This window comes from Pterocles gutturalis, unplaced genomic scaffold (assembly GCF_000699245.1).
Source record: "Pterocles gutturalis isolate BGI_N339 unplaced genomic scaffold, ASM69924v1 scaffold2755, whole genome shotgun sequence".
Lineage (NCBI taxonomy): Eukaryota > Metazoa > Chordata > Aves > Pterocliformes > Pteroclidae > Pterocles > Pterocles gutturalis.
In genome coordinates this window covers 1-62339 of record NW_010137930.1, presented here as the reverse complement: position 1 = coordinate 62339, position 62339 = coordinate 1, and the positions used below count along the sequence as shown (strand labels likewise).

Below are 62339 nucleotides of genomic sequence, written 5' to 3'. Positions count from 1 at the left end.
GGCGACCCTGCGGGACGGGCAGAGGCTCCCTGGGGCGGGGGGCGGCCAGGCGAGGGGCAGAGGGAGGGTGAAGGGGTAAATGTGTTCTCCCAGGGGAGCGGGGCCGCTGCCAGCGAAGGCTGTGCGTGCAACCCCACAGTAAGGATTGCTCTGCAGGTGCTCGGTCTCGCAGCATCCATCCCCAGGGAAGGAGGCAACACTTGTCCACGTTCACAAGTTATGGATAATACTAGTGAACGTCTTATTTTCTTGCCTCTATTATCCAAATCTATATTGCATATATGAATTCACAGCACAGGGGCTCTTGTCCAATGGAGGCTCCAGGCTTGTGTATTTACTGAGGATAAAATCTCATTTCTGCAATTTATTGCTTGTCTGAAGGCTGGAAATGTCGCTGCCCAGCTGCTGCTTCTTTGCAAGGGAATGCTGTTTATGTGAAAAAGCGTTGCCTGCACCCTGAGTTACCGTGCTGCAAAAACACTGCCTGTGTTGTGGGGCTTTGCTATCCTTGCAGAACAGTTAGCCATGCCTTCAGTTGCTGGGTATCCATGTCCTGGCCTTCCTACCTTACACCTCCCTGTATGTTGTCTTAGAAACCTTACCCCAAAGAGACAGTCTTCTCCCCAACAATTTAGAGAATACAGGCATGCAGTGGACACATGAGCATGACAGGTTGGCTGTGTGGTCACAGAGCTGTTTTTGCAGCATTTCTGGCCATGTGTTGTTAACTCATCTCAAATCCTTTGGAGAACTCTAAATTCATGCTGATTTCTATTTCATTATGTTTTCTCCATTGCTAATCCTTTCACCTTACTACCCTATTCCTGTAACAGTGTTCCTGGAGTACAGTTCAGTTTACTTGCCCAGATAGGTGCAAATGAGGTGCTTCTGAAACTCCCAGAGATGCCTGTTTATGTCCCTAACCACACCAACACCTTCTCAAGTCAGGTTTGCTGTCACTCAGACACAAGCCTGGGATTGAAGCTATCTGAAGTACCTTCAGAATGACTACATCCCATGAACCAGCAGCTGGGCTGCAGACATCCAAGGGGGGAGAGCAGATGGCAACTGATTCAATCCATTTTGTTACACACTGTAATTTATGAAGTTTTCAGGCACCTGAGTCTTAATCATGCCAAGGGGATAAATGCTCCCAGCTTGAGCAGATGTTAAAGGTATTGATTTCCAGTACTGAGCCATTACAAAAAAAACCCCCAAAAAACAAAAACAAACTATGGGGGTTCTGTGAGGGAGGGACTGAAACCCAAAATGCAAGGAAGATTATTGAGGAAGTCTTTATTTAACACTTACTGGCTACTTTCTCAATCTTCTCAGTATCTATGAAAACATGAAAGTGAAGGCTAGTTCTGAAAAAAGTGACATCCAAACCACCAAAGAGCTGGGGCTGGGATCTTCAGTCCATAGCAAACATTGGCAGAGTTGAGCTGATGATGCTGCTAGAATATTAAGAATTTCAACATCTTTCTTCCAGCTGCCTCACAATACTCCCCTTCCCCCTCCATAGGTGCAGCCAGCACCCCCAGCTTGTACCTCTGTTCTCCTTACCTCAGTGGTCTATGTGCTAGGCTGTTTTCCTCATTCCTGTTTTCTCTAGGACTTCAATTGTTTCTTCTGGCCTCACAAGGGCCTCCAATGGCCTTTTATTTCACAGCAGGATGTTAAGGAGCCTCTCTTTATGCCAGTGTTTTTACACAGGCAATGAATCAAAGGATGAGTAGAGTCTTGACCTATAAAAAAAAAATAAATCAAGAGAGATCAGTCTGAGACCAGCCCCTACAAAATGACTCTGCAGATTCTAACTGATATAATGCCTGTCCCCATCATACTGCCCTAAAGGTTATCTTCAAGGGTTTTTGGATCCAGGCGATGTTAGTTAATATCCACAGTCTTCTGACTCACAACTTGACACATGCACTGCAGCAAATGAAAGGACATCTGACTAAGAGGAAGAGAACATCTAACCTGTATGCAGCACTAAAATGTGAAAACAACAAACAGGCACTCAAGGTCAGTCTTGGTACCACAGTTTTGGGGATACATAATTAGAGCAAAATGTTCTGTGAACTTTAAGGCTTCAATTACAATTTCTGAAATTCAGGACAAGGAAGAGAAGAACACAAAGCTGCATATTAGAGTTTCACAGAACCAATTCCCCCCGAAGCAAAATGCCCACTGTTTTCTCATGCAGCTGTTCCAGCCAAGCTCCTGCCAAGTAAGACTAAGATATCCATTTCTCACCACTCCATGTTTCAGTGTCAGTCAGGCTTTGCACAGAGATCTGTCCCTTAACGTCTCCTGACAAGCACATGATGTACAAACAAATCCCACGAATTCCAGTGTGTAACCTGCAAAATTAGTAAGACTGGAAGTCATATTCTTGGAATATGACTCTCTATGGTGAAGAAATGTCACCTCAAAGACATATTTCTCTGGACTCAGCTCAAATGCAGGGTTCTCCATGGCCAGCCTATCCCTAAGATTTCTCTCCATGTCTTTCAAGATAGCAATTGGGTTTTTTAGGTCTGGCTTTCCCAGGTAGTGTCTACATATTATTTTCCCATATAAGCCTTTAATTTAATTTTTAAAACTCTGTGTCCTAGGACTTTCGGAAGGTAATTTTTTTCCTTGACTGGCTCTTGTTCGAATCAACTCATTTGTGACATAAATTTGTGATATTGAAGTTTCTGTGATTTTTTTTTCCTACATAAGGTCAAACTTAATAGAAAAATTGGAAGTATGCCCAATGAAAATCTGTACAGCAGGTGGGCTTTATCTATGATATATTTCCAGAACATAAATGTTGATTGTTATTGACATTACTTCTAATTCCCATAGGCTATATCTGGATCTTTTCTCCAACTTAACAGGAGTTAAAACAGCATGACCAAAAGAGCAGAATATTATTCAAAAAAAGGAAGGGTCTCATACACAGCTCTATAGAATAAACGGAACGTTGGTTGTTACGCCCTTGCAAATATGTAAAGACTGTAACAGGAAATGATATTATTTGATACCTACTATATTGAGGGTTATTGTAAAAAGAAAAAGACTTGTGCCTTGCTCTTTTAGTCCTTGTTTTAAAATTTTAATTCTTTAGGATAATATTAAAAAATCCCACAAATTCTGAAGTGAGAAAGGGCACACCAAACAAGACAAAAGTGCTTTCCATTTCTGGTTTCTCAGGAGTACCAAATCTTATTTTTACTTTTTCTGTTATTAATTGTAGGCTGACTCAAGCTATGGCTACTTTCAGCCATGACTGCAGTACAGGGTAGAGGCAGTGGAGCTCCCTTTAAACAGACTAGCAGCAGCACAGGTACCTGAAGCAGTGTAGCCCTGGCAGCCCAGAGCTCTGAGTGGCCTAATTACTCTGCCAAGAAATAAATGGATAGTGGGAATTCCCCGGGGGAAAAGACGGTTGAATTGTTAACAAAAAGAGTTTCCCCCTGAGGCACATTAGTTAAATAGGTGTTAACAACAGCCAAAAACCCGCAAGCACCAACCTTAGAATAAAAATGCCTTTGTCTTTTGGCACTTCTGATGTCCCAATCCTTCCAGTTCTCCTGCTGCCTATAGAGACAAAAGAAAGATGAGATTTTAATATCGGATGGAAAACCTGAAAAGCAAAACGATTCCCACCCTCAACTAAAATCTATACATAAGGTCTCCTTAAAAAGACAGAAAAAAAAAGTGTCTCCTAGCTGGAAACACAGAGGTCTCCTGGTGGCAGTGGCAGGTGGAGATGCTGAGGCATCCTGCCCCCATAGGACACACAGCAGCGTCAGTCTGCTGATCTCCATGTGCAGACCTGGTGTTTACTATGCCTGTAAAAATGGCAGGATATGTATGTACTTACTGGGGAAGAAAAAGGAGAAAAAAAACAAATGAGAGGAACATTTAAGGGAAGGGAATTTACTTCTGTTATCTCTTCTCCCACCGATCTTTCCTCATGCACCAGACTGGACATGTATCAAGGAAAGCGAAGGGGCAATTTTTCCAATATGCTCACTTTCTTACAAGCTCAAAATGCACACAGCATTCTTCTGAAAACGGAGCCCAAGTCTTCACCAAAATCGCACCCACAAAGTTTTATTTTACAAGTTGGATGTATTTGTTTAGATTTATGAGCAAAAGCCACGTTATTTGGCTGAAATTTCCTTTGAGGTCAATGCAAGTTTAACTAGTTTAAGGACCGAGGTGTAAAGCCATTTCAGAAAACACGCCGGTTTATCCAGGTGGAGATCTTGGTGAGTATTGACTAATCAGAATCTGTAGGCCCGTGCCCAGTCTCACAAAATGCTGTTTGCAATAGCCATGTGCTGAAAATGCTCTGTTTTGAGGAAACAGAAAGCCAGAAAATTCTGAATTTGCTGTCTCATTACAGAGACCACTAAGTGGATGGTGCGTAGAGGCTAAAAGTTGCAATTTTTATCACATTAATTTAAATGTGAAAAAACAACAGGACGCTACTAAAATCCAAGCTGGTTTTCATTTCCAAATGTTCATATGCTACAGCTCAGATACACACACCCCTTTTAGACCTAACCAAACTGGTTCTACTTTTCTATGCAGGCAAAGGAGCAAGAGAGGTGAAAATCCCACAGAGTCACCAGGATGTGATGTCCAACGATGAACAGTAATTACTGTGGCAACACTTCAGCCAGCATGAGTGTCAACGAAATGTCTGCCTTCCCTCTGACTTTAGAGCAAAAGACTGGCTTTGCCTTCGTGGGGATTTTGTGTGTTTTCCTGGGACTTCTAATTATCAGATGCTTCAAAATCTTGCTAGACCCCTACAGTAGTATGCCTTCTTCTACGTGGGAAGATGAAGTTGAGGGGTTGGATAAAGGAACATTTGAATATGCTCTTGCATGAAAACTCACAGAATATCCTGCCTTAAATTTGATGTTGATTTCATTTTGGAAACCAACTGTTGTTACATTTGTTATACATACCTGCATTTTGAAGATATGTTGGTGTCATCCATTTTGTTAAATAAATATTTGTTGCAAACTCAAAAGGCACTTCATGTTGATTTTATTTGAGGAACAGTGGAATAGTAGATAAGAAATTGTTAACAGAAAATAAATACTACAATAAACAATTCACTAGAAAGTCACCAGCGCTGAAAAGTATTTTAAGAATCAGATAATATCTGCCTCTTCAGAGGAGGATCTAATTTCCACTGTGTCTCATGATAGGCTGGACAGAAAGGTGAAGGACAGAAGACAGACTCATGAATGGTGAATGCTTAAGTGGTATGTCCCTCCCTTCCTCATCTGACCCAATTTTCTGAAGTTCAGAGACTGTTTGTATACCGAGAATACAGAAGTAGAGGACAGCAAATGGTTGTTGTTCAGAGGAGGTGCCTGCAAGAGGTGTGTGTCCGTGTTGCTGAGATGAGAGAAACAAGGGTTGGTCTATGCACTACCAATAATAAGGAACTAATGGGAAAGCTAAAGATCACGTCAATTGCAAACTCACCTCTCTTGCCTTCCAAGAAGGGCAGGTGCTGTACTACTGACTGTTTATAAGGAAAGTGTACCTTGCTTCTCCTGTGTGAAACTTGATGTGGTCCTCAGCAAACAGTGTGTAGTTTTATTCCTTCCTGCTCATATGAGAGTATTTTTTGGATAGGTCTCCCTTCTACTCTACAGCAACAGAAAGTCAAACAGAATTAGTGGAAGGAAAACAAACATAATTAAGGAAATTTTTGATTCTACAAACAATACAAAATGTATTACCTGCTCAGAACTCCAGTCTGAACGAACACCACCACAGTCCCAGTCCACCAGTATCTCCCATATCATTAAAAATTTTAGGTGAAAGAGAAAAAGTAAATGTTAAGTAACCAATCTTATAGTCTAGCTAAATTGGTCAAGGCATGCCAATTTTTTACTCCACTTGGTTACAGAAGATGATTCAGTTTGAACTGGAACGTTAACTGTCTGGTTAACAGCTCCCAGAAGTAATTACACCAGCTTGGCAAGACCAAAGCAGATACAGTCATGCTGAATACTCATTTGTACCTAGCCCCAAAAAGGGACAGGGGTCCAGAGCTGACTGGAGATCTCTGTACTCTGCAGCCCCTCTCTGCAGCTTGTTCTTCTGTTTGTGCTCCTACAACTGTGCACAGTGTATCATCTGGACTGTCAAACTAAAGAATTGGTCACAGGAGATCCTATCAAGGCAGAAGAACTAACAGTGAAAGCAGAGACTCAAATCTGGGTAATCAAGGTCACCCTCATATTCACAGCTGTTTAGCAAGTGTGACAGTACTTGACAGAAATTCAATTCAGTTTTTAAAAAGGCTGGCATCAGAATTTTAAGCACTGTCACTTTTGCTAAACAGCTCTGTTTGCAACAGGGAGCAAAGACAAGGAGATCAGTTACAGCAGTTGGTTTCTTTTGCATGTATTCTGAAAAATATATATTGTCCTTTTTGCCCTATATACTAGGCAGAGGCAGCCAGCAGAACAGCAGAGCTCAAGTACCATTTGGAATATGAAATACTTGACTGTACAGGGAAGGACATGAGTCTCCTGTCTGAAGAATATGAAAGGAACAGCCAAGACTAATCTACACTCGTCCATTTGAGTTATAAAACGCAAACTAGTTTGTGAATGTGAGAGCTTTTAAACTGCTTCAGATTCTGCGTAAGAAAAAATGCCAGGCCCTCAGAGACTCAGTATATTGCATTTATCCTAGTTAAATTAACTGCAAAAACAAAGGCAGATATTAGTACACTGATTCATGTGCTCTGGTATTGCTGGATAGGATAATCCCCTGCAGAGACCTGACACTGCCATCCTTTTCCTAATCCATGTACACCTAACCAGCACAGCTGAGCTCTGTGATGTCGGGTTAGAGTGCTGAAGGTACTCAAGTTATCTGGGTTAAATATAGTTCAGCTATCTCTAAACTACACAGAAACACAGCAAACATATCCAAAGAACCCCACTACTGTCTTCCTACTTGTGTTCTTGACCCAATCTGTTGCTGGAACCAATTATCAAATTCCGTTATGATTACAAAGCTTCATCATTTCCTGCCCTCCCTTCTCTGCACCCCCAAAAAGACAAGGGAATTGGCTTTCCCAGGAAGAATACACACAACATCATTTTTCCAAGGTTTTCCTTAAATATACAGAGTAAAACTTTGAACAGGGCTAGGAGCAAATGGTTCAAAAACACATCTAGGACAAAGGGACCCACCAATGACTAATCCCACTGTCTTCATTGGAATCTCTTCTGCATAAGATGTGCTGAGCAGAAGCCTGAACTCTTGTTATCTCCGTTGCTATATATGCAGAGCTGAAAAATAGAGAGATCACGATCTGTGCGCAGAATCAGGCAGGCATAGCTGGGAGGGAAATGGAGATAACAAAAGTATTTTCAGGCTGCCTTAGAAATTTTGCAATACCATAAACCCAGTAATTGGAATGGATAGGTACATTTGCTGGTTAACAGTTAACCAGCTAGAATGCTTCTCTAAATCACCAGCTAGAAATGTTTTCAAAGAGGGGGATTGGATGGTCTACTCAGTATATTAAGCAGGAGAAAAATCTGGCCAATAAGGCAGAGTCTGGAATGCCTCAAAGAGAGGGACAAGCCATATGCATGAATAAAAGAGGCAGGTTGTCCTACCCTAAAAACACAGGATTGAATGGTAAGTTAAATTATCCTGAATAAGGTAAACTTGATTATTTATGTGTAATGCTAGAATACTAAACACAAAATTAATGGCAAATAACAGTTGAGAGACCGCTGGAAATACACTGTGAAAATCAAAGTATTATTTTCAAGAAGAGCAGAAAGGTAAGAGACTTTTCTTTTCGTAGCAAAATAGTAATATTACGGAAATAAGACAGTGAAATTACAGACTCATTTCACTTGGTAGCAAAAGTCTCACTGTCATCAAAGAATCAGGATTTCATTCAGTGATGGAGATGGAAACAAACCTAGTTTCACTGACTTTAATGACAAAAGATTTGTTTTTGCTCTTCATGCCTGAAGATGAAACACTTCCTTCCTTACAACTTTAAAAGGCTGAAGGAAGCAGAATAAAATCTAAGATCAGAAATGCACAGTAGTAATAATAATAATAAAATTGATCATCCAAACCCAGTAGAAGTAAAATAAACTAAATAAATGTAACATGTTGCCGCAAGGCTCACAAAACATTAAGCAGGAAAACCAACATAAATATGAGGGGGTTATAAAGAGGTATCATAGCAGAGAGGTGACAGCAGGATATTATCTATAGCTGATGGAAGAAGTGAGAAAATATGCTTTAGCTATATCTCATACTGAAGATGGAGGACATTTGATTTTCAGCTCTTCAAATTATAATTTTGGTATGTGATTTTAGAGAAAATTTACATTGCCAAGGCATAAATATTGATGCAGTATTTTATCTTTCAGTGCCAAAGGGTCAAATGCATTTCACAAAATCATTGAGAAATTTAAATTGGAAAAAAACTCCGGAGGTCATCTAGTCCAACCTCTTGTGAAAGCACACAACTTTAAAAAATGCATCTAATGGGCTTGTTTACCCAGATCTTCAGTTAATGTATTCCTTTATATAGATATCTTTTGTTTCTAAAACTTTCTGCTTTTACATACACTTGCAGAGTTTCAATGTCTAAGCCTGGGTTTGTTTTAGCCGGTTTGAAGAGCCCTGGACTCCAGGTGCATTATGCAGGTCTATATAATCACACTCCCTTATCTCCTTAGAAGTATGTTTCGAGACACAGGGATTGCCATCGTTTCAATAGCTCATTTCAGGTCCATCTAGGCCATCCTGTAAGTTGTTGCAAAGGTACTTAACCCACTAAGGGCCTTAAATATAAGTACCCCTTTTGTTCTTGGGGTTTTTGTTTGCTTGTTTGGTTTTTTGGGGGGGCATCTGTGTGGGAAAGTGGAGGTGGGAAGCAGATTGCACGGCTATCGTATGTTCACCTCTCTATGGGCTGCCACTCAGAGGGTCCTAGACAGGCTAGACAAGCGGGCTAACAGGAATCACATGGCATTCAACAAGGACAAATGCAAATCCTGCACCTCGGACAGGACTAAACCCCTGCACCGTACAGGCTGGGGCCACACTGCCAGGGAGCAACTCTCGTCGCAGGGAGCTGGTGAGCAGCAGAGTACAGAGGAGTCAGCACCATGCCCTGGGAGCCATGAAGGTGAACAGTGTCCTGGGCTGTGTTAACAGGACCATAGCCTAACACCAGCAAAGTGATCATTCCCTTCTATTCAGCACTCATCCGACTGCACCTCGAGCCCAATTTCTAAGTTTGTCTTACCTGTCCCCCCCACCTGCCCATGTAAGAAAGATGTCGATAAACTTGTGTGTCTGATGGCGGGCCACCAAGATGGTCAAGGGTAGGAGCATTTGCCCTATAAGAAAATGGGGCTTGTTTAACCAGAAGAAGAAAAGGGGAACCTAAGCAGCCCCCCCAATATTTCTGAGGAGGTTACTGACAAGGCAACGCCATGCTCTTTACTGAGGTGCACAGCAGGAGAGAGAGAGATGATGGTCATAGAGTGACACACGGAAGGTTCCAACTGCATATACAGGAAAAAATCACTTTGAGGACAATTAAGTATTAGAATAGGCTGACAAGGCAAGTTGTGGAATCTGTCCTTGGAGGATGCCAAGACCTGACTGCTGAAAGCCCTAAGTAACCTCATTTATGTTCAATGTTCCCTCTGCTTTGAGCAGGGCGTTGGACTAGATAAGCTCCCAAGGTCCCTTCCAACTGCGTGATTCTATGACTTGCTACAATTTCTTTCAAATAATCTTAAATGGTGCTTTGAGTGTGCAAATGTAAAATTGAGTGTAAAATTCTATGAACCTTCCAATGCCTTGGCATATTGTTAATATTTCTTAATAATTACTACTTTACCATAGTAATTTATTTCCTCCATTATAATTTAGGAAACTCAATGTTGGTTTTGGATCTGTTGCAATTGTCTGTTTATTCCTTCATATTGCATTAATTTTATTTACATAAAAAATGAACAATTTGCTATATCTTCATTGCCTGCACATAAATTGTTGCCATTGTGGAACTACCAAAAACTTAAAGCTTAACATTTGTAGTAAATTTTTAAAAGGTATTTTATTCAAGCTTTTCATGCAAATTTACTTCTCGGATATGAGAGAAATATACATGGTATCATAATACTTGAGTGGAACATAAACAGTAGATGGACTTCATGGAACCTTGTGTCACATCCCTTCTACTGCCTGCACTTTCACTGGCTTCAATTAAACATAGCATTATTAAAAGAAATACTATAGTTGAAAATCAATTCTAGGTACTTCGAATCTGATCCAAAGCCCATTTTGTATAGATAGTGTCATGAATCCTGATTTAGGACCCTGCTGACTACACTAATTTGCCGCAAAAGGGTGATTTAGATCACTCAAGGAATCACTGTCAAAGGTATTTGCAAAAGTGGGTTTAATATGATGTTGTAAAAGTGCGACTTAACAAAGTTCAATGGCAAGGTTCACTCTACTACTGTATGGCACAATCATTCGAACAATGATTCAGAACTGCCAAGGCACAAATCATTTGCAAAGACTAAACCAAAGTTACCAAGACAAAATCAAAGTTACCATACTACAAGGTTATGCACGATATCAGTCACTTACCAAAGATCTGCCATTGGTAAAAGGTGTCTCTGTCTCGAGGAGCAACCTTCAGGGGCAACCTTGAGATCACTGCCATGCAGCCAGGCTGCTCAGCTGGGAGAGCTCAAAGAAGGTTCACTTAGACTGTCATATTTATGGAATAAAGTGGTTCGCTTGTAGTCAAATTACATAGGGTGGAAAAGGTATGCACGAGACTCCTTGTACCCACAAGGAAAAACTTTCTTTGTTCCTTGATAAATGAGTCTTGGAAAAGCCACCCGCTATTCACGTGTTAATCGCATGATTGGTGTTCCATGCTCATATGCATGGATGCTCACTGTGTCACTCTGCCCCTTTGCGGGCTTTCAGACAACAGATTGAAATTAGAGGAGTTCTTGGCCTGGTTACGGCTTAGGCCATTATCTCCTTTGGAGCCTGTACCAAACCACCACTACCGTTTGGGTAAGGGGTCGAGTGCATCCATCACAGATGGAAACATCCCCACAAACTCAGTCTTTGACTCAACTATTTTTTTACTGAACAAGTCATAGGGTTACAGTCTCATGGATATCTGGTGAGGCAAGGGAGAGCTTATGGTAGAAAATTTATCTACATCTGTGCAAGTTAATAGAAATGTTTTATTTTTATTTTTATGGCAGAAACACAACGGACAATATTAGGAAGACTGCTTAGAGATTTCAAGAAAAATTTCTCAGAACTTTGTTACTCTAAGAGCAAAGATTTCATATGCAGCAGCCCTAAACCCTTTGCTGTAGCTAAAACTGACTCGCTGCAGCTACAGAAGAGTAAACGGACCAGTGACTGAAGTCTATAGCATCCCTGAAGATGTCAATGAATAATTCGCCAAATGTATTTTTGGATCCAAATGCAAATCGGTTTCAAGTTAACATAATTAATGAAAGCCATGACAACAATGAAACATCCCAAGAGGATGTGGGCTCTGACCCACCACATTACGAAGAAACATCTTTTACTGACGAAGCACATAACAGACTGAGAATCAGTTACAGACCAGGAAAAAAAGAATTATATGACAATTTCCTTCAAAATGGGGAGAAAACAGAAGCTAGTTTACATCCCTACGATACTCACACTAAAATGTATTACCTACAAACTTTTGGCCATAACACAGTGGACCCAGTTCCAAAAATTGATTATTATAGAAACACTGGCAGCGTCAGTGGGAATAAACTCAGCAGACCAAGCTTATTAGAAATTCATGAACAACTGGCAAAGGTAAGTGGAAAGGAAAGACACAAATTTTCTCTATTCCATTTCCAGGCTGTTAATTCTGTTTATTAATATGAGAAAGTCCTTAAATTCATGGACCTTGCCCAAGAGAGAAAGTACACGTAATCACTTACCATATTTCTTGCAGTATGTTTTCTGCCCTGTACCTTCTCAAAGCAAAGATTTTTATTAAAAGGTGATAGTAATATACTTGATTAGCAGAAAAACATAGCTTAAATTTGTCAAAAACTATAAAACTACTGTATCTCTTCTGGTTCACTTAGAATTAGGACAGATGATTAATATCAATTCATAATTTAACCAAGCTACACAATTCACACTTATTCTAAACTTGAACTTAACATCAATGCATTAACTAAATTTCATGGCTTCCTCTGCTGTATTCATTAATATATCTATAAGCATTATAAAAATAAAATACGTTACATGCAATAAATGCAATTTCAACTAATCAGAAATCCAGAGCACTACCTGTTTATTGCTATAACAAACCATTCAAACAGCAAGAAAGGATCCAGAACAAGGGTGGTGAGGTTGAAACTGCTCAGAAGAGGGAGAGAGACGAGTTTCAGGTACTGATTCAGTGAACGAATTTAGGCCTTCGTACTCATTACACCAGTGAATTTGGAGGGAATCTGAAGAACCTCTTGAATGACTACATAGAAAGCATTTATGGAGGAATAATTTCTCTAAATTCCTCTTAATCTATAGCACAGAAGAGCTGTTTAGACTTTGCTCATGTAATAGATGGGACTATATCCATGTAAAATACACTTACAGAGAGAACTACTGAATAGGATACAACTGGCTAACCTCTCTTTGAAAGATTTTGCAGGGCTATTTCTCCTCTCCCCTTCCGAGTGGACGAACTTTTGGTTAACACAATGTAGTAGTTTACTATTGATACATATGACCAATGTATTTATGGAAAAAACTTCCCCTTTGCAGACTCTTCCTGTTTCCTCCATTTTTTTTCTACATAGGCACTACAGTAAATGGGCAATAAAATACCAAAACATGCCCTTTATTATGATAATCCCCACTTTTGTCACCCTCTATGGCTACCTATCAGAAGAATATACATCGGTCAGGTATAATCTTTTGGGGTTTGCACATTCAGAACTTCCACAGGAAAGAATTTGAGAAGTTGGTAATATTAAATACCAGATTTTCACTAACTTCTGAGTTACCGCCTCAGATAGGTGGACAGGTGAATTTTGCTGTCTATTCACCAATCTAGATCTTTTAAGGATTGATTTCCCTATGCAGAAGAATCACATCCATGCAAAATAAATAGTGTGGAAAGCTGTAATGAGAACTTTCAGGGACAAGAATAACTCGATTTATCACTTTGAAACAGTTAACTGTTAAAAAACCTACTGCAAAACATTAGTGGAATAATATGATACTCTACTGACTTTGGTAAAATTAGACTCTTCCCCATTTAGCCACAATACCAAGTTCACTCTAAAAAGCAGAGGAGAGACACAGGATACATCTACTTACAGAATTAAAATAAAAACTTTTTTTGAGGTTCTTAATTTTGTGTTTATCAGGGCAGGGCTGGAAAGAGAGAGATCACCCCTATAGCCAAACTCAGACCAGAAGTGTCAACATGCAGAAAAAAACCCCAACCCTATTCTTTTTCTGTGTTGGGCAATACTGAAATGAGAAGTCTCCAGGGAAAACATGCTCTCATCACCATTCCACTCAGTTTTAGATACTTCTGAGGCCTGAATAATTTGGACAAGCATCTGATACTGGTCTAGATCTTGGTCAAACTCCAGTTCTCTGGAGACTTTTCTGTCCTAAGGAGGACAGTAATGAAATCAAGGAAAAAAATAGCCATTAGGAAATTAGGACCTGATTCTTTAGGATCTTATTAGGACAGCTTCCTAGTTTTGGCCTGACTTATTTAAATGAAGGTCTCCACAGACCTGCATAAAATGGCTTACATAGAAAGGAGAAACAGGTTAGCTGGCTAATCATTTATTTCCAAAAATGAACGCAAAATGGATGTGAAAAGGGAAGAGTATGAATTTGGTAGCCCTTCTCACTTGCAGATGCATAAACTGCTACTCAAGGGACTAAACACTCTTCTATGCCCAGAAAAAACTTCCTCTTATAATTTACTTCGGTAGTGGCCAGAGAGGAGAAAAATAGTCTATTTTGTCTTTGATCATAATGCTGAATGAACATGTACTGAACTTCAGCATATTAAGAGATTTTCAGTTTTGACCATTACAGAAAATTCAGGTTTTTTGCTGTTGCATCACTCAATGGTTTGGTTTTTTAAACAATATTAGATTTGTTGAGGCTTTCACTTAGAGAATATTAAAAAGAATAAAATGAAGGGAAAATTGCTTCACAAGTTGTGACTGTTAGGAAAAAGAGCATCACCTAACTTGGTAATTCCCAGACTTTTTCCAGTATCCATCTTACAGAAGAATAATCTTATGCCTCCCAAAATAGGAAAGTGAATGTCAGCAGTAACAGGATTTTTGTTATGCTGGCAACCCTGTGCCTTTATGTGAGTTGTAGCCCTGGTCTGGGAACCACTAACCACAGCACTGGAACAAACGACCCACCATTAGCATGGCTGGAGTCTACTCCTGGCTGTCCCATGGACTCACTTTGTGACCTTGGACAAATCACCTCGGTCTACAGAGCTTATTCTGAAGAATAAACAAACACGACATCACCAAATAGCAGATTAGTAGGGAAGGGAGTTAAGATGGTATGAAAAAGCTGAGCTCCTATCAGGAGGTGAAAGCAGTATGGACGGCTGGATGGGTGCCTCTCCACCAGCCCCAGCATGCAGCAGGCTCTCTAGCAACCACTAAGGAGGGGATGAAATGCCACACTGAGCCTGTATGGGGGTTAGACTAATAGCCCAATATGCAGTTCTGGAGAAGATGCTTTATTCCTTTTTTCTTTAACACTAAAATCTGGGTTTACCACACCATACCCCAAGGCAATCCTGCCCCCTTCACCTCCAGCTTTTTTGAAACTCAAATTGTTGAAGAGAGCTGTCCTGTCACAGCCCATTGCCAGATTCTGATAAGAAGTGACATATGTTTGACTTCAGATTTCTAAACATCACAAAGCATTGTGCTTTGATGCTGGGCTTAACATCAGACGATAAATATTAACATTTAATACATTTTTAATATGTAATTTTTCAAATGTCAGAATGCAAGGCAGGCTGAAAGAAACTTCAAATATCCAGTTCCCACACTGCTGGAGTTAAATGTGTGTCATCTTTTAGCAAGAGGTGTCAGTTTTTGCACACATTAAGCCACAAAACGCCAATTAAATCCCTAAAAAATAGTCTAAGTGCTATTTCACAGCTGATGGCTGGTGATAATTACTTGAGCCTAATATTTACCCTACAGAAGAAATCATCTAACCTTTCTTCATCTTGGCTGTTCTCCACACTTGTTACGGAGACTTGATGAGCTCATCATATTTATCCTCAGGAGAGATGAAGGCTAAACTGTTCTGAAACAAGGAAAGGAAAATGTTGGGTTTTTTGTTTGGTTTTTTGTTGTTGTTGTTTTTTGTTTTTTGTTTTTTTAAGCAGTTAACTTTTTATTTTGGTAGCTTTTCAAAACGTTGTGTCACTTTTATTCCACATCCTTAATGCATGAGTAGCACAGGTACAGCTGCTTGGTAAATAACCAATCATTCACCAAAGCACACCAATTTAAAATGCATTTATGGAAGATTTAAGGCCATAATTTATGATAATGGCATAGAGAGCATAAATTAATTCAAACTACATAGGAAACAACTTGTTTCAAGTACAAAGACTGAACCCTTTCATTTTTTTTTTTGTCTAACCACTGTAACAAAAAGCTTATATTATTCTGTTAACCTTCCTTAACTCACTTTAATAATTTACTGTATTTTGAGAAAACACATCCATTATTATTTTAGGGTAAGAACTGTCAAAATTATCTAAGTAACTCAGGAGCTCAAGTAACTCACAGGCTTTCAATAGATCTTGTATTCCCATTTCATTTAGGGCCAAAAGGGCCATAGGCACCAAGTTTAGTACATGTCAAAATGTATTATCCACTCACTTATTTCTCATTTGTGAGCACAATCCTGGATTTATTGTGTCAAAGGCATTCTACAGCCTTGCGTCATAGTGGCTAGAGCCCCCATCCATGAGGGGGGAGTCCAGACATTAGTATAAGCATCATATATAGTTGGTCTTTATGTCTTGTTTTGTTTTTGTTCGTTGTGGGGGGTTTTTTTGAGTCTGTGGACAGAATACAGAAACAGCCTTGAAGCTTAAACAAGACAAAAAACTTCATGAGCTTCACAGAATCACAGATGTTTCCCCTCCTTGGCCAGTTTAATTAATCTGGAAATATCTTCATCCCCCTCCAAACCCTAAAAGCATCTTGATTCCTCTCCAGAAGTGACGCATGCTCCTGACCCTCTGCCAGGCTATGGCAAGGTACACGGTCCTTCCTGAAGGTCTTTGCAGAGGACCCAGACAACACCTGGCAATAGTTAACCTAATGCCAAATCCTCACAAAACTAGTCAGAACTCTGTATTAAAAAAAAATTTAAAAGAAATAAAGCAGCAATAACAACGAGTATAAACCTCAGTACCATGAGTAATTCCTATTCAAGCCACAAGAAACATATCATGATGCTAAATTGCCTCAAAGATTCTGGGTCAGAAGAGCTGAAGAGATAAAATACAGATTTATGTCTAACGGGATGTGAACGATCTGAAATTCTGGGCTATTTATTCTGGTTACATTACAAATATGGCATTCCTAATCCCATCTACTATGGTTATACCAGAGGTGGCTAAACCACAGAAAGCATTATTCATTTACTGCATTATTTACTACATTTCACTGGTATTTCTCTGACTTCTCAAGAATATGTTACCTATTTGCTGCTGCAATTATATTTGTACTTTATCCAACGGAAAACACCAGAGTTCATCACATAACTTTGCCATGCAGCACTCGGCTAGGTTTCTTTTCACTAGTGAGCAATTATACCTGGTTCTCCACTTAACGTTACTCATAAATTGTTGCAGCAGCATGTAGAGGCCAACCACGAGACCCTCATTATGTTAGATGCCCTACTAACATATCAACACAACACGTATGATGAATACAGTCTACAATAAATACAACTCAGTATCAGATAATAATGTATTTACTCTGCTTAAGCATTTCTTTCATCTTTTCTCGCTGTTAGCAAGCCCACCTGCTGATGCCTGGTGTGAGCAGAATATTGCATTCTACTCCAGAGACAGTAAAACCTGATCTTCTTTGGAATTCCTTTATTCCATGTCTCTTATGCAGCCAGGTGTTCTCTGCTTGGCACAAAAATGTATTTGTTTTCTGCTTGATCCTTCAGAACATAGCCGTGAGCACCGGCTCAGTCGAGAGAGTGGCTAATGGAGAAAGCACCACTGGAGATGAGACAGCAGTCAGCAAGGAAGAAGAAAACAAAACAGGATTTGTCAAGTTCGGATGGGTGAAGGGTGTGCTGGTGAGAAACTTATCTGCATTTCTTAAAAAAAAAAAAATAGAAGAACATAAGATTAGTTTTGCAACAACTAAGGTCTTTTAAGAAGTAAGAAAGGGAGGTGGACTTGAGGGATGCTTGGGGTGCTTTTTAAAAGCCTGCACTTTAAAATACACACTACCATCATTCTGGCTGTTATCACTACATTCAACATTGCACTAATGCAGTATTTTTTTGTTTAAAACCTAGGTAAGATGTATGCTTAATATTTGGGGTGTGATGCTTTTTATTCGACTTTCCTGGATTGTGGGTCAAGCGGGAATTGGTATGTATCTTGTTTAACATAATTTTCAACAGTGAAAGGGATAAAGAGGATGCAATATACATGATCATAATTAATATATAATCTGAGATGTGCATTTGCATGTTGAACTAAATAATGTTTTCAAATGCTTGCCAGGGTAAAAGATGCTAATCCTCCAAACTATTGGAATTTTCCAGACTCACAGGCAAATTACTGCTTAGAGGCACAGATCTGTTAACTATGCATATGATCATCACATTTGAATATTTCTAAGCTTTGGTGAAATTTGTATTTAGATTCTGTAACAGATGTAAACTTCATGGCTCGGGCCAATTTCTAATATGTGCGTACAGTTAACCTTTAAGAGTTCACACTTTGCTTATCTGTGAATCCCAAACCTTGTCATCTACATATTAAAACTAACGCTTCTTCACACTTCTCTGCAAAGATGAAAACAGAACTGAAAGGAGGTCTCATCAGGATTTTGTTATTTTTAACTATAGCACAGCACTAGATACTCGTGTACTATGAAACACTAAGTTTTAAAAACTCTGCTACAGCTTTCGTGTAAATTAACTAAGTATACTTCATTGTGTGCTGTATCTTTGCTTCTTCATTGTGCAGTTTAATCAATCCAAATCCCAGATCCCAGTTCCTGGGAGACTCTGCCCCAAGGCCTCCATTCAGCATGTTGTTGAGTGTCCAATGAAACCAGTGAGAGAGGAAAGGGCTCACAACACTGCAAGAAACTCCAGCAACTACAAGCAGCTCAGTAAGGTGCAACATATCAGTAGCTGTGCTCTGGGGAAGCACAGAAACATAAACTGCGATGGCAGTGTCGCTCTGTGTTACATGATCATACAGTCTAGACTAGTGGGGCCCTAATCTTTGACTGGCACCCAAGTGTCATAAAAAAACAGCAATCCAAAGGGTGGATGGCAAGTATTCCCGTTTGGATTCTCACAGAATGGAAATATTAAGTAGACACAAGCTGGAGTCCAAACTCTGGCCTCAGAGTGTCAACTCTTCTGATCTTGGATAAAACCCAGTGCTCAAATTCATATTGAATATAAATATCATTCTCTTCCTTGTTGATGGAAGTGAAATGAAACACTGAAGGGAAACATCTCCAAAATTTTGCATGGTTTAAGTCTCATTTCCAACAAAATACAGTAACTTCCCAGAAATTTCACTCGAGCAAGACTGAGCTTTTAAAAAGAAAAACAAATTAAATGCTTATTAAGAAAAAAGTCCGGTCACAAACTTACAGAGACACAAGCAGAAAAAACCCCAAACAATAAAAGTTCCAGAACTAAGCGGAAGAACTGCACCTACTTTTGCAGTGCTCCATGCACAGCTCTAGTGCTGTGCCTGACAAAGGGGTGCTTGCTGATTTTATGATGCATACCAAATGAGAGCGTACAGCCCAGGGCACTCATAAGTATATGCCTTGCCATGAAAATTCTGCATCTTAATATCGCCAAGACTTTGCTCTGGGGTTTCATGCAAAATTGGTTTTTAAGGGCAGTTTAGTAACTTATTGAGATCATCAAGAAGTATTACTTTGTTTTGAGGTGTGAGAATAGCCATAGGCAAGAGTAATTCATTTTAGAACAACTTACTTAGCAGCCATATGCCCAGTTTTCGATCTAAACTTTAATCAGATTGTAACATTAACTTGCACCAGCATCAGTTACAGCCTTTCTGCTTTCACATTTAATTTTACCATTTTAATTCACTGATAAGCAGACCCTCCTTTCTTATGGTTTATTGCTCTGCTGCTGCTTTGTAAAATTGCATGCCTTATATAAGAAGGTTAGTTTTACTTCTGAAAATTCCATTTGAATAATTTCTCAATGCATTTTCTGAATGTCTTCTAAGCAATAAGCTCCAAGTCCCTAACCAAGCTGCTTAAGGAGAACAGTGATGGAAGCTCATCATCACTAAGATTTCACTGGCTACTGCTACTAACATGGAAATTAAAGGAGTCAGTTAAACCACCATCTGGACACCATTTATATCGTCATCATTAGAGGGCCAAAGAGAGAAAACTCAATTATTTCCATATCCTGATAGGTTGTCTTGGACAAAAGCTCTTACAGGGGGAAAAAAAACCCCCAACATTACAACAAGGTTCTCTGTTTATCATCAGGTGCAAAAAAAAAAAAAAAAGGACAGTATGCTCCTGACAAGGTTCCAGGTCCAAACCTAGTCTGATATTTCCACCTAACATCTGGGAACTCTCCAAGGACTGATTTTGTACCTATACATGGAATGGTTAGCCAAAGACCGTATAGCCAAAGATTGGAAACATACTCAGATTTCAGTCTCACTCAAACTGAAACCCAGTTCACCTATAACTAATCACCTATCACTCATCTTCAGACTACGATTTCAGTTTTATTAGACAATTTTGTGGTACCAGCTGAAAAAAAAAAGATTCTAAGTTCTGTAAGATTATACATTAGAGGTCACCTGTTAAAGTAAATGACATCTAAAAAGCAATATTTCAATTTTCAAATGTTTGTCTTGTGTTAGAGTAAAACTACCTTTTTTTTTTTTTGAGGAGAGAATGGGCAAGTACAGCACTTGATAGCTTGGCAAGTCAGGATATTGAAGGCTCACACTCAGTTCTTGTCTCTCTACCTGATAGACTCCTTGTCCTGGTGCACTATGAAACTATACAGTCTTTCTTTGATTCAATATTTAATTAACTGATGAAAGACAGCAGCATTCTTACAAGAGCTCTGGTTAATGTGTCGATCTCTTCACTTAAACAGCCAGGATGTATATTAAAGGCAGATATAAGCATTCATTGCAACACTTGTTTGTTCATTTTCTCCAGCTTTTGAAAAATCATGAGAGCTTCTGGCTAGGGTACTGCTATCAGAAAGAATCACAGCTTGAAGACTGATGGGAGTAATTTACTACCATGACATAGGCTTCTTGGAAATGTTCTGCAAACTGCAAGTGGTCAACAAACCATCTTTTCAGTTTATTGCTTGGATTCTGGCCTGAAAATTCAATTTAAAGAGAGAACAATTTGTAGGAATCGTGGAACATGAGTAAAATATTTTATCTTCTTACTACTGACAGGTCTTGGAGTAATCATAATTCTTCTCGCCACAATGGTAACCTCAATTACTGGGTTGTCAACTTCTGCAATAGCAACTAATGGGTTTGTCCGTGGAGGTAAAAATCTTAGCATTACTAATGCTTTCAAGCCCAAAAAGGTCTTTATGTATTATTTTCATGTGAGGCAAGCCAGAGGGATGATAAACCAAATGGTACATCCAAAGGAACTGCAAGGTAACAATTCTAGCCACCTCTAATCACAATTTATGGCATGTTTGAGTTGTCACTTATAACAAGTCCCAGATTTCAGTTCAGTCTGTGAAGTACGTTTCAGATGTTCCTGCCTACCGCTGAGCAAGGGATGGCTTCTGGCTTCTCATGGAGTTCTCCCATTACCTTTCAGCAGGTCTTTTTTCTTCAGAGCATTCCAGGTTGGACATCCTTGGACAAACTGATCATGAGGCATCTCTTCCTCTCATTTTAATGACTGATGCAGATCAGCGGATATCTTCAATTTAATACCTTCTTTATAAAACTCCTTACGTTTCAGCCACTCCTTGGAAGACGAGTAAATAATTTTGCTGGAAAAGTGCATGTCAGGTATTTTATGAAAACAATTTTTAGTGCATTTCAGAGCCTTAAAGTTGTAACTGGTCTGCTCCAACCTCTGTGGGAAATGGCAAGTTCTTACTACATCATTTAAGCAGAACAGGTATTTGAATACACTTGAATATGCTTTCTTTTTCGGATCTTTCAGGTCTTGGAATCATAGTTATTGCTCTGAGTGTAGTAGTAACAACATTAACAGGTATCTCCATGTCTGCCATTTGCACTAATGGAGTAGTAAGAGGAGGTAAGTGAATATGATCTCATGAAAATTACAAAAATCCGCAGATTTGGATTAGAAAAAAATGGAATTGAGATAACTGTGTTATAAGCAAAGCGATAATAAATAAATATGCTTGGAGTCATCTCTCTGAATGGATCAACAGCAAATTAAAGTGTACATAATCTTAAACACTTCCTGACAATAAATATTAAGTGACAGTGAGATTAGATGAAATAATTAACTGACAAATATGCTTCATTTATGGTGATATGCAACAAAGATTAAAGATTCACTGCATCACTATGCAGGAGCTTTAAGATGCACCACAGAATATTATCTTTCATGCTAGCACTGGGATAGATCCAAGGAAGTCAGAACCTTTCTGGAAGTGAGGTTCTCTCTGCTCTGTGTTACTATATTATGAATCATGAAAAATTATTTGAAGGTCCAGTTTTGCATGCTAATATGCACTAAAAAGTTTTCCTGAAGGCAGAACCAGTACAAAGCACATTCCTTTTTTTATCAGTCCTCTATTAATATATGGCAAATATTGATTATGTTTGTTAGGCTAAAAGCAGAAATTCCTGTGGTATTAGTTATGTGAGAAAAATGAGCAAAACCTGAGCATTTAGTTGTGTTGAAATAACAACCATTTCTGTCCACAGGTGGAGCATACTATCTTATCTCAAGAAGTCTAGGCCCAGAGTTTGGTGGATCTATAGGACTTATCTTCGCTTTTGCAAACGCAGTGGCAGTTGCTATGTATGTAGTTGGATTTGCCGAAACAGTTGTAGAACTTCTTAAGGTAAATGTACATGTTTCATGTATATGATTGCATAGGTTTGTTTTTTGTTTTGTTTTGTGGGGTTTTTGTTTTGGTTTGCTTTTGTTTGTTTGTTGTATATGTTTGTGTCAATGGTGATACTTTTTCGGTGAGGCTTGAGGGACATCTTTAGCAGGGAAGAAGCTGGTCTGTCTAAAGATGCCATAGAGTGCTTCTCCATTATTTATAACTTATGAATATATTTCATACATTTCTCAAAAAGAACCTCAAAATCAGAAAAGGAACAGACATCTAATTAGACAGCCAAATAACCCTAGCTACAAAGAGCCAGCTGGAATACGAAATACAAACACTTGGTCTTACAAATCTCTGAAACTTTGGCAGCTCACTGCTTTCTATTTCACCTTGTTACCTGATCCTACCAGTTGGGCAGAGAAAGATTGGTTCAAATAACATTTCTTACTGGTTTCAGGAGAGTGATACACTGATGGTAGATGAGTCCAATGACATCAGAATAATAGGTACCATAACTGTTGTATGTCTTCTCGGCATCTCTGTTGCTGGCATGGAATGGGAAGCAAAGGTAAACCTTTAAAAGAACATAAAAGCAAGCAGAATATTACTGTACAGCATTTGTAGTGAGGAATGCAGCACAACAGGTGTAATTTTCAAAAGCACCCAGTTTACACCTAAACTTTCTAAAAGCAACAGCAGTTTAATAATTACATTAAATGAAAGCACAATTACTCCATGCTCTTCCTTGAACGTACATTTAAGAGGGAAGAGGAAGCTTGTGTTCTGCAGACAATTTGATTATATTGATTTTTATAATTCATGGCATCATTTAGAGCTTTGGGTAAGAGCCCCTTTTGCCCTTAATTTTTGATGCAGCTTGACAGAATAAACAGTAGTAAAAAAAATATATTTTATCACTGTACTTTCTCAAGCCCTGCTCAGCAGGAGAGCTCTATTTGCTATCCATTCCTTTATCTCTAATGATTTCTGCTATTCCTTCACCAGTAAAAAAAAAAAAAGCTCAAAATGGAAATTCAAATGGAAATACTTTAGAGGGTGGAATGCAGCTATTGAAATCAGGTCCAGAGTAACACCCTTATTTTTAAATTCTGCTGTGATGGAGACTAGAACTACTTGTAAAAGAGATCAGAAAAACAATTAGATATTATAACCCTTGAAGACCTTTTACCCTTAGTAAAAACTATCTGCTGTTGTCATTAGTCAATTCAGGTACCTTGATTCCTGGTATTTTTGAAACCTACAGAAATTAGTAATGTGTCATAGGGAACACATACAGATAACTTACTATATAGCTATCTTCACAGTTAATGCAAATTAAAATCATCAGAAAAAATCTTTTTGTTTCTGTTAATAGGCTCAAGTTATTCTTCTAGTTGTTCTCCTTGTTGCCATTGCTAACTTCTTTATTGGGACAGTCATTCCTACCAACAATGAAAAGAAGGCAAAAGGCTTTTTTAATTACCAAGGCAAGTAACTTCATTATCTATCACAAAATTGTAAGTTTGCATTCTTTTTTGGCTTCATACTAAGTTAAAGATTCCACTGAAAAAGGTCACAAGATCAGGATCTTCTGCCGAAGTTTAAGTAAGCTTGCAGACCAAGGGAATTTATTTAATCTTTGATTTTGAGCCTGTCTCTCTGCTGCTGAAGCTGACAGCAGTTAGCTGCAGCTTGAGTCATTTATATATCAGCAGAGCCCAGTAACTTTTACACAGAGCTAAGTGCAAGTGCTGTAGTGACAGTCCTGTCACTTCAATATGCATCTGTAGCTCTGAGATGCAGATAAGCACATCCAACTGGGGACCAGACTGAGGAAATCAAATTCACTTTGCTTATGATATGAGACAGATTCAAACCCTGTTGTCTAGACATGAAAGACTAGCTTATTCACCTCCTTCATTAAGTAACTTTGGCATCAAATCCTGGCGGTATGTTTCATTTTCACCTATATTTGCAGCATCAATATTTGCAGAAAACTTTGGACCAGATTTCAGAAGTGGAGAAGGATTTTTCTCCGTGTTTGCCATTTTTTTCCCAGCCGCCACTGGCATTCTTGCAGGAGCCAATATCTCAGGAGATCTGAAAGTACGTATTTCATTAACTTCATAATACTAGCTGTAGGCTGAAAAAAGAACTAGAAAAGAAATTATGAACCAACATTGTATTCAGTTTTAAATCTTGTCTTACTTTAGGAAGAAAAACTCTCACTTTTAAGTACCTGCTTTATTATTTAAAACATCAGTTCACATTTTCTCTCATGATGCATTATGTCTATTTACACAAATAACTGCATTCAGATTTGGGTTGCTACATAATTTAAAAGCATGTTTCAAAAACCTGTAATATTATATCATTAATGGTCCATTAGCAGCACATGACATAAGAGAAATTACATGTGTATCACTTGATGCTCTTCTTTTACAAAATTTCCTAAAACGTAATCCCAAAAGGCATACCTGTAAAGCTCATGTTTGTACTCACAAGAATCAGTGGAGACTGGCTTTTTCTATCCAAGGTCATAGCAAGGGCAGAGCAAACAGAGAATTTAATGAAAGCAAGTATGTCCCAATCTCATGTCACTACTGCTGCTCAAAGGAAAAGCTGCAGGTTTGCAGCTGTGACAAAAGAAACAGTCTGAAGAGAAAGGGAAAGGAGGTCCAAGGGTGCCCAATTGTCTTGCTGTGGCCATTCTGTCAGGTCTCCACTCCCCTCTTGTAGTATAGCAGTTGTACAAGATGGTATTTCCAGTATCTAGAAGTACTGGTAAATTAGAGACAGGAATTTAGTTTTAACTTTGAGTGCCCTCTAGTTTTCATGACTTTGCACAGTGTATTTAATGAAAAGAGTGTTTAAAGCTAAACGTAAAGATCAAGTAATTCAAAGCTAATCAAAGCATTTGTTAAAACATCTCTAGTAAGCGTGGAGCAATGCAATATTTTGTAATATTATAAGAAATTCAGAAATGCAGCAGGGGTATCCATAATTCAGGTCTTGCAATCTAATACTAAAACACAACAACAACCAAACCAAAACCCAAAAAAACCCCACCCCAAAACAAAAAAGAAAAAAAGTCACTAGAAAGATGTGGCTCACACCTTGATAACCCCAGCATGCCAAATGAAGTTATTTGGCTCTATCAAATTGACCGATTGTCCTGTATACCTTAAGGATTCAGACAAAGGTCTCTTATTTCTGTATTAGCACAATAGTCACAAGTTCACCAGATCCTACCAACCCTGACAACCAGTTCTTTTTCCCTTCCTCACACCGAATTGCATGCCTCATCTCCTTTGTTTTCAGAAGACTGCTTTTGAAGCCAAGCACAGAGGGAAATACATAGAAACTGAGACACTAATAGCGTCTATGAGATTCCAGTTTTAATTAAAAAACCAAAAATCATTGTACTTCTGTCCACTGAGACTGAATCAGTCTCGCACGATCTCCATCCTTTTATCAAACAAAAATAATTCTTTTGCCATATATGGTGCTCTTTATACATGGCAAACTCCCAAAGCAGCAGCACTTCTTTCATAAGCTATTTGAACGAGTCTGAGCAGACCAAGGGAAGCAGTTCTCCCGTTGCTCTCTGCAGTTGTTTCAGTCTGGCAAGAAGTGTATTTCTATAAGCAAGTCCTCCAGTTTTTTTCTGAGCATGTTTAGATGCATTAGACAGGTTAATTAAATTAACCAGCCTCTCCAGAAATCTAAAAGACAAGCTAAGAATTCTTTTTAAAAGTATAGAACTGACCAATCAAACTTTCTTTAGAATTTGTTGCAAGCACACGTACATGCTCCTGTAGCCACTACACACTCAAGTAGTGGCCTAGTCCAAAGCCTACTACAGAAGCAGCTAGTCTTCCCAGGGACTTCAGGGGGTTCTGGAGCAGGCCTGAAAGTGCTAACATCATATTAAATACGTGTGTAATTATTGATAACATTTAAAAGTTGTAAACCTCTAAGAAGCTTTAATCCTAAGATTTAAGGTTACTGAGTTTAAGACTGCAGCATGAGACTCCACAAAAACAGTGACCTAAGACACACACGTCAGAACCGTCTAAATTAAAGGTACCATGATCTGAGAGCAAAAGGTCTTACGCAGCTGAAGTGACTTTGCAATTCTTTTTCAGCTCAATAAATCCTTACCTCACTTAAAAATATATTAATTATTAACACAGTTAAGTCATTCACCTGTGTTTCACGTGACAATCCAACTCTGTATTTTGGTTTTACCCATGCAACAAGCATAAAGTACTAAAGTTTCAAAACAGCGAAAGGAAGTAGCCTGTTGTGAAGACACAACTAAGAATTAGTAGTTGCTAATCACAGTAGTACTTTATTCTGTACAGGGTGACTACCTGCATCTATCTTACCAACTAACCAAAAATGGCCCAGTCTTCTCATCCACAGGAGTTTGATGGTTAGCTCCGTACCTGTTTGCCCATTACATCATTAAACACTAAAATAAAGCCCCTTGCAGTGTAGAGAGTTTGGAGCTCCCAGAAATGCAGAACTCAGGACTCTCCTGCTGCTATAAATGTGACCTCTGCTTCTGTAGAACATCCTTCACTATGTCCCGGGTAGGAGCACGGCGGCACAGGACTGCTTCACTGTCCACGTGCTGGAACAGGAAATGTTGGTGCAGGTCTGTGTGATAAAAATCTGCTCTCTAAAGGTATCTTCATATCAGAATGTGGCAGGACTCCCTAGCATGCAAGTGCAATCAGAGAGCACGCAGCACGTGAACTCACACTGGTTTATGGGTCACTGCTTTGTTTTAAGGATCCACAAGGGGCAATACCCAAAGGAACAATGCTGGCCATCCTGATTACAACCATTGCTTACATTGCTGTTGCAATATGTGCCGGTAAGTACAGAACCTCTGCTTCATGTCTTAATTTATACAGTTAAAGTTTGAAAGTGTGGTATGCAAATGATGATTAAACTCACAGCTTTGTCATACCTGTGGATTTATTATGTAGAGAGATTGTTTGATTTTACTGTATGTAAAGACAGTGGGGAAAAAAAGCAGCAATCAGCAGAAACCAAAGTCCCTGTTTGGCAGCTGGATTTTCATATCACTTCTATGGCTAATTTTGCATTTAATTCAGTGACAAAGACCACTAGCATATAGTATCCATAAACACAGTAAACATTAAAGGAACCACTGATCAATATACTGATATTTCATTCCTCATTCACATTGAAATTTCACATGGCTTCTACTTGTTCTCACTAGTCTTACTCATGAATAATAGGGTAACACACACATTTTGTATGCTACATGTCAAAGACAGAAATCAATTACCTGTCTTAAAGAAGATGCACTACGCGACTAGGTGCTCTACAATATTGGAATGTGAGGTAACAAAACAGACTCAGGAGTAAAAGGGAGACCTGTACTGAAGCCATGGGCTGTGTTGGAGGAATATGCAGTTAAATTCCTATTACAAGGGCACAATAAATCTCTGTTCAAGAAAAAGATTTTTCTTTTTCTATTTTAATAGTATGAGTGTTGTAAATGACACTCTTCCTTATGAGCAAATACTTCAATACTGCATGAAAGCCCTGCAGGGTACTCCCTTTTCTGGGAGATGAATCTCAAGTCTTCTTGACTTTTGTGGTTCCTGTACTTTATGCAAAAGGCAGAATACTCGATTCAAGCTGCAGCTCAGGTTATTGCATTATTGGGATCTAAATTTCCCCCCCAATTAAAGTGGAAGTAGTCATTCTTCACCTTCTATCATAAATCTGTTTCACTGTTCTGTTCTCACAAGCAACAGCTGTATTTCAACATCAGAGCTGTCTACTTTTCAGTGGAATACTTTTTATTTTCCTTTCTGTTTGCATATTGGTTTGCTAAATAGATGCTGGTTACTTTGGGATTCTCAATAACAATGCTTTTGATATATCTGAAGATACCATAAAAACTTACATTTTGGCCACTAAAGATTTTGAGATCAGCACTTTTCTTCCCATTTCTGGCAGACAAAAAAGACAGCATAAATACTAACAAAACCAAAAAGAATATAGGTAATTTCTCCTATTTTTTCTCACCATATCGGTATCAGTAGGGCTATGACAATTGGAACAGCTGAGGATCTGGGTCTCTAAAGCAATTTTGTGTCCTTTTTAAACAAAAAAAGTGCATGCCTAGACCTAAGACCCTCACTGACCTGTTTCTTTTGAATACTGGCACTTGTAAAAGTGGTCACAGGCAGACAATATACTTCTGAGTTAGTTCATTTACTGTTGATCTCTGTTTAGTTCTCTACTCTCAGAAATATGCTAGTCCTCTTTAGTCAAATGGCTGATTATTTTAAAAGTAACAGCAGTAAATATTTGGTTACAGACAACATGAGAAACTAAGCCACAATACAGGGAAGGAATCTCTGCCCAGCATGAACGGATGCTCTTTGGGATGAGACTAAGGCAGCAGTTGTACAAAATGTGCACAGACTAAGAGTCAAAGTGTGGCAAGAACATTCTTCTGATGTCATGAAGGAAGAAAACAATAATATATAATTGTTTCCACAGCCTCCTGTGTTGTACGAGATGCTACTGGGAACATCAACGACACAGTTGTACCTGGAATGAGCTGCAATGGATCATCTGCCTGCAGCCTAGGCTACGATTTTTCCAGATGTGCAAGTCAGCCATGTGATTATGGGCTGATGAATAATTTTCAGGTTTTAATGAGATGATATCTATAGTCATAAGCAATATATGAACACATTAAGTACAAACATGCAAAAACATTATTTGCTGACAACTAACTGCAACAGGATATCCACATTTACCTAAAAAAGAAAAAAGCTATAGGAATAATCAAAGAGAAGGGTCCCCTGCATCCCACATTACCTTCGTATTGCCCATCACTAGCCTTCTCAGCACTCTGGTAAGGTCTTTACCTCCTCTTTCAACAAGTACCATGCAGCAGTATATGCTGTAACATCTTCAGACTCAAAATCCAGACTTAACAGAGGCCTCAGGAACTCCTGTGAGCCAAGCAACTCATCTCATTGCTCTTTACACACAGATGTGATTTCACCTCAGGGGTGCTGTGGTCACTGTTAAGGGTTTGTGCCATGGTACAAAAAACAGAGTTCTGACTTCTTTAAAAAAAGTATACAAAAATAGTCAAGTGAAAAATCAAGTGAGAAGTTAACAGGGTCTTTCTGTCTGACTGTCTGCCATTTTTATTCTTTAAAATAAAGCTCAGGCGAAGCATCAAAGCGAAGTTCTTCTGCAGGCTGACAACCACAGCTCCCAGATGTCTGTTCAGCCCCAGTGCTTCATGGCCTGTGAGAGCAGCTCACCACCCACCTGCACTTGCTTTTCAACCAGCCATCTACAGCTTTTAAAGTCACTTGCTTTTTTCCCAGCTGGCTCTGCTAAATGACAGGGCTGGGTAACCAACTTAAAAGGGATATGCTGTCCCTGTCACAGACTCCTTTTCCTTCCTTTCTTGATCAGTTGCCATCCTCACTACCACCTCAGTTCAGCTGCCCAGACCCAGGGCAACCCTTTAAATCAGTGACCTCCCTACAGCCATAAACAGAGTTTCACTTCTTGCATTTATCTTTGCCAGACTGAAGTCAGAAAAAATATGTCTTCATCTGACAAATATCCGTAATTAACTGGCTTCTCTCCTGGAGTACTTCCTGCACACCAAAAAGCATCTGGCAAATCACATCTGTCCACTTCATCTTTTAGCTTCCTCGTCTGGTGCTTCTCAACAACCTTTTTGCTTCAGTGGCCACAGAGGCCAGCGCAGCCCCTCTGGGAGGGCTGAGAGAGGCCTGACAGTAACCATCATTTGCAGCACTGCTGTTACGTCAGCACAATCAGGCATGTTCTCTCTTTTTTAACCATATTAAATAATTAAGGAAAAAACCCGAACCAAAGGAAGCAGCTCCAACCACATTTTGGACTTTGGTGCTTTTTCCTGCTGTTTCCATTTTCCCTTCTTGCTACAAGCTGACTATTTACCCATTAAGTAGAGGCTGTTACAGCAACCAGTGAGTAAAGGGGGTGAGAAAATCTCACAGAGTATTCATCTGCCTCAATAGACAGCTGCATACTTGTATAAAAATTTGGCTACATCTCCATTGCTTTTTACTGAAATAGGAATCATAGTATTTCCCTGCTTCACAGTTGGTTTGTAGTATATTGAATTCAGAACTGCAAAAAGCAGAGACACAAAGAAACAGAATACTTAAATGGGTCTGTGATCAAAAAGTGCACCCAAATGCAAACCTAACTTTTCTTTTTTTCCCTAAAGGTGATGAGCATGGTGTCTGGCTTTGGTCCTCTCATCACAGCTGGCATCTTTTCTGCTACTCTGTCATCAGCTCTAGCATCTCTTGTCAGTGCACCAAAGGTGTTCCAGGTAAAACTAATCTATTTCCTTATACTGTTTTACATGAAAGACATAACATTTAGCCGATCTCTATGTGCCAAATGTGATATATATTTGAATAATACTGACACATGGGAGGAAGAGGCAGGGAAAACAGTATATAGAATGTTTTCTAACAGAAATGGGCAGGTCTTATCACCTTCATACATGGGTGATAATGTTCCTTTGGTCAGAGCTCGGCTTTCCTGCAGGAGCGGGGTATACACATGTGCTTATTATAGATAGTTTCAAGGCTACCTTCAGGAGCACTTCTATCCCCTTACAGAAAGCTACCCTGTAAGCACAGTAGTGCCAGGAATATGCAGGAGCCCTCAGGACCATAAGACTCAGGTGCTAGCAGGTGTGCTCAAACAAGTTGTCCAGAAGCTATCTGGGCAGCAGCAATGTGGGCAGAAAGGGAACAGATGGAATGGGACAGAATGATAAACTGTACAACTTACACCAAGCCACTGATTTGTGCTTCAGTTTCCTCCAATTTAGACTGTTTAGCTGTTCATTTAATCTTTTAAAGCACTGAATAAGTATCAAATGCCTTTGACTCTATTATATAATAATATAGTTACTATTATATATACAATATTGTAATATATAGTATATTATAATAATATTATAAGGTACATATACTATTTTATAATAATATAGTAGGATATTGGCTCGTCACCATATCTGAATGTCTCCGTGCCATAGAAGTAGATGTCCCTCAAGTACTAAGATAGATTTAATTTTTATTTAGCAAAGACAATGAATTTCTTCTGACGCAAGAAAGCACTGCTTAACAGCATTAAGTTCTGATTTGTCTACCAGGCTCTTTGCAAGGACAACATCTACAAAGGGCTCCACTTCTTTGCCAAAGGATATGGAAAAAACAACGAGCCCATCAGGGGATATGTTCTCACTTTCGTCATTGCTATGGCGTTCATTTTGATTGGTTTGTATATCATTACACAACTGCTATAATCTCATGTCTTGAAATTATATAAGCTGATATTTTAATACAATGGTTATCTATGTCTAGAAAAATTTCCAGTCAGATAAGCTCTGACATAAGCCCAAGCACACTCAAAGCCCTGCTAACAATTCCATTATTCTTAACAAAGGCGAAAAGAAGCCAACAGGGACTTTACTACCATCTCAGCGCCACCATAGCCTCATTTTCAAAGATGCAGAGTAGGTGCAATTCCTGTTCGCTCCCCTGCAAGAGGGCAGTACTTACAACTATATCAAATAATGCAAAGTCAACAACTTTGAAAAAGGTTTTCCAGTTTATATCGCACATACCCCTGAGGTAATTCTGAGATAAACAGGAAGCCTACTCTGACAAGCCTTCCCCACAACCAGCTCCAAAGCCATTTGCCAGCATTGGTGGTAGAAAATCCCAGCTACCCTATTAAGGAGTGTGGGGATTTTTAAATTTGTTTTTCCAAGATTTGAAATTCAAACTGTGTGACACTAAGAAAATGGCAAGTTTAGTAGAGAGAATTCAGATTGCCATTTAAAAAATGAAACAATAAGTTTTAACAATAAGTTTTTTGTGAAACACATCTGTCCTCTCAATTATGCATTTAAAATTCTGAAATTTACACCAGATCTACATCACTAAGAGACAGTTTGTAGAATCAGAGTATCAAGTATAACCTTGCAGAGTACATAATATTATTGAAACCAGCATCAGCAGACACTACTTAATATGAATGAAAGTATATCAAGGTGGCCTTTAATTAGTACCACAGGAAAATACCCAACCTCCCCCTGGATGGCAAATTCAGACAGTGTCCAGATTTAATGCATCATCATGAAAAAGCTATCCAACAATCTAGGAAACTGGCATCATACTTGTGTGTATGTCTTGCAGCTGAACTGAATACCATTGCTCCCATCATCTCCAATTTCTTCCTGGCTTCATACGCTTTGATTAATTTCTCCTGCTTTCACGCCTCATACGCGAAATCTCCAGGTGAGTCTGCATTTGCCAATGATTTAAGTGTGGGCTTCCTAGCCTGATCGCTGCAAGTTTTTAACTGTATGTCAGAGAAAGCTGCAGTACCTGTAAAATATTGAAGCTGTGTGATCTGAGGTTTTACTGCTCTCATTTAATATGATGACATTTTATTTATCTCCACAAGGTAAAAATAATGGGTCTAGTCCTTACATTCCCTGCAGCTGTAGGGAATGTAAAAGACTTTGGTGAATCCCACTGGAGCAGAAAAGCTCCTCCTCAAGGTCTTGTTTTCCCCTCACTATCACACAACATGGGTAGATAAAAACCTGTGCCAACTTTAGCCACATAAAGCAAGCAAGATACAGTGGGGAGCCGCTATGCCCTTTTCCTCCAAATCTACGGTGAAATTTACAGGAAAGTTCATGAGAAAAATAATTACGCTAGAAGAGATGCTGCCTGGAAGGGAACATGTAGAACAAGAACAGGTCCAACAAACAGCATCAGGACAGCTCCGCAGTGGCTAGTAGCAGAACTGTAGGGTGAAGTGCAATGAGGTCCTGCTCGAGGGTAACTCGAGAGCCCCTCTCTACCTTTGTGCAGCAAAGGAACATCCTGGCTTTCAGGCTTGTGCATTGCCACAGCAGAATATTTCTCATCATCTTCATGAATGAAGGGGTGACACCTTAAAGACTAAAGTCAATCAGCTGAGCAACACTGTTTTTGGCATGCAGGGAAGACAATTTCCTGCCCCTGTGAATCAATTATTCAATTCAAGGAGCGAGGAATACATTTTTGATTTCCAGTGTGAAGAAACCGCAGTAGTGACATAAATGCCTACATCAACCTCCTTCCTATAGATCTGCATGGTGCCATTTGTTCAGAGGGCAGAAAAGATGAGCACTTCTGCTAATTACCTGCACGGCTGAATAAATGCAGATCTGCTCTACACGGCCTTGGAGCTGAGTAAAAATTACTTCTATAGACTTTATGTGTGTGCATCTGACTCTACTCTGCCACTACTTAACATTTCAGACAAAACTGCAGCCATTTTTCTTTTCTCATTTCCTCCCATTAATTTCTGTCAATTCACTAGAACAATTGCAAGGCTGCAAGACAGCAAATTTCTTCACAGCAGGACCTTCCCATTCCCGCATTACAAAGATGATCCAAGATAGGGTTGCTCAGCCTCTCCTTATATCTTCCATGTTTTTTCCCCTCTCCAAAGAGTCTGCTCTGTAGAACATCTGGCAGAGACCCGTAAACCATGGGGGCTCACTTCTTGCCTCATCATTTTAATTGCTAGCAGGGGCTGGATTCAGTACTGCAGCTGAAGAGCAGTAGGAATAATATCTTTTAAAGTAAATTGCAAATGATTTTATTTTTCTGCAGCGAGGCCAGGCAATTTCCAAGTTCAAGACAGGTGCACTTACAGTATTGGAATAAACTCTCCTCTCAGCAAGTGTTTAGCTTCCATTAATAAGTTCTATGTATATGCATCAAAAGGACGCAGTAACCAATTACCTGGAGTTACAGGAAAAAATCTATTTTCAGTTCTGAACCAGTGAGCTTTAATTTGGCAAAAATAAACAGAATGGCTACTCAAAGCCAGGCTGGACAAAGCAGTAGGAAAGGGTCTGTAGTAAAAGGCTTGTAAGACCCAGTACTCTATATGTATAGAAATCTGCATCTGCCAACACCTGAAAAGATCTGTTGATATTCATGATGCCTGAGAATTTGCACATATCACTCCTGCCCCTGCTGACAGAGCCTGCAACAAATTGCACATGGGTTTCTATGCGCAAAGTCAGTGGCTCACCATTTGATGAATATATTTTATGCTCTTCCAATTTCCCTGATTCTCTTTAAACAGGTTGGAGACCTGCATTCAGATATTACAACATGTGGGTGTCACTTTTTGGAGCCCTGTTGTGCTGTGGTGTCATGTTTGTCATCAACTGGTGGGCAGCTCTCATCACTTATGCCATTGAGCTCTTTCTATATATTTACGTAACATATAAGAAACCAGGTAAGGCCACAAAACATTTTTATTTTGTGTATATGTTACGCAGCCAGAATGGATTTTACAAGAATTAATTCTGCTTACAGATTTAGACATTACTTTTTCTCCAATACCTTTTTTTTAGAGGGAATTCTGGAGCATCCCATTAAATCCCACTTTATATAATATAGATTAAGATGATAGTCTGGTGAATTTTTCCTGTTTAACAAGCACTACAGGTATGGTTCAGGGCTTTGTGTAAACATTCTAGCACAATAATTTATTCCCATATCTTTACTACATTTGGGCTTTTACTTGACTATCACTTAATTTTTTTCCAACTACACACAAAACCTTACCTGAATTTTGCTGTGCTCATAGCTGATTTGTCTGGGGTCCTCACTCAAAATGTAAACCTGCTGCCCATTATCCAACAAAAACATAAGCAGAATTACTCATCATCTGATCATCCTCCAGCACCTCCCTACAATTCCTCAGTAAATCAAGAAAGATGGGCACACCTTACTGCTGCAAAAAAACTGTTTAGTGGTTCAGCAAATCACAGGAGCTGTCCTTGGAAACCTGTGTGCTAATACAATGCAGCACCAGTATGAGACCTCACAGCGTGGTTATTCATATCCAGGACAAAACTAATCCAGGTCCAGATTTCAGTGATAACCATCTGAATTACTTCTTCAGTATAAACAAATTATACAAATAAAAGAGGCAAGTTTCCCAGCAGAAGATGTGCTTTCATTGCAGCTAGCTTGGGTCTAAGCCTGTATTATTCTTTTCTGTGTATATTGCTGCACTCTAGCGTGTCCTCCCTATCTGAGATCTCACACCCACTTGGGATGGTCTGTGGTTCTCTTCCTGTAAGTATAATCAGCTGTAGGAGAATGCACCTGTCAAAAGACAGTTGTCAAAAGCATTTGAGGATTTCTACCCTTTCCTAGTATATTCCCAGTGTCCTTACTACAAAGTAGCAGCTTAAGCTTGGTTAAATTCACTGAAGACACTATACAAAAGCTATCCATCTCCTGCTCTCTAAGAGAGTGACTTTTGTTCAGCACTTATTTACCAGGAGCTGAAGGGTTCAGAAAAGACTAATAGTCCTTAGAAAAGAAGGCCTCTACACAAACCTCCACTCAGTTGCACTAAGTATTATCTTTGTATCTTGGCATAATGGGACTTGATCTGCATTCATGTAGATCTCAAAGTGTGAAAAGCTGTTTCTTATCTGTCTCCATCCATCAAACAGCTGCACAATAATGAGAAAAAATGTATATGCCAAAAATTGGTTTTGGAGAACAATTTTGGAGCTATATAGTAGCACACAGCTAACTGGAGCTGGCAGTGTTCCTTCCTAATGGTTTAATTTGAACTTCCTGAAATTCCACACCAAATACAGGACTCAGGACTATTTTATACATGGGAGAATGATGCAAAGTTAATGGAACAGAACAAAAAAAGAGTTTTTACCAGAGGAAGAACATTCCCTACAATTTTTATATAAAGAATGAGACTATTTGTTTGCACGTTTGTTTTTGCATTACACAAGCAAACCCTATTCTATCATGAAGCATAAAGAATGATAGCTCTGTATCCGTGAAGCATGAGAGGTTATACCCTGCTTTGGCTCATAGGTAACATGATTGCTGACCTTTGCAAGAGAACACAGGGAAAAGCCCATGGTTTAATACGCATTATTTATCTTCATTATATGCAGACGTAAACTGGGGCTCTTCTACACAGGCTCTTTACTATGTTAATGCCTTAGACAGCGCTCTGGCACTAACTACAGTGGAAGACCATGTGAAAAACTTCAGGTAAGATTTCTAGTGAACAGTACAATGGCTTATTTTGAATAAGTATATTGCCCAATTAAACACAACTTATTTTTTTCTCCTAACAGACCCCAGTGCATAGCATTAACAGGAGCTCCTATGATCAGGCCTGCTCTGCTAGACATCACACATACTTTCACAAAGAACAACGGGCTGTGCATCTGCTGTGAAGTGTACATGGTAAGGCCAACTCATATAAATCTGGAAATTCAGCATCAGTGGGTGCTGCAGGTCTCCATTACACATTCCACTCACTCAGGACACAATGTTCCCATTGGTGCTGCCAGACACCTATACAGACCGTGAAAGAGATTCACACTGAGAATTAATTTTGTCATAAGTCTTGACAAGAAAGCTATCGGCTAATACAGAGCCTGCTGGTAAATGCCTCATTGAGATGCATTTCAGAGTTCCTGATGGACAGACCTAAAAATGGTTTGAAAAAATAAAGCATTACAAGGAAAGATTTTTTTTTTTTTTAAATGGACACGGGAAGGCTTAAAAAAAAAAAAGAAGAAGAAAAAACTTGAAGGATTATAGTGCAAGAGTCAAATTACCTAGGCCCCATTTTCAGCTTTGTCACTGATTTGCAGTGTTGGGGTTTGGCAAGTAATTCGTCTCTCTTTGCAGTGGTTTCTCCAAAACTGTAACAATGCTAATTTTGAGGATAAACATGCTCTTCTGAGATCTAAAGAAAGGAGTAAAGTATATTTCCAGTTATAAATACACAGGAAATGATATATCTTAAAGGATGAAGATCTAGTCTCTTATTAGGACAGAACAATAATAGATGGGTTTGTAGTGCAGAGGAGAAAATATATTTTAAACATTACAACGACCTTTTAATTCTGAGAGGAAAAAAAAACAGCTCATGGCACCAAGTGGGGCTTCAGTATCTAACTAATAGAGTCAGTCCAGGGAAGATAATGTATTCCTCTACAGGAGAGTAGGAATAATTCATTTAATGCTGCTACATTGCAAAAAAGGAGAACAGAAAATCTACGTGTGATTCTTCCCAAATCAAATGAATCTATAAAGAGTGAACGGTCCTAATTCTTCTCTACTGTAATATTTGTTAGCTTTCCCACTGTATTCAGTAAACGTACAATCAATCCCAACAAGATCCTGAGACCATGCAGCTTCCTAAAGTTGAGTTTCAGAAAGTTTTCTGCATTCTTAGGCATGTTTCTCTAATATTAGTACTTTCTACAGAAAACTGAGATTTCATTCCTGTCTGGAAAAAAAATGAGTTATTTTCCTAGTGTAAGCATTTTCATTGTTTTTTTAAATTACTATATCTTCATCACCTAAATTTAATTCATCAAGCTAAATTTAATTTGACACAATGAACATTTGGGATTTGCAAAATTGTGGTAAAAAGTGGATGATAAAATTCCTAGGGACCATACTGAAGAGCAAGCCTACAATATCTTTCATAACAAATACAGCAAGACTATTTAGCCATAAATGTAACGTCCAACATATTTTGCCTCAAAAACTGACACGCTGCTAGATATGCATAAAGTTTTGAGACACCATGCCACATAGATCATCTTCCATTCCTGTTTCACAAAGCAAGAAACTTTCCAGGAACATGGTGATCAATATGTAGTTCAGAGATAGGTAAAATAAATATGGCAACTGAATATAAAGATGATTTAAAAGTTATTTGTCTCTGAGGTTGTGGCAGCATGTTGGCTTGAACAGTCTGAATTTCTAGTAAAAAGGGCTATTCTGCTTTTACTCCCTGCCTTCACATAAAATATTTTTGCAAGGTTAGTCTTCATTCAGCCTGCAAATTCACTGGACTCCTTGTACAATTGCACAAACATTAACACTGATATAAAGGAGGAGTAGGGAAGGACACAGATAGGCTGTCATCTGATAGGAAGGTGTGACTGTCTCCTTGGCCAGCAGAAACATATTGTGCAAGCCAGTTGTGAAAGTATCCTCAGGTAGTTCTTAGAGAGACTCCTTTCCTTACCCTCAAGGGAACTTCAATCCTATTGTTCAACTCATTATTCCCAGCTCTTCACACAACTCTTCCAACAGACAAGATCAAGATCTTCTTAAATTACGCCCACTAAATCCAAACAAACTTCAGTACATTTATGATCACCAAAGAATGTAGCATGATCTCATTAAAGGAAGGGAAGATCGCATACACTCTCCCGTCCTTTCTCTTGTCCTTCCCAAATACCCATAAGGAATTCAGAACCATACATGAGGGACAACACCTAAGCAAGCGTTAACCCAGCCTACTTTCGATCAGGTCAAAACTCACTTTTTAATACATATAATTCTAATTAAAAAGCTACAGACAAAAACATGATGTATGAAATCTGATAAGTCATTTCACAGCTTCTTTCTCAATGCTGTTTTCTGGATTTTAGGTGGAACTAGCTGGAAAGTTCGAAGGCCTCACCTACTTTTCTAGCAGTCAATGCCAATCCACTGAAAGTAAATGTATTGCAGTTATTTCTACATCTATATAAACATATAGTACATCCCATTTTCTTCCAGGAAGGCAAAACAAGAAGTTTCCATAAGGCTGAAAAGTTTTGAAAGAAGGACACTTTGGTTTTACATTTAGAAATTTATTTTTAATTAAGTGATCCTTCCCATACACTTCATTTTGGAGATAATTTCTTTCAGTTTGGGTTTTACATTGTTCTTGAATTGGAAATAATTTTTGAGCTTACAGTATTTGCTATGGACAAAAAGAAAAAAAAAGCTAAATCTCCCTCAGGTCTATTTTCACCAGATTCCCAGCTCAGCAGAGAAAGCTACCACATACTAACTTACTTCAAATGTTGAAGATTTAAATATGAATTTTGAAACACAATCTCCTGAGGATAAGCTTACCAAGCCTTCCTAGTTTCCTATTTTAGGAAACTTGTATCAGTTTCTCTAGTTATCTGTTCCATTGGAACCAAAATTGCAACTTGCTAGCAAAATCCTCAAAAACATTAGAAATTTTTAAAAGCACAAAGGAACCAGTTCTTCACAAAATCAAAATCTGCAGCAAACTAAAGTTCAAAACTATCTGTTTTTAACAAATGAAACTGGTACCATTTCCCAAGTTCAGCACACAGAAGTACTCACTGGATTCCCAGGACTTCCAAGCCAGCTCCATCCTTCTGGTGCATCTAATTACTGCTTCTGTCTCTGATGTTGCTGGACACGCTCCCACAGTTTACAGTTCTGCTTTTCTGTTCTGCCTTAGAAAGTGAAGACTACCTGTCAGCCCAATAACACTAAAACCAGTATCTGAGACTCTTGAGTGTCCCTCTCAGAGTTTCATCTTCACTTCAGGAGATCTGGACTACTGATTCAGCTTCCTAGAGACAACATGAAAGGGAATAAACAAAGCTAAGCAAACCTTAAACTCAAGCTAAAGGGCACGGATTTTTTAAAATAAATTGAATTCCAGATACATGCTTCCCAAATTTACCTCAATCTCTAAAAGCCATCCTTGCAGACTTGATGTCTTCCCCGGGCCTAATCTTCTGGGGACCCACTGCCAGCCCATTCTCTGCTGCTGAGTCACTGTATCGTGTCTTGTGACTTAATACGCACATGGATTTTGTCTCATTACATTACCAGATGACCACTGGAAAAACCTGGTGACAAAGGCATTTGCATCATTAATTGTATGGCAACAACTCATTTCTCTTACCGTTAGTATATAGGAGCTTAACCATGTATATTTAGATCTGCTGAGACTTGTTTACATAGTCAAGTCAGGGAGGAACTTTATTCACTCCAAGATGCTTCATCATACCTTAGATATTTTTCTAAGATGTTACAATCTATAGTAGTCCTTCTTTCTGTCAGAATCACTATATTTAAGTAGCATTAACAGCCTCAGCCCTCTTGAACAGAATGTGAATTATGTTAGCAGCACAGTTCTTTTCAAAGGGCTGCATCTCTGTGGACCTTTTTTGTAAGTGTATTTTTCTCACTCTCTCCAGTTGCTCCCACAACAGACTAGGTCACTCCTTCAAAATCACTGTGTGATGCATAATACAAAGCCTTCTTGATAATATTTTATTGTATCATGCAGGGACCACGCAAGCTGTGTGTTAAGGAGATGAACAGTGGCATGGCAAAAAAGCAAGCCTGGCTCACAAAGAACAAAAGAAAAGCCTTTTATGCGGCAGTGGCAGCTGACAGCTTCAGAGATGGAGTCAAAAGTCTGCTTCAAGTAAGTTTTTTGTTTACAGAACACATAGGAGAGTGTTACATCAAAGCATCCCTTTATGTAAAGCATTACTGTTGGCTTGTTAAGAAGTCTTATGTGTAGATGGATAATGTTATAAACGGAAAGGGTATTCTGGGGGTACATGTATTAATATTACAGGTTATTTCATAAAGAGATCTAGTTCTGGGCTATGGAATTATGAGACAAGGCAGACTTATTCTCTCATTTATGAACAAGACACTATTATATAAAAAAGAGAGGCACCTACAGGGCAATATATGAATGTCTATGCAGCCAATACTTGATACACTTCAAATCAATTCTATTGTTTGGTACTATGCAGCATATTAAATATCTGAGAATATTTTTACATTCATTGAAAACTGAAAATGTGTCATATACATTTTCTGCAGAGAGAAGGCCATCTAAATAAAAAAAGTCTGCAATATTTTTCTATTACTCGAAGAATACAGCAGATCATTTCCAACAGTCCATTTAAAATGGCCTTAATGAAAGCACAGAGACACTGTTTTCATATTTCCCATCTCCCTCTCTCTCTCACATATATGAATATTTAAACACACAGGTACTGAGGCAAAACACAGAGAAAATTTCCATCCTTTGCACAAAATACAGTGCCAAAAAGACAGCAGTGCAAAGCAAGACAGCAGGGAATTGACTAAAATACTCTCGGTAACAGTCACCCACTGGCAGCCTACCAGTGCTCTTTGTCCATTTGCTGAACGGACAGTACAACTGAGCAAGATGAAATATTATTAATAAAGATCCCTTTGTTGTATCAAAGCCTCACAAGGACACCTCATCTTGGGTTTATACAGTGTCTCAGTAGGGGGTCCTTCTGACGTTTTTGAGAACTGTTAGAGTCTGACGATCTCTTCCTTTCTATTACTACTTAAACACTGTTGCCAAAATCAAGTACTGGACCACAAACAATTGTCTTCCAGCAAACAGAAGGATAACCATATCACCATTATTGTAACCAAAGGACATCTGCATTGCTTTGCCAACCAACTATTAATTTCAATGTAAACCGTGCAGATGTATCAGTGCTACTCAAAAAAACCCACCTAGGTTTCAACAGTTTTTATGTATTTTCTTTTTGCTAGAGGTAAAAACTGGCAAATGTAACAGCTTGACAAGCTGGTGTATTTGTGGGTCTCCTCCTGAAGGTTCCCAAGACATCGAGTACTTAGATTTCTATAAAAATTAGGCTAGCTGAATCTAGATCTGAGAACCCTTACTTGTTCAGGCTTTTAGCATCCAGGCTCAGTTTTGCAGGCAATCTAATATCTTGACAGATCATTTTTTCTTTCCATTTATAAACTGTAATTTTATCTATAAAGCATGCTCAGCTAATTTTGGGTGATCTTTTGGAAAGAATACAGCAAACAGAATAGCAACAGTTTGTAAGTTCAAGGCAAAAAAAATATTCTTAATAGGACATGCCTTCTCTGCATACCCGAGGTGTTTTAAGAGACTTCAGACCCAGTTCATCTATTGAGTATTCCAAATCTGACAAAAGCTTTATGCTATTACGTTAGAATGAGCATACAAACAGTGCTTGATCTCTCTTGATTCCAATTTATTGAACCGTTTTAATGAGAGCATGTCAGAAGAAATGCAAATGAATGCTAATTTAGCAAAACTACTTTTCTGTCATCTAAAATCATTTATAGCTGGAATGATTTAGAGCTAGTCTTTCTCCTTTCTGCATGGGTATGAGCATGAAGGACACTAATGAAAAGCAATCTTGTTGTAAGTGTCTCCAGAACACTACTTCAGTTATCTTCTGCCTTTACTTTTCATTCACAGTAAAAGCATGTGTGTGTACTTTCTCAAGCAGTGTTTTAATATTGTTAGGCCTCAGGCTTGGGTAGAATGAAACCAAATACCTTGGTGATTGGATTTAAGAAGGACTGGAGAAGTGCCACAGCCACGCAAGTTGAAAACTATGTGGGCGTCATACAGTAAGTCACAGTTCAGCATCGCCTTTTTTACTCCTCTTAGATTAGATTAATACAGCATTTCCATGCAGAATCTGACATGTAGAAACAATGTAAGAAAACACCTGCAGATCTGGGTTCACACATGCTAGCTCTGTAACAGAAGTTTCTGCCCATTAAAAAAGGCTCCTTGGCTTCACACACCTCGTAAGATCTGCTTAGCAAACATCTGGCACTATCAGAGCTGATGGGTCTTGACAGTGGCACATAAAGAAGCTGCACTACTGCCAGCAGTGCTTTTGCAGAACTGTATTTTCCCATTTTTAGTGGACAGGAGCTCAGAGAAAAACAACTCTAATGTACATACTTAGGGAATAAGAGAACATCATGGAATTCTTCTTTTAAGCCTAAGAGACAGAAGAAGAGCCTTGCTTCAAATCTCATGTGTGCCTACGGCTCAGCAGCTCTGTGGGTTGGGATTTAGCCAAAAAACAGTCATTTAGAAACAGGCTTTTCAGATTCTTGCTCAATTCACTTCTAAAACTGAAGCAAGTAAAAGAACAACAAAACCCACCCTAGCTTTGTTATTTCCTCAGGGAAGGGAGAAAAAAATTACTCAAGGCAACTTAGTTCCTAAAAAGTGTTGTCAGATAGGCCCATTTCAGGAATACCCTATCTGTTCCCATGCCCAGTGAGACCCCCTTTTTTTAAAAAAAAATGAGGTAAGAAAATTGATAGTTCTTTACTTAATCTTGGGAAATTCCTTATGCAATTTTACCTAGAGCAGCCTAGTACATGGCAGTAACGCCTCCCTGTGAGCATTAACACTTTTACTGATCTGTTTGAAGTAGCTTTCCTCACTGACATGCATGATATGAAAGGATATTTATTCTTCTTTTTCCTTCTTTTCAGTGATGCCTTTGATTTTGAGCTTGGCATGATTATTGTCAGAATTAGCCAAGGATTTGACATATCTCAGGTCCTCCAGGTTCAAGGTATGTGGTGACTCAATAGCTGAATATCCTGAATATCTATGCTCGTTACATACTCAGCACGAGAAGGAATCTGACCGATACTCTCAGAGTCGCCATCTGATTTCTGGAATAGTTCCTACACCATAACTCCTACAGTTCCCCCTTGCTTCTTCAGTTTCAATCCAGCCTGAAATCCTTGCTGAAGCAGTAGCAGGGACAGAAGGAGGCCAACCCTCACACATTAGGGGTTCTCTGCACACCAGAGAACTCACCTCCCAAAGCACTTGCAGCACAGGCACAGACTAAAGCAGTAAAATCCTGCTGTGCCACCGCAACCAGTCATTCTGCGGCATATTTCCTTCCTGCTCTTGGCACGTCTTCCTCCCTCTGCCTACCTGAGGTCTCTAGGACTGGCAGGAACCAGGAAGCTGCACTTTCGGTACCACTTCTGTGGAACACCAGGGCCTAGAAAGTTCCCATCCGTGCAAAAGTCTGTAACCCACAGGAGACATCAGTTCTCTTTTTCATTTTTTGGTTGATTCTTCCTTAAGTTAGTGGTGCATATCTCTGGGGGAAAGGGAAAACCTGCCACCATACCACAGCTGTTCAGGGAGACATGATATCTGGGTGGAAAAGGCAGAGAGATGGAGCATGCAGGCAGCTGCACATAAATGAAGGGCTTCCAAGAGCCACATACAGTGGTGGCCTTCGTTCTCCCTTTTAACCTTTAGGGCAGAGAGGTCTTTCTGGTTCCTCAGGTACCCTGAGGGAGGGGGGAATGACTCCATATAAAATCTATAGGATTCTCTAGGTTTTCAGTGCAATAATTTCCCTACTTCTCGTAAGTTTGTTCACTTGAGCAGACAGATACAGTCTAAACCTGGACATTACTCCTAGTGTCCCTTTTCCTCCCCCACCAGATAAATGCTTTGTGTTATAAATGAATTAGATAAAATCTATACACAAGGAACAGGGGCAGGCATAAAGAGAACGGCGACGCTCTGCTGCCGCCTGCTGTAGATCTGCCTCCAGCTTCCCCCGTTTCCCAGAGAGGCACAGACAGTGCTCAGGGCTGCTGAGAACACCCAGAAAGGATATAAATACCTTAGCTAATTAAAACCAAAATTAACTCCCCATTAAAGAGGACAGATTCTAGGATGAGACAACCATCAAAAGCAAATCACCTCTCCGAATTAAAAGGCGACAGAGGCTCCTTTAAGAAACAAGGGTAGATGAATATTCACCCAGCAGACTCTCTGGCAGCTTGATGTTCATGGAGACCCACAGGGCAAATCTATGGGGACATAAGAAAAACTTCTAAACTAATCCTGCTTTTTTGATCCCCCTTGTCGATACCTCAAGGAGATCTGCCTGTGTCTTTGCTTGCTGTAAGTAGGAAACTGACTGCTCAGAAGACACAGACATTAGAACACAGTGAAAGTACAGCAAATATCAACTTTGCATCCTTACAAACTAACAAATGTTCTCCAAGTGTTAAGACACGAGGGCACGAGGAATCACAAAGAATTAAGAGCACAAGGGGAAAAAAAACCCCAAACAAAAACCAAAACACAAATGTCAAAATATGCAGAAATGTTTTGAAGTAGACACAAAGTCTCTGTAGTGGGAAAAAAAAAAAAGAGATCATTGTATTCTATTATACTTGCTACATCATTCTGTTTAATAGAGAAACTGAAATTTTAGTTTTGAGTAACCATTAAGTTAGTGACTATCATCATGTCTGATAATCAGAAGCACATGGCTGTCATGGATTCTAAAGTAACAGAAATTATACTCTTTTCTGTTGGCAACAGAGCTAATAGTGTCTAGCTAGTGAGGGTTGGTTTTTTTTTTTTAACACAATGTCTTAAGTGAATTTACTTGACTCTTTAGTCCACATATTACTCAAACAGAAGTTTTCCCTATGAAAAAAAGCTTTCTGCACGCAAATACCTGTATCACATTAATTAGTGCCTCACCATAATATATTCAACGAGAACACATGGTACCTTTTTCTCAGCAAAAGTGTAATATTGCTAAGACGTAATTTTTCTGTTACTGAGTTTACAGAATTAGTTAGCTAAATCTTAAATCTTCGCAGCAAATGCTGAAAAAATTAAAACATTAAAAATATTACATAACATAAACTGAATGTATATTCAGGATCTTTACATATTTCTGAGAATCTCAAAGTCCAAAGCCATCTGACCTTGTTCTTAGAACAGGAACTCAGCAGCCAGAACTCAATACATCAGCTTTAGGAAGACAGCTTTCCTAATGTTTTTTCCAGTTCTTGGGGAAAGAAACCAACCAAACAAATCCACAAACGTAACTCAACAAATACTAACTCCTATAACTATAAAATACAGTAATACTAATTGGATCTGGAAGAGAAAATCTGAGAGCAGCTGAGTAGCACATTAGTACACACCACTGCTACAGGCATGGGCACCCCAAGTCAGGGCTTCCAGAGATGAATTCAGCTTCCTCCTTCCCCATTGGTTTGCAAGGAAAAAGCATTTTAAAACAGTTTTTCCTCTCAGCAGCTTTACATTGCGTACCAAGTATCACAAAAGCAATTACATCACCGGCATTATTTCAGTAAGGGATTTAATTTAAAATAGAAAGTGATGTGTTACCAGTTCCCTCACTTTTCCCAATATACAGAGGAACTAGAGAAGCTGGAGCAGGAGAGACTGGCACTGGAAGCTACCATTAAAGAAAATGATTTTGAAGAAGGGAAAACTGGCATCTGTGGATTCTTCAGAAAAGCCAACATGCTCAATATCTCGAAACTTGAAACAAAAAAGGGTAAGTTACAAAATGGCAACTTCTTCCCAACCCTTCAATGCATCATATTTTCACCAATGTGCAAACTGGACTTTGACTCTAAGGCCAAAACTTCTGAGCCACACAGAAGCCCCTGGAACAGGACGTACTCTGTGCAAACCTGCCTTGGTGGCCGCAGCCTTGTAATGCAGAATAGAGGGAGTGTTCTCTGCTGGTAGGACAAGCTACCTCCTATAACACAGCTTCCCCTCCCCACGCACCATTTGCTAGATGAGCTTCTCAGCTCAGCTTATGTTGAATTCTATTTGTCAAAAATAGCACATGGTTATTAAATTTTGAGGCATATAGAACAAGTTGGTTTTTGTTTTGTTGTTTTGTGTTTTTTTTTTATTAGGGTGTTTTCAGTTTTTAAACAGAGGCCTTTTTTCCTCCTCTTTAAAGAAAACAGGAACATATGCACAATATTCAGGGAACAAGCAATCTCACTTTACTCAACGTACACATACACACACTAACCCAGTATCCAGATAAAAAACAGGTAAAAATAGCCCTACTGCTCTATAGTCTAAGCACAATTTCATAAAAACATACAAATTAAGGTGGTAAAAGTAGTGAAAGTACATATACAGTGTGCTGTCAAATAACTAATTAACACATAGCTTAAATGTATAGGTGATGGAATGAAAATTACATTTCAGATATAGTAAAATGATACAGAAATACAGACAGAATTAAGGGTCTTATTTCACAATTGCTAGGGTGTAGTGATAATGGCCCACCTGAAGCCATGTTTGTACGCAGACAAGTATTTTCAGAATTTTCACCTGTAGAGACTATTACATCTGGCTGTGCATGCAACTCCCACAGGTATCAAGAAGATCTACAGACTGAAAACATAAAATGCCATTATTCTTTACTTGGCAGACTTCAGTTTATTTTGCAGGCTTCAGTAGAAGCTATTTTTATAACAAATACTACAAGAATATACACCCCTGTTTGAACTACCCTTTTTGATTTAGTTCAGAAAGGCATAAAGGAAACACATATTACACACTTTGGTTCTATATATGAGATAGATGATGTTAATAAATATCCCTGCCTCTCCGTTTCGGTTATACATTCATCCTCCCCGGAGTTGTTGCATCTCCCAGCACAGATACTAGAACTGTAGAGGAAAGCCAATAACTGCTTTAGAACTATCCGGTCCATGCTCTAGAAAGACAAGAAAACCAAACAAAGCCATTTCAGAACCTAGGAGATCAGAGTCCAACCTCTAAAGAAGCCTGCCTGCTCCATTTAAAATACTGCTCTGACACAGCCTCTTTGAAATCATTGAAAGAGAAGCAGTAATTAAAGCCACAGACTTCAAAAGATGGAATAAGAGAAGATATTGTTAGCACATAGGCAAGACTGTACCTTTTAAAGCCAGCCAAGCAAACAGCAAGAATCAAAGTTCATTTTCAATTAACAACAACCCTCTCAAGCATAGGGAAGTTGCCATGTCTGCTTATGTTTTCTGCCTTCCAGTCTTAGCCTCACCTGTCCTCTCCCCGTACGCTGTTAGCTCTCTTTGTCCACCATGACTGGGCATTTCAGGGAGCTCTGCATTTTACAACAGACAGCTGAGCTTGTAAATGATGCAAAATTATGCCATTTACTTCTAAAATCTATCAGATATTTCCCAACTGCTTTTTAAGGCCCCAGTGAATTTTAGGTGAACTAAAAAGATCCAGAGAACAAATAATCAGATAATCCTTTTCAAGATCATATAATCAAGTGACAGAATATTACACAAGCTTTGGTTCCTGTGTGTACTGGTATATGAGAAGTCCATAGCATCTGTGCTGTCATTTTTTTTCAGATTTTAAGTATAGAAATTATGGCAGAAACAGTTAATTTTCCTTAAGCTTGCTTTCCACTCTCCAAGCTACTTGTTGCTACACTCCACAGAAATCCTTACACATTTTTTCTTTCTCATTACAGAGAGCACCATTAACACAATCCAGTCAATGCATGTGGGTGAATTCAATCAGAAGCTGCTAGAAGCCAGCACTCAATTTAAAAAGAAACAAGGAAAAGGTACAATTGACATTTGGTGGCTGTTCGATGATGGAGGTAAGGAATTTGAGTAAGAACCACAGGGAGAGAGATTTCTGTGTTACCAAATATAAAAACAGACTTGGGAACTTGCACAAAACAGTTTTCTTTCAATCTTAGGTAGTCAATTTTCTGTCTGGTTTAAATGTTTTAAGATTAACTTACGTCCTACACTGCCAAAGTGCAGGACAGAATTTTTTACCACACAATGCACTAATTTGATCTTCCTGTTATTTTATATGTTCTTCCAGGTCTAACAATCCTAATTCCTTACATTCTGACCATCAGGAAGAAGTGGAAAAATTGCAAATTAAGGATCTTCACTGGAGGAAAAGTCAATAGGATTGAAGAAGAAAAGCTAGTGTAAATATATTTGTCTCACTGTTTAAAGAGTTTGAATTGATGCTGCATATAATGCATACACAACAGGAAGCTGGGAATTTCTCAGCACAACTGGTTTGTTGTACTGTGGGCAGCATAAAAAAAAAAAGAGATGTACTTGATAGAAAGGTGTTGAGCTTTTGGCATAGCCCTCAAGGCTCAGTGTAAATGGTGATTACCAAAGGAAACTCACATCCAGCAATTTTTCCCATTAATAGCTCATATTCCCTTCGCTAAGAAGAGCAGACTGCACTCTGTAATGAGAACATAATTAGTTTTATGGGATTTACATGAGATTGTCCAGCTAACAGTAAGTGAAATTGCACATGAAGCTTCTCATATGCAAATATCACGGACAGATAGCTCACATAAATGTGATTAACCGTGGTAAAATGTAAGGATGCTAAAGAGCAAGTTAATCAACTTTAAGACCAAGTTCATTTGAGTTACCTTTTTTAAAAAAGTCTAGATTTCATAGTCATAATTCACTTTCAAGCAAAGGAAAGGTACTAATATAAACTTATTTTTCTCATCACTGGATAGAGCACCATTCCTTCCAAAGCACTTTACACACCGGAGGCACAGCCCTTTCACCAAAGGTAGAAGAAGGCCAATTTGGGAAGGAAGTCAGTAACTGCTTAACAAAGAGCAGCAGCACCATGCAGTGAGTTAAAAACAACATATCCAACCAAAACTCCAGTGGAAAACAAGTAAGATGGGTGCAAGGACAGGAGTTAGAATTTAGCCAGCATCACTAGGCTTATGACACAGTGCCTCCAAAAGACAGCTGCCACCGGGATGCTCCCTTAAGCTTTTGCTTTCACATAAAGCAAACTTTACTCCACTGTGGTTTTGTCAGTTGTAAGGATTACTCTAAAGTTAAATACTTCTGTAGGAGAGATTCACAAGTGTTTGTACAAACTATTCTTATCACTGTGTAAAAAAAAGCCTTACAGCTGCTCAAGGACACGCAGGGAAGCGTTCTCTGCTCCCTGTCCACAGTCTGCCCAAGCTTGGCTGTTCAGGAGCACAGCTGGCTCCAGGATCTAGGCACTCAAGCCACCAAATTTTGCTGAGAGGAAGTAGGAAGATTTGACATCAAATGGGATTTCTCAAACCACGACAGATCACAGAGGCAGTTCTGGCACCTGTGTACACTTCTTGTCCTACAAAAGCCAGAGTGAACAGCACGGTCAGTACAGTTGCCAAAAAAATTACTAGTTTATCTCCAAGAAAACAACATGTGTATGTATTTCTGACTAAACACTAGCTTTCCTCAACAGCATATTCCACCCACCACACACAGTAGTTCTCAAAAAGAGAAAAATCTGGAGGCCAGGTGGCTACTCCATTCCTTAGGTAGATATAATACAACATCCAGGTACAATTTAATCCATTGTACTTCCAGATCAGAAATTAAATTTCTCTGGAATTTTGCTAACATGTAACTCCTGAAATATTAAAACCTTTCCACAGAAGTTGAGACTTTGCTCTTTTTGGTGTTCAAAACAAGGATTGCCCCAAGGGACATAAAGATTTATATAAGCAGTATGTTCTTATTATATAAAGAAAGAAAAAGTAAATTCTCAGGTCAGAAACAAATATGTATTTCTGTCATGGTTTCCTCCTAGGAATTTTCTGACCTTTTCAAATTCCAAAGCTTACACACACACACAGACACACACACAAAAAAAAAAGTTCCCAACTATGCTTCAACCAAAGGCAAAACTGACCTAACTAAACTTCTCTAATCTCAGCACAATCACACACAAAGCTATAAACTACTCCTCCTGCCAATTGAGGCAGAAAAGCAAAGTATTTTCTTTTATGAAAATATGCAAAGAAAACATATGAGTAGATGAATATAAAATCAAACATGAAAAAGATTCTTCAAGTATTGCACATCGACCTTCTGGACCAAATTTTCACCAACACATACACTACTAGTGTTGTGCATAGAATTCTGATACTAATAGAATAATAGAAGCCTTCTCTAAGTATTGGAGAATTCTGTCCTACTTTTTTTTAAATATTTTTTCTTTCATAATTCAAGCCTTTGCATATACTTAAAAGTACCATTTTTTTCCCAAAATGTAAACACCCTTCCCTCTGTCTGCTGTTCATTTCCATTTTTTGCGATTTTCATCAATCATCAGTTAAACGAATTATACTACAGAAATCACATCAATACAGTTCTGTAACTGGAAATTGAAACACTAAAGCATTTAAAGTAATTTGTCTTACGGTTAAAGATAATGAGACAACTGCGTTTGATATCTTAACTCATTTATGAGGGCTTTTTTAATGCAAGGCTCTCAGAAATATAGTGATAAAATTTTCTCTTTTGTTTTCAGGATGGCTTCACTTCTAAGCAAATTCAGAATAAAATTCGCTGATATTAATATCATTTGTGATATCAATACAAAGCCCAACAAAGAGAGGTAAGAAACATTACCAAAATCCATTATTTAGCAGCAGGCCTTTATTAGGAGCTTGTTTCTTTTACGCTGATCATTAAAAATATCCAAAACACACCACAAAGAATCACTGTCACTTTGTTGCAATCATTTTCCAAATACCTAGAGTGGGAAAAAGAACCTTTTAACAACCACAACTCAAAGGGTCAAAACTATAGGCACCTTTTTTCTTTATGTTGTAATGATAAGACTTTTGATAAAGACCAATTAGGCACCATACTTATAAGCCACCAGATTTAACAGGCATTTTATAATGGCTTTTCATATCTATTTAGGTTGCAATAGACTTTGCTTCATCATATTATTATGTCAGTCACAGCTCTCTTGTAAACTCACCATCTCTGCCAGCTCAGTTTTCTGGGTTTTACCATTAATTCATAAACTCAATGTTTTTCAGGCCAAACATAATCATATTTCTCCTTTCCCATGAAAACAATATTATAATTCTCCCCTATCACTAAAATGAAGGTTCAATGTTTTTTAAAATTATCTACAGAATTAATGCTCTTAGACAGAGGATAGGAAGTTGGTAAAACAGTGCTCAGGAAGCTCCACCTCCAACTGCATTAGCCAAACAAAACAAACCCCCCCCCAAAAAACCAACTTAATTTCTTTGCTTTCTAAAACATATCTCTATATAAATCACCTATTTCGTCTGCTTTAAGCAGACAAGAGTGTACAGCAGGTTGCTCAGGGAATAACTAAATCCTAACTCAAGTTATAATATTGCTCTTGGTCTTAAAGATCCTCTGAAAATGTTCTCATCTTGCTATGCCCTCTTCCATCCCATCCCTTACCCCCCTCTTGTGAGGTCCATAGCTATTTCATAGTCAAAGGGCTCCTCTTCTCCACCCAAAATCTTCCCTCTAAATTCAAGTGCAATCTCAGGTTAGTCTCAATCTTTCGTTGTCCCACTTCTCCACACACACATAACTTTGCAAAAACAATATTAGATTCACCAGTGATTCTGCAATGCATTGGAGATTTTGACTTAGGAAATGCAATTAAAGAATATAAAGATTTTATTACTAGATACTTAAAGTCACTTATTAGTGCTCTCTCAGTTAAGACTTTTTAATTATATAAAGAACTGTGCAGAATACTTCTCTTTTTTCCAGTACTATGCAGTGATTTTACATAAATAAAAGCTATCAAAAAGAATTTGTATGTCAGTAACATAAACCCCAAACATATTTGCTGCATCAGCACCATCTGAACAGAACAAGTGAATGTTGTGCCAGACGTTTGCTAGACCACTATGTCTCTCTCCCAGCTGGCATCCCATTTATTTTACTAATAATAAGAGGATTATAATTATTTTACATACTGAAACAGGCAGTAAGGATATTGACAAACTCTCTGGCAACTTAGCAACAGCAACGTTAAATGCTGCATGTCACAGCCTTTAACCCATCTCGTGATTTCTTGGCCATATAGCGAAGTCCAACCTGTGCCCAGCCTCCTGTTTCGCTTCACAGTGAGGCCTGGCAGCATAAACTGCTTATAGAAACACACTCACATTAATATAAAAGAAACTCCCTGGGTCTCTGTGGGATGAAAGAAACTTTCAAGAAGGAGACAAGCAGGGAAGTACAGAAGGATTATAAGCTTCTCCATACGATGACAGTCTAAAGCTTCAAGAAATAAATTGACCCTGGCTAGCAGAAAAACACTACAACAAATTTAGAGAGAAAATCTGTGGAAAAGTTGGGAAGCAAACACAAATCTGAGCCCCTATAGCAAAAAAACCTACAGCATTTCCTTCAGCCCCTTCTTACAGGTGATTTATATCACCTGTTTCTCCATTTCAGTAAAACTGCATCAGTCAGGTGATTGCTCCAGTTAATCCTAAAAAAATAATAAAAGCTCAGTATTTGTAAGGAGACCCTTATCCATTGTTAGCATCAGTAACCAACATACTGCAGTTTGGAGTGACTGTAGAATTCATTTCAGTACTTTTGCTATAGCTAGGAAAACGCAGAAAATTCTCTGCAACTGTAATAGGCCAAATGCAGTGTTTAATGATCCTCAAATAACCTTTTAATTATCCTCAAATAAGGCCAACACATTGAAGTGGCACAGATATAACTGGGGGCGCAATGTAGCAAAGAATAGTTAAAGATTTTGCATGTTTTGCTACAATTATAGTCAGTGCAGCCCATAATACACAATGTCATATGAAATAAATTAGTGAGTTCATACCCTGCAGCAAGGCCTCCTTCATAATTCCTGTTTCAGCTGGAAATTCTTTGAAGAGATGATTGAACCATATCGCCTCCATGAAAGCTGCAAAGATATAACAACTGCTGAGAAATTAAAGCGAGAGGCTCCATGGAAAATTACAGATGCAGAGCTGGAAGCATTCAAGGAGAAGGTAAAGCCTTGCCTACCTGTATACATCTGTAACTTTTCTTACACTCCAGATTTTTGAAGCGATGAGTAAGAAAATGAGAAATACCAGATACGGAATTAGAAACATGACACGTACAAACCTGTATTTGATATTTACAAATTGGATTTATATTGTAAATACTGGAGAGGTGTGTTGTGATTGCATTATTCAGCACTCTGTAAAACCTTGGCATGCTTACACAGTATTTTCCAGGCTGACGGGAAGCTCTGCCCACATCAGAGCCAGCCAGATGAAAACCACCTCTGAACCAGAAGCCACACAGAACTGTGCTGAGCCTGAGCTAATTACATCTGCCGAGAGGTTTATTAAATGGCTCCACTGTTCTAGAGCTTAAACCTCTTTTTAAGAGTGCAGTTTCAAACATTACCATTTTGGGAAATGAGAACTGAATCCAGACCCTACAACTGGCTGTAGGAATTTTTCAAAAGGCAATGTTTAACATGGATTCTTACCTCCATGGCAGGGTGAAGACTAAACCTGCCTGCAATGCAGGAGCTCTCCCACTGTTCAGAGGCACTCTAAGGCTGATATTGGATAATCCCCTGGGTGAATTAGAGCCTGAGCTGCTCTTTAATTTTTTTTGAAAATACCTTTTTAGCAATGAACCACCAGGCTTCATCAGGCCAGTGCCAAAAGGATACTACAAACTCTTCCACTCTTACGAGACAAGTTCTCCTGTAACTCACAGATAATTAACCTAGCAATTTTATTTATGGTTCCTGATGGATTTATGGTTCCTGTTGGATTAACCTGACTGCACTGAGAGTTTAGTTATCTCCACTTTATGATGCTGGTAACTTCCTCAGCAGAGCAAGGATAGTGAGTCTGAGCTCAGAGCCGCTAGAGGTCACAGCCTGACATATTAGCATAAGCTGAAATCAATGGTGAGTTAAGATAAAACACTATACTACTGTCTGCAGCAGCTGGGAAGCAGACTGACTGCTCACTGTATTACCCTTTTCATAGATTTGATAACCAGCATAAAGTCATGGCAGTCAGCTGTGGGCAGAAAACTTCTGAAGTGCTCTCAGCATAAATCATCAAAACCCAGGAGACAGAGCCCTTAGAACATCTCAGTATAAAAGACAACAGGAATATAATCCCAGATGGACACACTTCTGTGCAGAAGCAGTGAGGATACAACAGGGAAAAAAAAATAGGTGATTAAGCTTGGTCTTGTCTAGGTCACTAACTAAAGAACCAGAAAAAAACCCATAGGTTGAAAGCAGTCAGCAATATGAAAGTGCCAAATCTCTCTATAAAGTAAGAATAGCAAGAAAAAGTTTAGCTTGCACACCTAGAAAGACATATCCCTTATCTTCACAATTAAGGCAGTTCTACGAATTTTATGGAGGACATTACAACAGATTTAAAATGCAAGAGAAAAAAGCCTGGCAGCACGGATAAAGGGTGATGTCATAGGATGATTGTCAACAGATAACAACCAGATAAATTAGGATTCTTACTTACATAACATGTGTAAAAGAACAGCAAAATTTCTGTGGAGAAGGAAAACTCAAGGTCTGAATGGAGAAAAAACAGCTTTTTACCTTCTCCAGGGAAAGAAAGAATAATTTATAAGACCAGTTAAGACACATCTATCTCCCATGCCACAATCTCCTGTACCCAAACCTGCCCTAATCTCTTGTTCCTGTGGCTTCTGTTAAGTTATAAAAACTTTGAGGGCCTGAGCCTGACCATAAAGTAATCCTGTCTGAATCTCAAAGTAGCAGCCATTTATGCAATTTGTAAAAGTCCACACAAATACACAATACAGAAAGCAGCTAAGTCTTACTGCAGACTCCCGGTCTTTTGTTTAAGAGGTGAATTTCTGGCAAGGTGCTCATTTACACACCAATGTTCACAGCCCTGCCAGCATGGCAGCTGGACACTGACAAAACAGACGAATTAATATATAAACCGGCATCAAACAATAGCACAAAAGAGTCTCTGCACAGTTCCCAAACAGTTCTATTCCATAGCCAAAGAAATACTTAAAGACTATGTCTGAGCCAGCTCTGGAACTGTGCCAGTACAAAAATAATCCCCATCCCCAGGAAATCTTACACAGTGAACAACTCTGGCCCCCAGGTAACTATACTAATCTAGAAGCGTCACTTAGCCTCATATTTTGCCGTCTCTATCACTCTGGACCACAGAGTAGACCTGACTTTCAGTGCTGCCAAAGCAATAGCAGAAAATCTTGTGGGCAATGGTTACTGCTGAAGACCGTAAGGCACCAGAACTGAGGATCACTGACCTAACTGGGTTTTTTGTTTGTTTGTTTTCCCCTTGTTTTGTTTTGTTTTAATCAGAGTTACCGCCAAGTCCGTCTGAATGAACTCTTACAAGAGCATTCGAGGGCAGCGAACCTCATTGTCCTGTGAGTTGCAAGACTTTTGTTCTAACTTGGAGAATAATGTGTAAAGGGATTCTGGACTAGAGCAACAGAAACACTTGTGTCAATTCATTGAGGGGAAAAATAATCTTTTAAGTACCTTTTGAAGGACTTGCATCTGGATGTTTCTCTGGGACTACACTGAATATGAAACTTTCCTAGTAGTTAAAACAAAGCTCTACTCACAAAAATGCATCAAGAACGTAGTCCTCACATTCTAATCTACATGTTGAGTGTTACACCTGCTTACTCACCTGCAGAAAACACACATTTTCCTTTAATTTCCACCAACTATTAACAAGTCTAAGTTAGAGAAAAGATTCTTTTGGTTTGCACACAATAGAGTTGTTAGCCAAGATCTACTTGGAACTATGTGACACTGAACAAGGATGATGCAATTGCATAAAGAGGCCACCAATAATATTAAAAAAAAAAAAAAAAAGAAAAAAGAAGCCACTTTCACAATCAGTTTTTAGTTAGAGCATATAAACCTCTTTAGCTCTATTAATTCAGTCTCCAAAAAAGGGGGTGATCGGGTAATGTTTACCATAAATCAACGCATACTTTAAAACTCCCATCTCACAGTAATTACAGATGAGAAAATAAGCCGATAGGCTGCAAAACTGTGCAAGTACTGTGTTTCTATCCTTTCAAAAAATCATATTATATGTGGGTTTTATGACCCCAAAAATGTTTTTTTACCAGTTTAGGATTACAATCACAAGCAGTCCATGTCCAGTACAACTAGTCATGTTAATGGCACTAACCAGGTGAGCAGGAGTTTGCAAAATTAAAGCCTAACGATAGTTTTGTGCTTTGTAAGATTAAAACAATCATGTAGTCTAATTATGAACATTGAGTTGTATCTGAACAGCTGATGTTTTCTACTTAATATTTAGTGAGATGCATGCTACCAGGGCTACCCCTATCTTCATCATGTTAATTTTATTTTTCCCTTTGTCTAAACAGGAGCCTTCCAGTGGCAAGAAAAGGAGTAGTGTCTGACTACCTGTACATGGCTTGGCTAGAAATTCTCTCCAAGAACCTTCCTCCAACCTTAATGGTCAGGGGCAACCACAAAAATGTACTGACTTTCTATTCTTAGACAAACACCAGGGCTAGAATATCCCTTGCTTGATTTCAACACCTACATTTTTAATGGCAGAGGTTTATTAAAAACACACTTATGTAACACAAATCTAAAGCTTAACTAATTGATGGGAAAATTTTTCAAAAATCCAAAGCAACACAGTGAAGAATTAGGAAAAAAAAAAAAAAAGTAGTCAATGGTCCCCTGCTGGTGTTACACTCCAGTACAGGAAAAAGAAGGAAAAGCTACCTTTATATATATATATATATATCATGAGACAGCAAATATTTTGAACACATAAAGAAGAAATTCCACTAATTTTAGAAGGTATCGAAAATGCTTTTGGTATTTATCCTAGAAAGCCAAATTTAACTGCTACAATACAAAAAGCATTACATCTATAAATACGTAATTCTTTCAAATTGCACGGTATTAGCTGCTAATAGACACACAGGAGGATCACAATCGTATGCATCAACTTGGGAGAGAGAAAAAAAACTGTATAGTATCCATCAGGTCAAAGTCATAAACTGATATAATGCAAGTAGAACACCTGTGATGTTTTTTAATTATAATATTGACAAATTAAGACCTATGCTTACAGCAGATGCTTTTATCTAAATTGTTCTGTTAATTTATGTCTATTAAAATGCTTCTAATTAACTGACAAACAAAAAAGTTACATATATAAAAATATGGACTCTATGACAAGACTTGAAAATGAGTTTTCAAGCTCTGACATGGAATGTATGATTTCAATAATTAAATGTGGTAAGTAAATTTCACAAAGAAATTAGTGAAACACTAAATATTCTGACAAGTTTTGCTGTGAATGTTACAGGTTAATACAATCTGACATGATACTTTGGGATAATATGTACAGTGATTTATGTGATTAGAAAAGATACTCCATTAGCTGAGTTGAATGCCTTATTTTTTTGATTGATATAAAATTTCTCTTATTTTTACTTTCTAAATAATATTCATTGTATGCTAACTTGAAATAAAGGAAATCCCATTAAGTTGTAGAATTTTTCTGTTTTCTATTCTGCAACATTATAGCACTTTATCACTTCAGCTGTCAATAAAAGCAACTTCTCTTTTTAATGGGGAAAGCTATATCCTATCTGTAAGCATTATTTAAATTACAGACCCTTAAGGAGTGCAGCTAATTTAATTACTGTAGAGGTGCAACTCCTTTGCAGAGATCAACTTAAATCTAAGCCCCAGAAAAGCCAGGGGACCCTGAATTTCATGAAATGTTTATTTTAAGGCAGGCCTCAGATTCTATCTTTGCTTGAGTTATTAAAATTTAACTTGCAGAATATGTAGCACTCCATCTTCAAAAATGACAAATACTTGATATTCATATTTTTGCAAGTTCAACAGCAGCAATTCAGCAGAACATGGTAATGTAGCCCAATAATCCATGTTTTATTTTCTCCCTCTGTTAAAGGCAGGATTTGAAATACTGATATTTTCTCATAATGTTCTTCCTTCACTCCTCCTTACATGTTTACAACCAGGTTGAAGGATCATTTTGCAGTTTAATTGTGTGACACAGATATACGAGTTTCCTAGATATCCTAGGCTTCCTGCACAGCTCTGAGCAAACCAAGTCTCACATTCTGCACCTGCACAACAGGACGATCATTCTCATCCTTCGCAGCGATGTTAGCAGTGATACAGGAGCTTGTTACATGCTGCCTGGTCCTTCCACCTTTGTAGAATTGTTGCAATGGCCACTACCCTTCCTGCCTCACTTCAGACACCAAACAGGTATAATCTGCACATGGTACCCAGACAGTCAATGGCAAGGAAAAGAGCTTTTAGGGAGGCTCCACTTCGGCCTTCTGTGAGTGTGTTTCTTATGACAATCAATGGAAGGACCAAGGGGAATGACACATCCGCACTAAGCTCTTCAATTATGTACATGAATGGGGATTGTTTCCTTAATATTCCCAAGTACTGTAATTCTCAATCTACAGGAAACATCGACCCAAACTGATTTGGGGAACCTAAGCAGAGCCAAAAAGAGAAGGAGCACAATATGAACCAGCCCCGGCACTTTCAATACTATTTGCACTTCTCTCTCACAAACACATCACTGTGGGCATTAAAAAAATAAATCCCAAGAGGTACATTTCTCAATGAACAGCCATCAAAAACTAAGTACTAACATACACATCCCTGTAAAACTCCTTGCTTAGACTCCAGTGGTTAATTAGAAGATATAGCCACACAACGTTATGGGATTTATAATGAGCAGCACGAACCCTAGATGCAACAGTGCTTAACTACATGAAAGTGTTATTTCCACAAATTCACAAGTAATTTCAACACAGCAGTTCCCAAGGAGAACTTGTTCCTCACCATGATTTCTGAAGTGTGTGTACGACCAGTTTGGAGAGCATACTAATTATGGACTCTCTTAAATTGCAACTTCAATTGCAAAATTTTGTTAGTCCACCTACCTCTTTTCCCACTCTGTGACACTTCCTCTTTTACATACATTATGCATAAAACAACTGCTGAATTTTAATCAGCATGTTAGCAACTGAATTCTAATTACACATTTGACATCTCTAGAAAAAAACATGGCTCTACAGCTGTCTAGCACATTTTGAGCTTATATCACACTACCAACCTTGCAGGTTTATATAATCTAGGGCTGATTTGATCAGCCACAACAAAAGCAAACATAGATAAGGTGACCAGGGACATTAAAGTGAAAATACCGTTGCTATGAATTAAGAACAAAGACTGTTTTGAGTCTTCTTCAAAAGTCTAGGCATGCTGTACAGCTAAGCTTCTGCCTGAGGGCCTGTGAAAATTATCCACTACTGCTCCTCTCATCAGTGAATCTCACCTTTTCCTCATAATGTTAGTGGAGCTCCAACAGGTATCACAGAAGGCATTTCATCATAGTTCATCATCACAGAGAATTTATTTTTCTTAAATCTTTTTACAGCCACTGGTTAGTTGCCCATCTTGATCACGTACTGCTAGGGCATAGCGCTTAGGAAGGGTAATAGGTGTCCCCACCTGGCACTCCAGAACAGCATTCTTCCAACGTGCCTTTCACTAGATTTTCAGTCCCAACAAAGATTGGGGTGGGGGTGGTGTTTGCTTGTTGACTTGATTTTTAAATCAGCAACCCAACAATGTAAGTAGAAAAGCTACCTAACCCAAAAGGCATCACATTCTAAACAGCTGCAACTACTGAAGCCACATCACGCAAAGAGTATGCCGCTATTGTACTTCACACCCAAAGGAGTTAGTTCTCCCCTTCATCATCACAATCACAAAGTACAAAGCTCCGGGCACTTGCATAGTACATTTCACCAGTCTTAAACCTCTGCAATTTTCATTACACCTTTGAAAAGCCCTACCAAAAGCCTTCCTGGCTAGGCAAAATATGACAGGCTGCCCTTCATTCTCAGAAAACCTGGACATTCCTCATCTTTTCCTTCTTCTACAATCCCACATGGTATTTCAAGATCTTCTTTAAGGCAAAAGCAGTTTCAGCTACTGATTAATAGTTTATAAATAACAGATATGGCAACAGGTAACATGAATTAGCACTGGAGTTGTTGATACGACACAAACAGCTACAGAGTTTTAGCTATTACTGACTCATTTAACACCCCATGCCTGTTTGTCACCTCCCTTCTGGCAGAGGTCCCGCTCAGCAAAGCTGGAAGAACAGAATTTGAGTAACCCTCAGCCTTTTCAACTTGAATTTCAGTAGTCTCCCTCCCTCCAGCTGCTGCCTCAGGTAGTTTGACTGTCAATGGACTTCAGTGAAGTGCCTGAGGATCACTCCCAGGTCCTGCTGTCTCTCCCCTGCTACCTGACTGTAACTTCTGTCAGATAGGCAATAAGCTCGTAAAGTGCTGCAGCTGTTTGCCAAATGAGTGACTCAGCCCTCAAGTTAGAGATGAGGAAATTCAAGGGTTTGTAACAGTGCAGTTCAACATATATCAGACTACTTTTTAAACATCTTTTATTTCTGGTACCTGGTTGGCACAGCCCCTAGGCAGGTGTGTAGCCCATCAAGACTGCGTGGCCAGTGCTGCTGAGGTAACACCTCACACTGCCCTTGACTCTGCTAGGAAAAATGGAAAATGTAGCTGTGCCAGTGCAAGAAACAAATATAGCAAATTTTAGCTCATGTTCTCCACAAATAACAAGAGCAATAACCCACAGTCACGCCATAGCTGGGATTTCATCAGAGGAAATACAATTTCAAACCAAATAAAGTACTAAAGTTGTTCTGGAACAGAGTAAAAAGCAATGGCAAAATTCCACATTTCCCCACGCTACAGCAAAATGCACGATCAAAAATAGAGCTTAATTATAAATAAACACCCTCACAGCAGCCTTTTAAATTACAACCCTTAATCACTGTGAGAGGGACAGCTGTTCTAAGTGAGACTGGGGTGGGGAAATCTCTCTTTTAAAGACACAATTTTCTTCTAATAACAATGCTTATTCTAACAGCAAAACTTCAGCGGGGCAAATTTTATGGATGATTGTCTCTGAAAGAAGCTCTATGTTTCTTTCTGTGTACAACAAAACAGCCTCCACTCCACTCTCAATCTAGGTAAAAGGCAGATAATTTCAGTTTATCTCCATACTGTTTTTCAAAGTCAGGAGGAAATACCCAATGGAGAGCAGCACTAATCAGCAATCAAGAATGCAGGAATGTTGACCAAGTGACTATCTCCAGAGTAAACAGCACATTCCCAGGACCACAGCAAACTTGTCCAGGCTTTAAGCACAGTGGTTTTTTTCCTTGTAAAGATCTAGGGAAAAAAATGTCACTCAGTTGAGACCTTTCTCCTTTATAATATCATAGAATCATAGAATGGCCT

General features: G+C 38.8%; 2 protein-coding genes across 3 annotated transcripts; both read left to right on the top strand.

Annotated features, from left to right (window-relative positions):
• Window positions 1–4650: 4650 nt before the first annotated feature.
• CTXN2 (cortexin 2) lies at window positions 4651–4896 on the top strand. The gene has a single exon (XM_010082753.1). The coding sequence runs from the start codon at window positions 4651–4653 to the stop codon at window positions 4894–4896; it is 246 nt and encodes an 81-aa protein (XP_010081055.1).
• Window positions 4897–11511: 6615 nt separating this feature from the next.
• On the top strand, window positions 11512–57477 carry SLC12A1 (solute carrier family 12 (sodium/potassium/chloride transporter), member 1). 2 transcript variants are annotated; one of them, XM_010082752.1, is made up of 26 exons: window positions 11512–11922; window positions 17332–17466; window positions 17692–17767; window positions 21579–21674; window positions 22316–22455; window positions 22907–23017; window positions 23825–23936; window positions 24428–24555; window positions 27250–27334; window positions 29005–29156; window positions 30752–30859; window positions 31694–31817; window positions 32742–32843; window positions 34699–34854; window positions 36557–36656; window positions 36743–36854; window positions 40741–40881; window positions 42760–42866; window positions 43755–43837; window positions 46484–46627; window positions 48590–48721; window positions 48955–49066; window positions 51439–51525; window positions 53800–53935; window positions 56290–56357; window positions 57342–57477. In XM_010082752.1, the coding sequence occupies exons 1-26, from the start codon at window positions 11512–11514 to the stop codon at window positions 57475–57477; spliced, it is 3294 nt and encodes a 1097-aa protein (XP_010081054.1). The 2 variants fall into 2 exon arrangements, with proteins under 2 accessions (XP_010081054.1, XP_010081053.1); XM_010082751.1 differs by lacking the exon at window positions 21579–21674 and adding an exon at window positions 20843–20938.
• Window positions 57478–62339: the final 4862 nt, after the last annotated feature.

Excerpts from the sequence above, each read along its gene's own strand:
- CTXN2 (XM_010082753.1), top strand. The coding sequence starts at position 4,651 with ATGAACAGTAATTACTGTGGCAACACTTCAGCCAGCATGAGTGTCAAC.
- SLC12A1 (XM_010082752.1), top strand. The coding sequence starts at position 11,512 with ATGTCAATGAATAATTCGCCAAATGTATTTTTGGATCCAAATGCAAAT. Across the intron at positions 27,335-29,004 it reads TGCTGTTGCAATATGTGCCG|CCTCCTGTGTTGTACGAGAT; the intron begins GTAAGTACAGAA and ends TTGTTTCCACAG. Across the intron at positions 36,657-36,742 it reads GACCATGTGAAAAACTTCAG|ACCCCAGTGCATAGCATTAA; the intron begins GTAAGATTTCTA and ends TTCTCCTAACAG.